Source organism: Orcinus orca, chromosome 10 (genome assembly GCF_937001465.1).
Source record: "Orcinus orca chromosome 10, mOrcOrc1.1, whole genome shotgun sequence".
Classification (NCBI taxonomy): Eukaryota; Metazoa; Chordata; class Mammalia; order Artiodactyla; family Delphinidae; genus Orcinus; species Orcinus orca.
The window spans coordinates 69,146,732-69,200,857 of NC_064568.1; the positions used below are offsets into that span (position 1 = coordinate 69,146,732).

The following is a 54,126-nucleotide window of genomic DNA, read 5'->3' on the forward strand; positions in this document are numbered from 1 at the left end:
CCTGGTATGAGCCATTTCTCCAAACAGCCCTGCTTCCTTTTATTGGAAAATGGTATTAGAAACCAAGATCTAGCCACTGGGGCTTCCCTGGTGGCGCAGTGGTTGAGAGTCCGCCTGCCGATGCAGGGGACACGGCTTCGTGCCCCGGTCCGGGAAGATCCCACATGCCGCGGAGCGGCTGGGCCCGTGAGCCGTGGCCGCTGAGCCTGCGCGTCCGGAGCCTGTGCTCCGCAACGGGAGAGGCCACAACAGTGAGAGGCCCGCGTACCGCAAAAAAAAACCCCAAAAAACAAAACCAGAAACAGACTCACAGGCTTAGAAAACAAACTTATGGTTACCAAAGGGGAAGGGGGGAGAGGGATAAATTAGGAGTTTGGGATTCACATATACACACTACTATGTATAAAATAAACAACACGGTCCTACAGTATAGCCCTGGAACTATATTTAATATCCTGTGATAAACCATAATGGAAAAGAATATGAAAAAGAACATATAGGGACTTCCCTGGTGGTCCAGTGGTTAAGACAGTGCTCCCAATGCAGGTGGCCCAAGTTGGATTCCTGGTCAGGGAGCTAGATCCCGCATGCGGCAATGAAGATCCCGCATGCAGCAACTAAAAGTGGGCGCAAATAATTAAATACGTCAATAAATATTTTTTTAAAAAGAATATATATATGTATAACTGAGTCACTTTGCTCTACAGCAGAAATTAACACAACATTGTAAATCAACTACACGTCAATAAAATTTTCAAAAATTCATCCATTGGAAGTGTATGCTTCAAGGACTTTTTAGTAAATTTATACAGTTGTGCAATCATCACCACAATCTAGTTTCATTTTCACTTATTTATTTATTTATTTTAAAAACTATTTTATTTATTTATTTATTTTGGCTGCGTTGGGTCTTCGTTGCTGCGCGTGGGCTTTCTCTAGTTGCAGCGAGCAGGGGCTACTCTTCATTGTGGTGCGCGGGCTTCTCAATGCGGTGGCTTCTCTTGTTGCGGAGCACGGGCTCTAGGTGCGTGGGCTTCAGTAGTTGTGGCTCACAGGCTCTAGAGATCAGGCTCAGTAGTTGTGGTGCACAGGTTTAGTTGTTCCATGGCATGTGGGATCTTCCCGGACCAGGGCTCGAGCCCGTGTCCCCTGCATTGGCAGGCGGATTCTTAACCACTGCACCACCAGGGAAGCCCTATTTATTTATTTTAATTCACTACAGTTGATGTACAATATTATGTGCCGGTGTATACCACAATTCAGTTTTAGAACATTTCTATCACCTCCTTAAATTCCAAGTCCATTGCATTCAACCCCCTGGCTTCCACACCTAGCAGCAGGTAACTGTGCTTTCTGCCTGGATAGATTTGCCTAGTACAGTCTAAGTTTTTTTTTTGTTTTTTTTGTTCTCTCTCTCTCTCTCTCTCTATATATATATTTTGGCCGCGCCTTACGGCTTTCAGCTTGCTGGATCTTAGTTCCCCCACCAGGGATGGAATCCTGCGCAGGCAACAAAAGCGCACTGTCCGAACCACTGGACAGCCAGGGAATTCTTTTTTTTTTTTAATAATTTTTTTTCAGTCTGAGTTTTTAAAAATGAGGTAGTAAAAGAAGATCGTGCAAAAGAGGTACTGTTTAGAAACAGGTTTAACAGATTTTAAATTTATCATAAGTTAAAAGTTGGTTATAATTTTAAATAACATGGAAGTCATTACAAAGTAAAATTTTTAAAAAGAGAGAGGAAAAGCGAGAAAAGGCTCCAGTGTGGGGAGGCTAGAATTGGGGTGGGGGCGCTATAAAGGGTGAGAGAGGTGTGTCGGGAGCATCAGGGCGCGTCGGGCAACAAGTGCCGGCCCTGGGGCTAGACCGCCCTCACCTGGTTTACAGGGTCCCAAGAGCCCTCCTCTCGCGCAGGCGCAGTGACTCCGGCTTACCGGCCTTTGGCGGGCTGGAGGCGGAGCCCAAGCGAGCTTTCGCCTAGATCGTGAATGCTTAGCGATTGCTTCTGTCTGTAGTGTAGGTATGGCTCCCGCTAGGAAACCGAGAGGCGGCGGTAACCCGGGTCGGGGTCTCGCTCTGTGCTGACCGCGACCCAGGGCCGAGTGGGCTATGGGGGATCCTGGCTCCCTGGTCACGGAAGGCCGCGCTGATGACCGGAGCTGGTGCTTGCGGCGTGTGGGGATGAACGCCGAGTGGCTGCTGCTGGAGGATGGAAACGAGGTGAGGGGGAGGGGGTCTTCCTAAGGTGAGGGAAGGGAGTTGGAGGAGGCACGGGCCGGAGGGAGGCTCAACGGGCCGGAGGGAGGCCCGACGTCCCGGCGGGAGGGATGAATGGAGAAGTGGAGGTGGGAGAGGAAGTGAAGAGAGCGGTGAAGGGTGGGCCCTGGTGAGGGAGGGAACGGAAAAGGGGGCTGGTGCGAGTGGTTGGGGGGGTTCTGAGGTGGGCGGTGTCCGGGGGAGGTGCTACAGTGTGGGAGAAAAGATGGCCCTGTGGAGAGCGGCCTAGGCCCGAGGGCCGAGCTGGGGCCGGTGTCAGGGTTGCGGGAAGGAGCCTGGTAGAGGGGCAGAGCGAGAGGCGGGCGTAGAGGATGTGAGGACTGCTGGGGTTTCGCGGGGGAAGGAGGCGACTGTGTTGATGGGTTGGGGGGCTGGCACGGCACCTATTGGGGTCGCACCCGGCTGCTCCCTGCCGGGGCGGAGGAACTGGCAGGCGGAGCTGCCCCAACTTCCGAGAGTCACGGAACCGTCCGGGGTCTGGGGCGGAGCGGGGGGAACCTCGGAGGACTGCTGAGAGCGTGAACTTTCTCAAGTTTATTTTGAAAAAGATTGCGAGTTTGAGGTCGTGTCCCTTAAAATACTCAGACTTTTACGTAAAAATGCCCTTTTCCTTTCCGACTCTTGAGGAAAATTGGCGCTTTGGTATGGGCCACAATTATCCTGTGAGTCTCGGTACTGCCGACTGGCACCCCCTTAGATGGGTTGAGGTAGGGCTACAGAAATACAAGAATTCTCTCCAGAAGCTGCTTATGATGTTCTCTAATGCGGTTATAAATACAAAGAAAAGAATTTAAAGAGGACAGGTGAGGCACGGTTTCAGTTGGGGGCCGCGAGGACTCGGGAGGTGGTTCTAGAGAGGGTGATGGAAGAGAGGTGGGGGGAGAGTGCAATCAGCTTGGGAAGGAGGGCTGGATCAGGGACCAGCTTGTGGTGATTGGGAACCGTTTTGGTTTTGGAAATGATTTGTGTGAAGGATAAAGAAGTCTTTTGATAATTTTGTATGTTTAACTAGATTTTTTCCTGTAAGTTACATAGTCTCAATTCAGTCTCCCAGGTATTTACTGAGTACTTGCATTGTTTGCTGTAGTATGAGAGGGACACATAATAATGACTTTTGCTCTCAAAGAGTTTATTGCTTGAACGGGGAAAGAGGATTTTATGCAGTGAAGCAGTTTGAGAACATCCAGGCAGACTGTATGATCAAGTGCCAAGATGTGGTTTATTTAGTCCTAAGAACAGTCAGAGGAGGAATTCAGGTCCAGCCTTAAATGTTGCTAGATTTGGGGATTATAAAGGATTACTTGTATGCTGTGGATTGAAGAACACGAGGAAGATACCTCTGCCCCCAGTCTCTCTTCTATCCACGTTATCAGTGCCTAAAAGTCCATTTTAGGCATTCATTCTGTCAGCTCGAGCACTGGCCTTCCCGGCACGACCCTTTCCAAAAGCATATACCTTTAGGAAGTTTAACAAATGAAAATACTAATACCTGAATAATAGTAACTATGCCTTATTTTGTATAGGACTGGGCTTTCACATACATCACTTAATCTGAGCCCTGCACATATACCACACTCACACACAACCCTGTAACGAATTTAGTGGTCATGTTAATTGTTCTTTAAGATTCAGTTATGGTGGATTAATTCATTACTTCTGAATAGCTTGGTAGCACTGAGAGTCTTGGGGAGGGGGCAGGCAGAAAGGTTAAAGCCCCTGCAGCAAGGACAAGAGGACTATAAAGTACTCCTACACATATTTTAAACTATCAGATAATTTTGTGTGAGACCACTGCTACGAGGGGAGAGCCATACAAGCCAGAGTGAATGGCGAAGATATAGCGAGAAGACTGGCTTGCCTTGGGACCTGTGTGGAGGAGAGGCCTCCCAGGCCTGGCTGTCTGCAAGGTCGGACCTTAGGAAGTAGTTGGAGCATAGCCTGCGGTGTGTATGGACAGAGGCCTGAGTCAAAGCCAAGAGATGAAGTCTTGCTTATATTATAATGGTCCCCAAACCATAGCACAGGCCTGTGTGCACAAGATTTTAGGAGGTGTGCTGATATTACTTAGTTATAATAAGAGTAAAGTCAGTTTCTTGCCTTCCCAGTACCCCTCAGATTCTCAGCTACAATAATAAAACAAGGTTCCTCTCATTTCATTGAAGGGAATACTGTAGTAAATTGTCTGCCTGAATGGGTGTCTTTAAACTTCTTAAACCAATCCAGAGAGTTTGGTAGAAAAACAAATTAGATAGAGATTTATTGCAAATTAGCTAGTTCCCAGGCCCTGTAAGTGCTTAGGCCTTTGGGAGAAATCATAGTGTCTTTTCTCTTTTCTTCTCCTGTATTTGGTTTTCATGAAGCTCTTTGCCCTAAGAGGGTTGGAAAAAGGAAAAGGATGGTCCTAGAGGAGTTGTTGGTCATTTGGGAAACAGTAGGAGTCATGCCTAGGAGGGAAGCATTAGCGAAGGTGGGAAAGGACAAGATGAACTTGTAGACCAATACTGTCAATAAGCTCAAAGGCTTGCAAAACTGTTGTAAATGGAAACAGTCCCCAGCAACGAGTTGGCGGTTTGTTGGCACTCAGTTCCCATGGGGAATTTAGTTTTATGTTATGCATGGTGCTGGGATATTCAAATAAGCTCATGCAGACTCTAACCATGGTGTGGATGAATTATCAATATATCAAGGTCAATTCTAGGACCAAACAGTGAAGGGAAAGACAAAAAAGAGTGTTTCCTTCCTTTCCTGGATTCAGAGTTCATAGGAGGTGATTTCAGAGAAAGGTGCTCATCTCCCTTTTTTGTATTACTTTCTCCAGGCTACCCATAATGGCAATCTGACTGTCTCCCCTCAGGTATTAAAATGGAATATTTAATACTTTTTTTATTAGAAATAAAGCTACCTAAATGGAAATTCTTACTGAATATGGATGACAGATAAATCCTTAAACGTTCCATTTTTAAAGGGTATGTATATTAATTCAGAGGAACTTCTATAATTAATGGAATGTCTGGCAAACTGTCAAAGCATTGAAAAACTTCAGATTCAGAGTTTTGGTGGAGGTGATCACTACAGCATTTTAGAGGGGAACAAGTCAGATTGTAAGGTTCTTGGCTGCTGCTCCATAGTTTCCAGTGGTAATAACCCATTTTCCAACTTCTGACCTAAAAAAGTGCCCATCTCCTGGAATCTGGGAGGACGCATAAGCAAGATCTCTTTATTCTTCCATTTATTCACAGATATTTACTGAGCAGAAAGAGGCTCTGAGGAGTACAGGGTACTGTGGTATACAAGACAGATAAGGTCCCTGCTCATGAAATTTAAATTCTAAATATAAATTTAGAAAGGTAAATAAAAGTAGACAAAAATAAATGAAACAAGCAGGATAATTTTGGATGTGGTAAGTGCATGCTAATAATGTGAAGGCATGCAATGGCCAGGGAGGGATCAGGCAGCAACTTTAGATCAGGTAATCAAGGTAGGCCTCTGAGGAGCTGAAACTTGAAAGATAAGGAGCCCATGCAAATGGATGAGAGAAGGATGTTCTAATCAGAGGGGACAGGTGAAAGTACCCTCAGGTAGTGTTTCTGACCATAATGTGAGATAACACTAAAAAGGTAGAGGGGGTTAGGACATTGAGGGCCTTAAAGGCTGTGAAAGGAAGTTTGGATTATTAGAGAATTTTAAGAAGGGAAAAGATCTGGTTTAAAGTTTTTACATTGCCACCCCAGCTACTGTGTGAAGAATGGGGGCTGGCACAGGAGCAAAAACAGCATAACTGGAGGAAACAGTGCTGTTTGGATTAAGGTAGTGGCCACTGAGAGAGAGAGAAGTGAATAGATTAGGGCATATTTGAATTAACAGCCAGTAGATTTTGCTGATGATTTGAATGTGGAGATGAGGGATGTAGAGTGAATCAAAGATGGCTTCTGGGTTTGGGGCTAAGCAGTAGGTTGGGTGGTAGTGTCAGTTGCTGAGATGAGAGTTTGTGGGGAGGAATAGATTGGGACAAAGCATCGTGGTGGTCTTTGAGGGACTCAGGAGGACAGGCATAATTTTGAAAGAATTCAACAGGAACAAAAAGTGCAGCTTTTAGAAAACCACAGACTATTTGGCTTAATGTTCCCAGGTTAGGTTGGGGTATGGGTCATTAAAGAGGTGGCGTGTGCACCAAGAAGAATAAGCAGGGAATTCTACGACCTGGATCCCAGAAGAATTTTATTTCCTTCCTTGACAGGGTTATTATGAACTTGACTGGTCTTTCAGGAAAATATGATAGATGTGAACTGGGACTTCTTTGCAACCTTTTCTAGAGGCTCTCATGCTGTACTTGTGGATAAGATGGAAAACAAGGACTTTTCCATCTTTTGGTTGAATTATAACTGGTTCAAGGTGTTCCTAGATTGTGTGGTGGAATGTTTACTAGGCTTTCCTGAGAGCTTTGCCTTTGGTTACAACCTGTTTTAATCTTTTTATCTGTCTTGAATGAAGGTACAGAGGGCATCATATCAATTTGGTGGGTGACTCCAAGCTGGAAGGGATATTGAGTATGTCTCATGGCAGATGAAAAATTCAGAAAGGTCTTGACAAGCTCATGATAGGCTGAACTAACAAGATGAAATTTAATAGGAATCAATGTAAGGTCCTGCCCTTGAATTCAAATTTACCAACTAGTCAAGTATAGGACAGAAGAGACATAACTTAGCATAAAAATTCTTAGGGGAGGGTTAGACCAAGAAATTTAATCATTCCTAAGCCTAAGGATACGTTGGCGGTATGATAGATCTGCTGTGAAAGCTAATGCAATTTATATGCTCCAGTGATAAAATCTAGAACTAGGAAAGTGATACTTGCATTGACTATGTAATAAAAATTAGGTTTATTTTTCTTAATGTGGCATCCAGGAATAAAAATAAACCAGGAGTCTCTTCACAGACCTATTAGGATGGCAAAAAGACTCAAACCTATGCCGTGGAGTTACGTTGAAGTAACTGGGAACGTAGGGCCGAGAAAAGGGAAGATTCAGTAGACACTTTATAGTTGTCATGTGAAGGGGGATTGGAGATTTTCTGGTGGTGCCCAGGGCAGAGCCTGGGCTGATGGATGGAATTTATAGGAAGAAAGATGCCAAGTCAGAGCCATTAAAAAATTGGAAGGACTGTCTTATGTAGAAGCTATAGTTCTTGGCAGTGTTTAAGACTAGTTGATGGGGTTGTGTAGAAGGAATTCCTCCATCCCATGAGTGGCTGAACCAGGTGACCTTTCAGAGTCCTACCAACCCTGACATTCCATGATTAATGTTCAGCTGTCTCTTGTCACAACTTTTTACCTTTCTCTAGCCAGTGGCTCCCATGGCAGCTGAAGGAGGAGATGGCCAGTGAGCTGTTTGGGTTTCATGGGAGTCTGGTTTCATAAGTCAGGACTTGTGGATACTGCTGGTTGACAAGATTGTAAAGGACCTCTCTTTTCAGTACGGTGGCTGATTGTGTCTCTTACATTGTCGTTGTCTTCCTAGGTGACTGTAGGGCGAGGATTTGGTGTCACATACCAGTTGGTATCAAAAATCTGCCCTCTGATGATTTCCCGAAACCACTGTATTTTGAAGCAGAATGCTGAGGGCCAATGGACAATTATGGACAACAAGGTACAGTAATCCATGGAAGCCTAGTTACTTTTATTGAATTTTTGTTTATTTTTAAGTTAGGGTTCCCCCCCCGCTGAGGTAATACATGATACAAAATTGAAAGGTTCAAAATTAAAAGAAGATATCTTCTCCCCTAGCTACCCACTTGTCTTTCCCAGAGACAACTACTTCTCTATGTTGCCAGAGATTAGATTATGCCACAATAAAGTCTAATGACTTGAAGTTAGTTACTTTGTAGGGAACACCTGAATTGGGGCAATAGGTCCTATTCCAGAAACTAGATTAAGTTACCAGGGGACTTGGTCTCTTGTGAGTTGGAGGTCCAGAGATCTCGGGAATCTCACAAAGATTCTGGAGTACAACTGTGATTCAGGACATGGTGGGGGGGGGAGGAACTGAGCTGACTGCACTTAGCTCCTTTTCTTTCCCACTTCTTTCCATCAGAGCAAACCCCTCCTCTCACTTTTCACCTGTTTCATGTATTAGTGCACTAAGGAAGATTTCCTTTGAATATAGGGGTTTTTGTTGCTTGAAACAAATTTGAAAACCACAGATCAAATGTGAATACTAAGGGAGGTGAAATAGTGTATAAAACCCAGCAATTAGGAAATACCTAAAGTGCAGATATACAAGCACCTGCAAATAGTGAAAATATAGAGTGTGAAGTGAGAGAAATTCTGATGTCAACAGTTAAGGATTAGGAAGTGTGAAAAGTCTTTGGACACCATTTTGCACAGCTCTGGTTGAAAGGATTTTAAAGATACCTGTTAGAAGGAAGGGTATTGAAATGATTCTGAGACCAATTCCAACGGGTGTGGGGACGTCCCCCCACCCATCTGTCAACCCGAGATAGCATCAGATTCCACCAGTAAAGGGCTCAGTCCCACAAGACCACCCTCCACTTCAGATGCCAGTCACAACCCAGGTTAAAATGCCATGTTAACATCTGTGCTTCTGACCAACTGGCTATAGGTTGGAAGTTCCAAGGACCCTATCCTTGAACTTCAGGTGCCAGTTGCCAAGTCCAGGTTTTCACCTGTACTTCTGGCTGACTGGCTATAAATCAGAGGTCCCCATTGCCGCCTCCCACTGTGGATTTAATTAATTAATTAGCTTCAGGAATACATTTACTTAGATTCACCAGTTTATTATAAAAGGATATGGTCTGGGTTACAGGTGAACATCCAAATGAAAGAGACTCATAGGGCAAGGTATATGGGAAGGGGCATGGAGCGTCCATGCCCTGCCCCTCTCCTAGCACTTCCAGGTGTTCACCAACCAGGAAGCTCTCCAAACCCCATCCTTTTGGGTGTCTATGGAGGCTTCATTACATTTGTGTACTTGATTGAATCATTAGCCAGTGGTGATCAACCACTAGCCCCTCTCCCTTCCCAGGGGGTTGAGGGGTGAGACTGAAAGTTCCAACTCTCCAATCACAGCATTGGTTCCCCTGGCACCCAGCCCTCATAGGTGACCCTCCAAAAGTCACCTCATTAACATAGCAAAAGTTACCTTGATCTCTTACCACTTAGGAAATTTTAAGGGTTTTAGAAGCTCTGTGCTAGAAATGGGGATGAATACCAAGTATATATTTCTTATTATAATTCATAGTATCGCAGGTATTCTGTAGGCCTGCCCAGCGGCCTCATTTTGCATGCATAAACCTGCTAGATTTAAGCTGTTGGAGAAAGTACCTTCCTGCACTAGGATTAAGTTGAGTTGGCATGGTGTTGAAAGAGAGCATAAATGCTAAGTAAATTGGTTCAGCACTCTTGGCAAGGCACTGTGAGCAAAATATAAATTGGCACCGAAAAGGGGACCTTAGAGATGATCTATTTTAACCCCTTCTGTGCACAGTTGAGTCTGAACAAACCTTGCTGCTTGGGACAATTCAACTTCTGGTCTCCCAGCAGCTAGAGCAGTGGTCCTCATCCCTGTTTCCAATTTTGCCCATACATGGGAGACTTTTAAAAAATACTGGAGATAGCACATTAAAATTAAGAATTTCCATTCATCAAAAGATATCATTAAGAGAGTGAAAATAAGCTCAGAGTGGAAGATACTTGCTACACATATAATCAGTGAAGGGCTTATACTCGGATGTATATAGAACTCCAAATCAATGAGAAAAAGAAAGATAACCCAGTATTAAAAATGAGCAGGGGCTTCCCTGGTGGCGCAGTGGTTAAGAATCTGCCTGCCAATGCAGGGGACGTGGGTTTGACCTCTGGTCCGGGAAGATCCCACATGCCACGGAGCAACTAATCCCGTGCGCCACAACTGCTGAGCCTGCTCTCTAGAGCCCGCGAGCCACAACTACTGAGCCTGCGCACCACAACTGCTGAAGCCCACGTGCCTATAGCTTGTACTCCACAGCAAGAGAAGTCACCGCAATGAGAAGCCTGTGCACCGCAACGAAGAGTAGCCCCCACTCTCCACAACTAGAGAAAGCCCATGCACAGCAATGAAGACCCAACGCAGCCAAAAATAAATAAACTAAAATAAATAAATTAAAAAAAATAAAAATGGGCAAGAGGCAGGCACTTCACAAAAGATTCTTTCCAAATGTTCAGTAGCCATGAAACATTGTTCAACTTCATTAATGATCAGATTATTTATTTGATCAATAAATAATACAAATACAAATTATTTATTTATTTTTGGCTGCGTTGGGTCTTCGTTGCTGTGCGCGGGCTTTCTCTAGTTGTGGTGAGCGGGGACTACTTTTCGTTGCAGCGCGTGGGCTTCTCATTGTGGTGGCTTCTCTTGTTGCAGAGCACGGGCTCTAGGCGCACCGTCTTCAGTAGTTGTGGCACGTGGGCTCAGTGGTTGTGGTTCGCGGGCTCTAGAGCACAGGCTCAGTAGTTGTGGCGCACGGGCTTAGTTGCTCTGTGGCATGTGGGATCTTCCCAGACCAGGGCTCAAACCCGTGTCCGCTGAATTGGCAGGCGAATTCTCAACCACTGTGCCACCGGGGAAGTCCCTGGGAAATACAAATTAAAAGCATGATGGAATACCACAACACACCTTGTAGTCAGAGAGTAACTATAATTAAATTTTGATGATGCCAGACATTAGTACGGGTATGGAGCAAGTAGTCTTTTGGTAGAAGTGTAAATTGGTACAACTATTTTGGAAAATTATTTGGCATTATTTATTAAAGTTGTGTATGTATGTATGTGTATATACATACATACATACATACACACATATGGTATTTTCACTCCTAGGGAAACAACCCAAATGTCTTTCAACAGTAGAATGGATAAATAAACTGTGGGATATTCTTACAATGAAACACTATACTGTAATGAATTTGAATGAATTACTGCTATATCCAACAACATGGATAAATCTTGCAAACGTAATATTGAGTGAAAGAAAACAGACATAAAAAAATACTTTTTTTTTTTTGGCTGTGCCACCTGGCATGCGGGATCTTAGTTCCCCAGCTGGGGATCAAACCCACGCCCCTTGCAGTGGAAGTGCGGATTCTTAACCACTGGACCGGCAGGGAAGTCCCAAGAATACATATTATTTCATGCCATTTGTATAATGTTCAAAACCAGGCAAAACTAACGTGTGATGTTAAGCCAGGCTAGTAGTCACTTTATGGGGTGGTGGGGGGGACTTAGTGGCTAGAAGGAGGCATAAGGATGTTTCTGGGATGCTGATAATGTGGGGATTTTTTTTTTTTTTTAAACCTTGTGGTAGTTATACTGAGTGTTCATTTTGTGATATTCACCTAGTTGTGCATTTATGATTTGTATGTTTTTATGTTTGTATGTTATGTTTTAGTAAAGAATTTTTTAAAATATTGACTGATACACCTATTAGAATAGCTAAAATAAAACACTACCAAGTGCTGGTGAGCATGCAGAGTAACTGGAACTCTTAAACACTGCAACTGAGGAAACAAAATAGTACTGCCACTTTGAAAAACAGTTTGGCAGTTTCTTACAGTTAAACATACACTTACCCAGCAATTCCATTTTTAGGTATTTACCGCAAATTAATGGAAACTTATGTTCTCACAGAAACTTGTACCTGAATGTTCATAGTGGTTTTATTCATAATCACCAAAAACTGGAAGAAAACAACTAGGGAACAGAGAAACAAGCTGATGTACCCATACCCTGGAGTACTACTCAGCAATAAAAATACCAAGCTACTGTAATGCAACCAAGTGGACACATCTCAGAGCCATCATGCTAAGCGAAAGCAGCCAAACTCAAAAGGGTACATACAGTGTATGATTCCATTTATACAACATTATGGAAAAGGCAGACCTTTGTAGAGACCAGATGAGTAGCTGCCTGGATGTGCGTGAAGGGTTGACTGCAAAGGGTCCCTGTGTCTTAATATGATTATACACAGTGTTTGTGTCTAAACCTGGCTTTAAAAATTCTGATGCCTAGGTCCCACCTCTGACCAATTAATTCAGTCTAAGGATGAGACTCAGGCACTGCTATTTGTTGTAAACGTTTCCAGGTGATTTCACTCTACAGTTAGGGCTGAGAACCACTGAGCTACATAAGTCATCTAGAGAACTGCAAGGAAACATTGGCTTTTGGCTTTGGGTTTCCACTGTTCTCAACAACCAATTAAAAATGCTGGACAGAGATTGAGCATTAAGTGAAGTAATTAGTATTTAAGGGGGTGAGGGTTATTCCACCTTTTCCTCATTGATTACTGAGACATTCGGCAGGCTTTTCTTTGGTTATCACTTTGCTGCTGCTGACATTGTTCAGACTGGTGATTATGAAAACCAGCATCAAGAAAGTATTGAACAGAGTTTGATTTGTTTAAACCATTGTATTTGAAATCATATCCTGGGCAGTACTTGACTGTTCCTGTATAGCCATGGTATTTTCATCTTTTCTACAGTCACTGTGTGAACAGAATCATTTTGGGCCTTTGGTCCAAATTATACTACTAGGTGTCACCGAAGAGTGATTAATGGGTAAACAGAGGCATCCAAGGATAAAATGTGATGGAAAAATTTTGAGAGCTTATTTTTCAGACCTAAAGGGCTCTGAAGGAAGGCAGGTTAATACAGAGGATCTAGTGGAGGGCTGCCATATGTCTCAAGTGTTTGCCCCAGCTTTTTAGGGAATCCTTGTTCTCTCTCGTCTTGGGCTGCTTCTATAACCTTTATTTGTTTAACATTATCTTTGCCTTTGAGTTTTTCTTAAACGTCTGTATCTTGGCATTAGGTGGCCTCCTGTGTCATATTACTTTCCCTGAGACTGTTTTCCTATGTATATTTTAAAATTGACTCTTCTGGTCTCCATCTGCCTCCTTTGTTAATTCCTCGTGTGTTGTTTCAGAAGTCTGCAGAACTGATCACTTCCTATAATTTCTCAGGCTGAATATGAATGGAAAGTTTAGGAGAAGGTTGACAGATAAGCCAGGTTAGGCCCAAGGCAGTGAGGTAAAAGCCAGTCTTTCTGTGTGTTTCTGTGCTCGTCTTTCTCTCCCTCTCCCTGCTTGAGCCAAATAATATAGAACCAGAAACCAGGGCCTAATACCAAACCAGAGCTGAGATCCAGTCTCTACTCCCCTGGATCCTCTGTGCCTTGTGGTCCAGCCCCCTGTCTTTCATATTTGGGTTGACCAGGTATTTTTTCTTCGTGAGTGTAGGTAGCTATTTTTACCAACATAAGCATAAGCCTTAGTCCCTGTTCAGATGTGAGCTTCATCTCTGTCCTGTCCCCCAAAGTTAAGTCCTGGATATGGGTTAAAATGCCCACTTGTCTCTTTAAACTTTAAATGCTGCATTTGCTTCAGGTCTATTTTAGGACCTATCATCTCCATTTAGCATCTCTTAGCTAACCCAGCTCTACATGATATTCCTTTACATTTATAGGCTGTGCTATGTAATCCCACATTTGCTTAAATATGCCCTTGTGTTTTGCTTTCCATGGTCAGCTGCTAAAAGATGTTTTCATATCTTCTGCTTTTGTACTAGGTATATTTACTTTGCAAGATGCTGAGCACAGAGTTGACGTGATTGTTGATAAATCAGTTGAGCTAGAACAAAATAATGGTAGTGAACACTTATATATACACTTAGATAATGCTTACCATGTGCCAGGTACTTTCCTAAGTACAGTACATACTTTACCTCATTAAATCCACACAAACACCATGAGGGAGAGACTATTATTATCTTCCATTTTATAGATGTGGCAGTTGGGGCATAGAGAGGTTAAGAAACTTGCCTAAGTCACACAGCTGTTAAGTAATGGAGCCAAATTACAAACCCAGGCAGTCTGACTTCAGGTTCATGCTGTTAATCCCCACACTGTGATTTAATTTAAACCACAAAAGTAAATATCGAGCATTTGTTCTATGTGGGTCACTGTGCTAAGTGTTTTGTATGTATAACCTCAGTCATTCCTCACAGGAGCAGTATGAGATAGGAACTGTACTATTTTACAGACAAAACTGAGGTACAAAGAGGTTAAGTAAATTGGTGAAGGCCATGCAACTAATAAGCTGAGTCCAGAGCTCCAGCTCTTAACCACGTGTTCTGTTGCCCATGGACCATTGGTGCTGTTATTTGGATCAGATCCCACCTACGATTTGACCCCAGTACAAGGTATTGGTACTTTCTTTTTTGGTTTATGTGTACTGGGAAGTGTTTTTTCATTCACCAATGTGTTCAGGGGCCACACACATCCAGAGACAGTGCCTGCATGATTTTCTTGGCCAAGCATACCTTCGGAGCCTCATCATTAGATGCTACTTCCTTCACTCTTAGCAGTTTTTCCAGTCTTGGGCCATTGCCCCCAGTTTACATCAATAGGAGCTATTCGATTTCAGTTTCTTTTAATGCTAATGCATTTATTTGAGTAATTCATCCACCAGTAACAAGGTGATTCCTGCCTGTTACACAGGCACTTCTCTGGAGAAATGAACATCATATAGGTAAAAAGCCAAAGTGCTGTTTGAAGAATGCTGTTTCTAAGGATGGCAGTTTATGAACCTTTCTTTTCTATTTGTTCTCAAGGGTTTTCTTTCTTTCTTTCTTTCTTTTTTTTTTTTTTTTGCGGTACGTGGGTCTCTCACTGATGTGACCTCTCCCGTTGCAGAGCACAGGCTCCGGACGCGCAGGCCTAGGGGCCATGGCTCACAGGCCCAGCCGCTCTGCGGCCTGTGGGATATTCCCGGACTGGGGCACAAACCTGTGTCCCCTGCATCGGCAGGCGGACTCTCAACCACTGCACCACCAGGGAAGCCCCTTCTAAGAGTTTTATAGTGTCTGGTCTTACATTAAGTCTTTAATCCATTTGGAGTTTATTTTTGTGTATGGTGTTAGGTAGTGTTCTTTCTTTTTTTTTTTTTTGCGGTACGCAGGCCTCTCACCGTTGTGGCCTCTCCCGTTGAGGAGCACAGGCTCTGGACATGCAGGCTCAGCGGCCATGGCTCACGGTCCACAGCATGTGGGATCTTCCCGGACCGGGGCACGAACCCGTGTCCCCTGCATCAGCAGGCAGACTCTCAACCACTGCGCCACCAGGGAAGCCTGGTAATGTTCTAATTTCATTCTTTTACATGTAGCTGTCCAGTTTTCCCAGCACCACTTATTGAAGAGGCTGTCTTTTCTCCATTGTAAATCCTTGCCTCCTTTGTCATAAATTAGGTGCCCGTATGTGCATGGGTTTATCTCTGGGCATTCTGTCCTGTACCATTGATCTATATTTCTGTTTTTGTGTCAGTACCAGCCTGTCTTGATTACTGTAGCTTTGTGGTATAGTTTGAAGTCAGGGATCCTGATTCCTCCAGCTCCGTTTTTCTTTCTCAAGATTGCGTATTCGGGGTTTTTTGTGTTTCTATACGAATTGTAAAATTTTTTGTTCTGATTCTGTGAAGAATGCCATTGGTAGTTTGATAGGGATTGAATCTGTAGATTGCTTTGGATAGTATAGTCATTTTCACAGTATTGATTCTTCCAATCCAAGAACATGGTATATTTCTCCATCTGTTTATGTCATCTTTGATTTCTTTCATCAGTGTTTTACAGTTTTCTGAATACAAGTCTTTCACCTCCTTAGGCAGGTTTACTCCTAAGTATTTCATTCTTTTTGTTGCAATGGTAAATGGGAGTGTTTCCTTAATTTCTGTTTCTGATTTTTTGTTGTCAGTATATAGGAATGCCAGAGATTTCTGTGCATTAATTTTGTATCCTGCAACCTTACCAAATTCATTGATTAGTTCTAGTAGTTTTCTGGTGGCAACTTTAGGATTTTCTATGCATAGTATCATGTCATCAGCAAACAGTGACAGTTTTACTTCTTCTTTTCCAATTTGTATTCCTTTTCTTTTTCTTCTCTGATTGCTGTGCCTAGGACTTCCAACACTATGTTGAATAAGAATGGCGAGAGCGGACATCCTTGTCTTATTCATGATCTTAGTGGAAATGCTTTCAGTTTTTCACCTTTGAGTATGATGCTTGCTGTGGGTTTGTCATATATGGTCTCTATTATGTTGAGGTAGGTTCCCTCTGTGCCTATTTTCTGGAGAGTTTTTATCATAAATGGGTGTTGAATTTTGTCAAAAGCTTTTTCTGCATCTATTGAGATGATCATATCGTTTTTATTCCTTAATTTGTTATTGTGGTATATCACATTGATTGATTTGCGTATATTGAAGAATCCTTGCATCCTGGGATAAATTCCACTTGATCGTGGTGTATGATCCTTTTAATGTGCTGTTGGATTCTGTTTGCTAGTAGTTTGTTCAGGATTTTTGCAACTATGTTCATCAGTGATATTAGTCTATAATTTACTTTTTTTGTGATATCTTTTTCTGGTTTTGGTATCAGGGTGATGGTGGCTTCATAGAATGAATTTGGGAGTGTTTCTCCCTCTGCAATTTTTTGGAAGAGTTTGAGAATGATCTGTGTTAGCTCTTCTCTAAATGTTTGATAGAATTCACCTGTGAAGCCATCTGGTCCTGGACTTTTGTTTGTTGGAAGATTTTTAATTACGGCTTCAATTTTGTTACTTGTGATAGGTCTGTTTATATTTTCTAATTCTTCCTGGTTCAGTCTTGGAAAATTGTACCTTTCCAAGAATTTGTCCATTTCTTTGTGGTTGTCCTTTTTTTTTTTTTTTTTTTTGCAGTATGCAGGCCTCTCACTGTTGTGGCCTCTCCCATTGCGGAGCACAGGCTCCGGACGCACAGGCTCAGCGGCCATGGCTCACGGGCCCAGCCGCTCCGCGGCATGTGGGACCCTCCCAGACCGGGGCACGAACCCGTGTCCCCTGCATCGGCAGGCAGACTCCCAACCACTGTGCCACCAGGGAAGCCCTTCCCTTGCTGCTTTTAATACTTTTTCTTTGAATTTAATTTTTGTTAGTTTGGTTAATATGTGTCTTGGTGTGTTTTTCCTAGGGTTTATCCTGTATGGGACTCTCTGTGCTTCCTGGACTTGGGTGACTATTTCCTTTCCCATGTTAGGGCAGTTTTAAACTATAATCTCTTCAAATATTTTCTCAGACTCTTTTCTCTTCTTCTTCTGGGACCCCTATAATTCGAATGTTGGTGCATTCAGTGTTGTCCCATAAGTCTCTGAGATTGTCTTCAATTCTTTTCATCCGTTTTTCTTTATTCTGCTCCTCAGCAGTTATTTCCACTATTTTGTCTTCCACCTCACTTATTCGTTCTTCTGCCTCAGTTATTCTGTTATTGATTCCTTCTAGTTTATTTTTCATTTCAGTTATTGTGTTGTTCATCTCTGTTTGTTTGTTCTTTAGTTCTTCTAGATCTTTGTTAAACATTTCTTATATTTTCTCAATCTGTGCCTCCATTCTATTTCCAAGATTCTGGATCATCTTTACTGTCATTACTTTGAATTCTTTTTCAGGTAGATTGCCTATTTCCTCTTCATTTACTTGGTCTTGTAGGTTTTTACCTTGCTCCTTCACCTGTGACGTATTTTTTTGCCATCTCTCTTTTTTCTTTTTTATGATTGGGATTGTGTTCCTGTCTTACTGGTTGTTTGGCCTGAGGTTTCCAACACTGGAGTTTGTAGGCTATTGGGCAGAGCTGGGTCTTGGTGCTAAGATGATGAACTCCGTGAGACCTCACTCTGATGAATATTCCCTGGGGTCTGAGGTTCTCTGTTAGTCCAGTAGTTTGGACTCGGAGCTCCCACCGCAGGAGCTTCAGCCCAACCCTGAGCTTGTGAACCAAGATCCCGCAAGCCATGTGGGGTAAAAAAAAAAATAACAGTAACAGAGTAAAAAATAAAATTAGACTAGGAAATGAACAGATATGTTAGAAAGAATATAAAAATAAAAATATAGATGAATCAACAACTGGAAGGTACATCACAATAGGAAAAAAGAGGAAGAGGGAAAAGAAAAGAAAAAAAGGGCGGGGTGGGGGGAAGGCCTTGGCTATGGAAGGTGGGGCCTAATCAAGGGTGAGGTTTGGGTGGTGGGTGGAGCCAATGCGCAGGACCCACAGGGCTGGAAAAGGCCCTGGGGGCTGTGGGGGGTGGGGCTTAGGCTCAAGGAACAGAAGGGGCCCAGGCGTGCCCCCCACCCCCGGTCTCAGAGGGCAGGGGACCTCACTTGGGAGCCCAGCAGGCTTCCTGGGCTCAAGTGGGTGGGGCAGTCATGCTCCCCATCTCTCTCGCTCCTTCTGGAGGGCCCCTCCCGCCTGCCTCTCCTGATCTCCCTGGCCTCAGGGGTGCCAATCCTATCTGGCCTCCACTTCTCCTCCCCCCTCAGTCCCCCTATGTCCTACTGGTTCACTTTGGGGTTCTTCCCATCTCCTTGGGCATCAGAGTCCCCCACCAGTGGTGGCAGGCACCCTAGTTGTGGGGAGACACTAATTCCGTGTCTTCCCACACCGCCATCTTGACTCTGCCTCCAAGGATTTTCTTTCTGAAAAGACAGAAGGTTTTGCAGCAGCAGGAGGGAAATTCCATTAAGAGGAGAGAAATCATGAAACTTATTTTGTCTTTCTTTCCCTTTCCCCAGAGTCTGAATGGTGTTTGGCTGAACAGAGAACGTCTAGAACCTTTAAAGGTCTATTCTATCCATAATGGAGATCACATCCAGCTTGGGGTGCCTCTGGAAAATAAGGAGAATGCAGAGTATGAATATGAAGTTACTGAAGAAGACTGGGAGAGGATTTATCCTTGTCTTTCCCCAAAAAGTGACCAGATGATGGAAAAAAATAAGGGCTTGAGAGCTAAAAGGAAATTTAGTTTGAATGAATTAGAGGGTTCTGGAGCTGAAGGCCCCTCAAATTTGAAATCCAAAATAAGTAAAGTGTCTTGTGAACCTGGTCAGCCAGTGAAGTCACATGGGAAAGGTGAAGTGGCTAGTCAACCCTCTGAATATTTGGATCCTAAGTTGACTTCTCTTCAGCTAAGTGGGAAGACCACAGGGGCTCATGTTGACCCAGGCCCTGCAAAAGTTGTAGAGCTTCATTATAAGAAGCAGAAAGCCTCAAATCCTTCAGCATCTCAGAGCCGCTTAGAGCTGTTTAAGGTAACGATGTCCAGGATTCTAAAGCTGAAAACACAGTTGCAGGAAAAGCAGGTAGCTGTTCTGAATGTGAAAAAGCAGACCCAAAAAGGGAACTCAAAGAAAATTGTGAAAATGGAGCAGGAACTGCAGGATTTACAGTCCCAGCTGTGTGAAGAGCAGGCCCAACAGCAGGCCAGAGTGGAGCAGCTGGAGAAGACTTTCCAGGAAGAGCAGCAGCATCTCCAGGTACCACACAGGAGGGAAGGCCCTTGGGATGGGCAGGCCCTTCGTGAGCCTCTGGCCAGAACTCTCTGTTTCTGGATCAGGGACCAAGTGCTGAGTGCCAGGGACAGGAGATGTAATGGGAACAGAAAACTTTGAGGTTCAGCATGATGATCAGATCAAGAGCCAGAGTTGGGATGTCAAGATGGGGAAAGGTGACTGGCAGAACCAGCCAAGATATAACAGGATGCAAAGGTGAGGCATCTCAGAACTGAGGTAAATTCAGAGAGAGGTTGGATGAAGGTGAAGATGCCCCCAAATTACAGCACACCCCAATTAACGCAATAGTTGTCTTCATGAGTAATCTTTCTCTGTTCTGAGGTCAAAGCCAAATTTCTGTACCCAAGGCAGGTGTAGGTCACCTGATTACTCTGCCCTTGATTTACCTGGCAACTTGTTAGCTCTGTAGCTAACCTAGGAAGTGGGAGGCTAGAAAGGCAGAAAATGTTTGTGTCTGACCTGAGTAGCCAGCATGGGAGGGGACAGGTACATCATGACTCAGTTGTTGGGTTGAGTGATAAGCCACCTCCCACAGGGCCTTTAGTAGATAAAATAATGACTGTCTTAGCTGTGTCAAGGTGAGGGCAAATGTGTCTGCATCCCCAAGTCATTTGGGATTAGATGACAAGCACTTGCACAAAGCTTCTAGGCTATGGCTGATCCTGGTTCTGCTCAAAATGTCAGTTCCCATCTGGCAAGAGCCACATGTTTTACTCTCACCTACTTGCTCAGGTAATACTGAATGTCAAGAATTCCCCATTGTTGACTTAGAACTAAGAGGGGCCAATCAGGATTGAAGTGAATAAGCTTTTCTCTTTCATGTACTTTACTCAGGGTAAGAAACAACCAGTTGTGTTGGCTTATTTCTGAACAATTTGTAGATTTCATTCTAATCTCAGCTATCCCCCATAAACTGCTGGTCTTAGCCAAGGCCATGGATTAAATAGGTCTTTCTAAGGGTATACACTGCTTGCTTATGTGTACCTTTTTGCTGCCCTTTTCCAGCCTGGACTAATTCTTGAAATTAATAGATGGAGGTTTATCTTCACATATTTAGTATATGACACCTTCACCAGAGTAGAGCTCTCTTTAAAGGCTTATGTGCTCAGGAACAAGAGTTACTGTTAATATTTGTGGCTCCTTTCAGCATGCTTCAAGATATAGCTGTGAAATCTTTTTCCTTATCAAAATGGTAAAGAAAGGCAAAAAGGACTGGTTTAGAGAATTTCTCCAGGAATGAGAGGGCCATATATAAATCGCTCCTAGTGACGTATATCTAGTCCTTTGTTTATTAGTTGCATTCCCCTCTCCCACCAAGCCCTAAGAATTTATCCTACCCCTACTGCTTGCTCAGAAACTCATTTAACCCTTGCTACTTCACACAGAATTTTTTTTTTTTTTGGCTGCGCTGTGTGGCTTGTGGGATTTTATTTCGCCAACCAGGGATTAAACCCGGGCCCTCAACATTGAGCGTATGGAGTCCTAACAACTGGACTGCCAGGGAATTCCCACAGACTTTTTTTTTTTTTTTTTTTGCAATATAAGGAATTTATTTAAACAACATTAGTTGCTGGGGGACTGGGAAAACAAGGCTGGAAACTACACAGTCAGGAATGAGACAGACCTAGTCCAAGGAAGATGCTATGCTGTTGTCACTGGGCACAAACATCTCACCTGCAGGGCCAGCAGTGCTAATGCTGGGGTCTCAACACAAGCCTGGAATCACTTCTGCTGCTCCTCTGGAAATTAAATGTTATTGTATGATACTTCCACCACTACCCCATGGGGTGGAATCTTGCACTCCCTGTAACCTCAAGTAACCAGTTTCTGAGGGTGTCTGGTTGTTCCAGGATAGCACTTTGGGTTCAGAGGACATCATGAAAGCAAGGATGTAGCATTTTCAACTACTATAATGGAAGGAGGACCCTGTATGTTACCGAATTCTCCACGTCATTCTTTTTTTTTTTAGTTATCTATTTTAGACATATTAGCCACACAGATTTTTTTTTTTGAGTACCCACATTACCTGGCACTATACTTGAGTTTGGGTAGTTATAAAGATACTTAATAAATGGTTTTTGCCATTAAGGAATATATCTGGTTGAGGAGACAAAGATGTATTATACACACAAAATAATCAGAATAGTTTCAAGTCAATATATTTAAATTAGAGAACCATTTCCAGTTGGCATATTAAATGGGTAGGTAATTCTTTCTTTTTAAATATTTTATTTATTTATTTATTTTGGCTGTGCCAGGTCTTTGTTGCGGCACATGGGATCTTTTAGTTGCAGCGTGTGGGCTTCTTAGTTGTGGCATATGGACTTCTTAGTTGCAGCATGCAGACTCTTAGTTGTGGCATGCAGACTTCTTAGTTGTGGCATGCAGACTTCTTAGTTGCAGCATGCGGACTTCTTAGTTGTGGCATGCATGTGGGATCTAGTTCCCCAACCAGGGATCGAGCCTGGACCCCCTGCCTTGGGAGTGCAGAGTCTTACATGGGAAGTCCCGGGTAGGTAATTCTTAAGGAGGGAAGGGCCCAGAGGTTCTTCTGGAAGATGCTGGATGTAGGGGAGTGATGATGTAGGAGGCATCTACATTCAAGGGGGCGGATGGAGGAGACATAGCATAAGCTCAGGCAAGGCAGGAGGAGGAGCAGTTTATGGGCTAGAAGTGGTAAAGACTCAGAGTGAGAGACAGAGTGGCCAGAATTGAGGAAAGAAACATGGTGGAGCTTGTGAGTGCCAGCTCAGGGGATTGTGTTTCAGTTTAGATACTTGGTGACTCAGAAGCTCTCAGTTTACATCCTTTTGGGAGTCACAGCATTAGCCAGTGAAGGGGACTTGGAGTATTAATCCAGAGTTTCTCCAGAACACCCTGAGTGGTGGCTTGAAGGTGACAGCCCTGAGGTGTGCAGTATTTGAGCAGTTTAATTCTGCTTAAGTCCCTTACTGCCAACAGCTTGAAGTAAAATGGGAGATTTTCCACCCACTCCCTGCCCCCTGTCGTTTCCAGATGCTCACGCTAGCAGGTCTGCTCTGCTTGTTACTGGATTTTGTCCCTTTTTCCCCCTTCCTGCAGGGTAACCTTACATTTTGTTTTTGGCTTTGCAGCGTTTGGAGAAAGAACAAGGAGAAGAGGACCTGAAGCAACAGCTGGCCCAGACTCTGCAGGAGGTAAATCTCTTGCCATTGTCCTGAGCTTATAGTGGGTGGTGGAGTGGGGGGCAACCAGGCTTCTTGTGGCCACCGGCTGCCTCTGCTGCTTAGTGCACACCTCTGTGGCATCTCCAGTCTGTAGACAGAGCAGGTGGCAGCTGCTCATGCCATCAGGTCGGAGACTTGGAGCCTCACAGACATGCCAGACCTCAGCATGAAAGCCTACATCTTCATTTGAGCACGAGTTGCTTTGGTGAAGATGAAATGAGCCTGTAGCAATTAGGAGGCTCTCTAGGAGAGTGGCTGCGCTTCCAGAAAGGTGAGAGCAGCAGAGGGAAATTGAGAGCTGTGACTTGGCCACCAGGGCCTGCAAGGGCCTCCATTACCTCACCATTCCTGAGCTGAAGCCATCCTGAAACCATCTGAGAATGTTCCAATTAAGCATTTTAGGTTAGGTTGAGAATGTGCAGTTTAACCTTCAGCAAAACGTATCAATTTACTGAAGGGGGCAAGGCTCACAGGAATAAAATTATCCTAAAAGATTGCCTGTAATTTATTTAGTTTAACTTGACTACCTCTCTCTTCTGTTTATTTTTTTATGAGTTCTTTTGCATCTTTAAAACCTGCTTTGTCTTCTTTATGTGTAATGATTAGTAGTTTGTTATAAGTCAGGAGGTAAGTGTTTGCATCTCCTTGAGAAAAATGAGTAATCGCATTAGAATTTGTTCAGGAGAATTTATCATTCGGTTCTTTTATTGCTTACCTACCTCCCAACCTTTTTACAGTGCTAACAATCACATATTACTTCATGCTTGGGAGGGTGCCTACCTTGGGTGCACAAACAGCCTTGGAAAGCATTAGGTGAAAAATTCAGTCTTTTTAGAATTTTATTTTCTAAGCTTGTGTATTTTCTAGGGTGGGGGGGTAGGCATGTTTCCCATTTAGAGGATTATTAAATTAATATTCAGATAATGTTTTGAAATTGACTGGAAAAGAGTAAGGTTCTGCTCTTGGAAATCCCTGAGGAATCATTAAGCACCCTGCACCCACAACACCTCACCCTCTACTGAGACAGACTGGAAAACACACTATCATTTAGCATGATGCATTTGGCCAGTCTCCATTCATTAACCTAAAATAGGATACTTTTAGGTCATGGTTCTATAACAGCATGCCTGGGGGACCTACCACTCTCAAATGAAACATGGTTATTGTTCGGTCCACCTGGTGGTCCTTCTGAAGCTGTTCTTTTTCATTTTCCAGGCCTATAATTATAATAACTTACATTTACATAGAGCTTTAAAAACTTTTCTGAGTGCTCTCATATATGTTATTTTTTTTCTTATTAACCCCAACGTAGGGGGGGCACCTATTTTCCCATTTTATAAATGAGAAAATTAAGGCACATGCATCTAATTAGTGGCCAAGATGAATACTCAGGACTTCTGACATAACTGCTTTTTTTCTGCAGACCTCACATTTTATTGTTTTTTTATTTTTTAAAATTAGTTTATCTTTGGCTGCATTGGGTCTTTGTTGCTGTGCGTGGGCTTTCTCTAGTTTCGGTAAGCAGGGGTTACTCTTAATGCGGTGCGCGGGCTTCTCATTGCGGTGGCTTCTCTTGTGGAGCACGGGCTCTAGGCGCGCAGGCTTCAGTAGTTGTGGCACGCAGGCTCAGTAGTTGTGGCGCACAGGCTTAGTTGCTCCACAGCATGTGCGATCTTCCCGGACCAGGGCTCAAACCTGTGTTCCCTGCATTGGCAGGTGGATTCTTAACCACTGCACCACCAGGGAAGCCCCCAGACCACACATTTTAAAATGTGTGTCTTGAATAATATCTTTTCAGAAACACCACCTTCGGCACCTGCCAAGAGGAAGGCGGGGGAGAGCTGGGCTCCAAAAATGTCGCCATGGCGGTGGTGGAGATGTATAGGAGTTATCACAGGTGAATGTAGGTTGGGACCCTTCAAGTCCTAGTGGGTCGGAGGGCAGTGGCCCTTGGTAAATTGTTTTTTGAGGAGGGGAAGACAAGTCTGTTTCCTCGAACAGGACCTGAACAGCCTCTTCAGGTCTGCAGCCAGGGATACCAGCTCAGAGACGAGGAGACTCTACCCAGCCCAGAAAGATCTAGCTCGCCCGGGTTAGAAACCTAGTCTTTCATTAGTTCAAGAACTTAGTGAGCAGCTCACTTTGCCAGGCGTTGGTAGGGGGTGAGGACAGTCAAAGACAATTAAATTAGGTGTTTCCTGGCTTTAAGTTCAGCCACTATCATGGGGATTTACTATTTCCCCCTACTGTACGAGGAGATAATTTTAAAAAAAGGAAGAAGAAAGCAAGCGGCAGAAACTTGGGAAGTCAGACTTGAGTTGAAAATCCTGTTGCTTGCACTTGCCTTTTTCTGTGTCTGTTTATCTGTAAAATGAACGTACCTACAAATGGTAAACTGTGTGTAGCAGTTAACTTTTGGCCAGGCACTGTGCTAAATGCTCTATGTATAGTCTTTTCAAATCCTTAACAACAGCCCTGTGAGGTAACTGCTGTTGTTTTCCCCATTTTACTGATGATGAAATAATAATTGCATCAAACTCAAGAGTTTTTGTGAGAATTACACAATGTATGTAAGCCACTTTGCACAATGCCTGGCACATTAAATATTTTTGTTATGACTGTGTCTCCTAAAAGAAGCCAGAAATAGGTACTAGCCTAGAAAGGCTGCTGAGTTATAGACAGTGTAATAATTTATTACCTTCTATGTAGGTGCGCAGAAAATGGTTAAATTCTTATTCCAAAGTATTTCCTTATAAGCAAACAATGAGCATAAAAGGACTCCTGTGCAAAAGAAAATGTTTCTTCAAGTTTTAACTCTTCTAGCCAACATTTTAAACACAGCTATAAAAGGGTAAAAAAGCACAAACACAGTTTTAGAAACTACCCGTACTTATATAGCACTTTGCATTTTACAACGCACTCATCACAAATGCCATTTTGATGTTTGCATCTTATAAGTAACTATACTTTAACTGCAAGTAGTTAAGTGACTTGGTTAAGTGACTAGACTTTGTAAGTTACTGGGATTCTAAGTCCATTTCTGTTTTCAGAATGTCCGTTATATAGTGTGATTCTGGACATGTAGAAGGTGAATTGGAGTCAGCTGAGTTATCAGCAAAGCACACTTTCAGCTGCAAAGTGTAAATTAGCTAACTGACTTGGGGGATTTTCTTTCTTTTTTTTTTTTATATATGTTGGTTCATTGGTTTGTTTATTTATTTATTTTTGGCTTGCTGGGTCTTCGTTTCTGTGCGAGGGCTTTCTCCAGTTGCGGCAAGCAGGGGCCACTCTTCATCGCGGTGCGCGGGCCTCTCACTGTACTGGCGTCTCTTGTTGCGGGGCACAGGCTCCAGACGCGCAGGCTCAGTAGTTGTGGCTCATGGGCCTAGTTGCTCCACGGCATGTGGGATCTTCCCAGACCAGGGCTTGAACCCGTGTCCCCTGCGTCGGCCGGCGGATTCTCAACCACTGTGTCACCAGGGAAGCCCTGTTTTTCTTATGTATATGAAATGTGGAGGTAGGCAGTTTCTGGTATTGGTTCAGCTACCAAGAGTTGCTTTACCATTTTCTCTCTTTCTCCATGTGTATATTTCTTTATGAATTATTTAAAAGTAATGGCATATATTATGTCCCTTTACCCCAAAGTACTTAAGTATTTAAAAGTAATTGCATGTTTTATGTCCCTTTACCCTAAAGTACTTCAGTATTTGTTTCCTCAAAACAAGGGCATTCTCTTACATCATCCTAGCACTGTTATTAAATTCAGCAGATTTAACATAGATACAATATTATTATTTATTCTTTTTGGCCATGCCACATGGCTTGTGGGATCTGGGATCTTAGTTCCCCCACCAGGGATCGAACCAGTGCCCCCTGCAGTGGAAGCACAGAACCCTAAGAACTGGACCACCAGGGAATTCCCAACCCATGGACTTTTAAGTCAGCAGGTCTTCCTCAGTTTAGTTATGGGCAGAAAGAGTCCACCATTTGAAAATATAGTTCTCATTAAAACAGAAAAAAAAAGAAAAACACCAAATAAAAGAATTAAAATAATAGAAAAGAAAGATCACCTTCTTTAAAAAAGGATTTGAAATGAGATTTAAAATATAAGCTATACTTAAGTATGAGGGAGCTCAGAAATTATGTTTCATAGAAATGGAACCTCTTGACATTTGATGTAGGCAGTTAGTCACAATGAATGAGCTGCTAGCTCTTGGGCATGCCAGCTTCCAGAAGACACAGCCAGAGTTCAGGCAGCATTACCTTATGAGCATGTAGTATGTGATTTATAGAATAAATAGTTAAAAGTCTTTTTCATTTCAAAGAAAATGATTATCTAGTTTTCCTGAATCCATATTTCCCTGATTATTTTTTAAAAGCTGCTCCCAGTGCTGGGTAACCTTAGAGTTACTTACTAGTTCTTGAGCATTTGTTCTCAGGATCAGTTGTGTGGCTTTGTAAAAAATGTACATCCCTGGGCCCCAAGCGAAACCCACAGAATCAGACTCTCTGGAAGGCAGTGTAAATTCTTCAGTTGATTTGGATGGCCACAGAAGTTGGGTTATTTCCAGAGGGATTAATAGATTTGATGGCATCCCTCCCTATCTGCCCCTTTCCCTGAAAAAAGCAGTATGTAAGTGGGATGTCCTGACGGAACAAAAACATTATTTTGAAATTGCCAATCCATTGATCTCTTGAACCAAAGCTGCTGACAGAGGGAGAGACAGGCATGGTGGCTGAAAGGAACAATGCAGTGTAACGCATCTTGAGTATGTATCTGCTATGTTTCTGCAGCATCGGGCTCTGATGGAAGAGCTAAATCGCAGCAAGAAGGACTTTGAAGCAATCATTCAAGCCAAGAACAAAGAATTGGAGCAGACCAAGGTACTGGAAAGAAGGTGAAGGTTTAGAATTTGGTTAGCACATGCAACTCAGCATTTTCCACAGTGCAAAGGTTGGTATGGTGAATGAAGGGAGAGGTTATGGCTGTTTCCTTCCTCAAGGGAAATAATCTGTAAAATTAGTTAGGGCTGTAGAAGGTTCTGCCTGTAAGACAACATCTATTTCCTTCCTTTATCCAGAAGCAAAATGCTGGGAATAAGACACATCCTGGAGTCTAGTCCACTGTCTGTGGTAAATGCTCCTTCAGAGTGTTTCACTCACATAGGCTAAGGGGTGGTGTAGTCAAAATAAAAAATAGTTCATCTTGATGCATTTATGTAGTTATTCCCCATATCGAATCAGTGGAACTCTTAAATTAGGGGTTGTAAACTCAAGTGCCCACTGGGGTCAGACCGATAATAGGAGTAAAGTGGCCTGGGTGTAAGAACATAGTGGGGAGCTGTGAGGCAGAGGTGCACCCTCACCCCCACCCCCAGAGGCAGCTCTTCTCTGATGCAGCCAGTCATTGCCATCCAGATATGCAAGCCCAGTGTTGTCCGATCTGAGTTTTCCATGGAAGATGGAAATCCAAATGTTTATGTAAAGTATCCCAGTTTTCAAGTATTGGCAACAGTTCAGTGTTTTTTGATACCATGAATGCCAGACTAAGTAAGTCTGCAGGCTGGATCCAGTCCACAGGCCACCAGTTTGCATCCTCTGACCTGAAACTTATGCCTGAGTCTGACTGCATCTCTCAGCCCACCCCTCCTCATGTACATATCTGGAGCAGAATACAGAAAAGGAGGAGACTTGCTTGTTTGTTTGATATCCTTATCCTCTGTTTAAATCACATAGTTCCTTCTTCCCCAGCCTCCAAGAAACCACCACATCTTTTTAAATCCAGTAATTCAAAAGTTTTCAGGGAACTTGACTCTAGTTATAACTGGGTCCAGTCCCTCTTCACTGCCCTAAGCAGTCTGACAGTCTTTGCTTTGATTAGAAGAGAAAGTAAAACATGAGAAATAAATGAACCCTAATATTTAGGGTATATCAAATATACCCTAAATGGCTTTTCCTCTCCGCCTCAGGGGCTCCTCATCCTTTCTGTTTTGGAGATGAGGTGCTAACTTAATAAATGTTGGCTTCAAGAGAGCACACCTGGGCTTCCCTGGTGGCGCAGTGGTTGAGAGTCCGCCTGCTGATGCAGGGGACGCAGGTTCGTGCCCCTGTCCGGGAAGATCCCACATGCCGCAGAGCGGCTGGGCCCGTGCGCCATGGCCGCTGAGCCTGCGCGTCCGGAGCCTGTGCTCCGCAATGGGAGAGGCCACAACAGTAAGAGGCCCGCGTACCGCCAAAAAAAAAAAAAAAAAAAAAGAGCACACCTAGATCCTCCTTAAAAAGTGTGTCTACAAGCAGTCTGACCTGTTGGGGAAAGCACAGGGAAATTGCACTGCAGGAGTGGGAAGTGACAAGCATCACAGAGTGTGGGGCCTGAAGGTACTTCAAGAGGCCATCTCTCTAGCCTCCTGCCTCTAGGGAACATAGGTATTATCCTTATTTTATAGCAGAGGCAGCTGCAAAGAATGGAATGGACCTTACACACTAATTCAAGCTTCCTACCTTTATGGACTGTTCCTCATTTCTTTCTTATCCAGTGAGTTCTTGGTTGCTTGGGATGATTTTGTATCACCTCTGAACTGCAGTTTGCTATAGGATACTTAATGCCTCATTCTGGTCTTGGGTGGTTGGTGGAGTGGGTATGCTACCTTCAGTTTTTATCATTTGGTTAATTTTTGGGAAGGAGACAGAACCTGCAATGCGAATACATACTAAAGAAGTCGAGAGAGGGAAAAAAAGGAAGATAGTGTCCTATATTAGAAAGCAGTTCTGAGAAACAGTAACCCTTGCGGAAAGAGTTTTATTCTCGTGTTACTGTGCCAGGGTGAATTTTTAATTTAGATTCCTTCTGAATCCTATTGCAGACTAATAACCCTGCTTCCTGTCCTGTTTTGCGTTCTCGTTGGTTCTCCCGAATGACAGGTGGGGTTGTGTGTTTTTGCAGGAAGAGAAGGCGAAGGTGCAAGCACAGAAGGAGGAAGTTCTTAGCCATGTGAATGACGTGCTAGAGAATGAGCTCCAGTGTATTATTTGTTCAGAATACTTCATTGAGGTAATTATGAATGGTGGCTCATGCCTTCTCACTCTCCCAGCCCTGAATGGAGCCTCGGCTACACAGACTGCTTCTGCTGTAGGGAAACATTCTGAAGAATGTTTTTCCTCCAGGAACTTACTGTAGCTGTTTGACTTCAAAGTGACTGCTAGAGATGGTCACTTCTCATTTTTTTTTGTAGTCGTCTTTACCTCCACTGTCTTTTTTCTTATTTCATTTGTTCTTGAGTATCTGTTTGGCAGAATCAGTGTTTTGGGCTGTAATAAAGCCTTTATCTCTTTGGTGTTGGGGAGAAAACACTTTGGTTTCAAAGAACCACCTGAGAGCTGCCCCACCCTCCCACAGGTCAGAATGTCCTGTGCTTTCTACTTTTCTGACAACTATGTCCTGTTGGATTTTGTGCCTAGTGTTGAACTCCTACAGGTTTTTTACCTCCCGGGAACCACTTGATTCTGGCACAGTCCAGAATTAGATGGCATTAGAAATTTGAAGTATCAGAATAAAGCTGCTCAATAAAACTATTCTTTCTTTGCTCTGAATGGGCACAGTGCTGAGAGTAGGTGTGCAGTGCAGCCTTTGAACAGGGCGGTAAATGCCATTGATGTGTGGTTGCTGGGAATTCAGTGGCCAAGTGGAACATATTTCAGGAACTCTGAGGCTCCTTATGAAAATGAAACATCTCTCCTGGGTTACCATCGGTTATCCTGTCTTTTTTTTTTTTTTTTTGCCACGCTGCGCGGCTTGTGAGATCTTATTTCCTTAACCAGGGATTGAACCTGTGCCCTCGGCAGTGAAAGCACAGAGTTCTAACCACTGGACCACCAGGGAATTCCCTGTTATCCTATCTTGTTTTTGCACAGGCTCTCCTTTTTTTTTTTTCTTTTTATGGCCACACTGTGTAGCATGTGGGATCTTAGTTCCCCAGCTAGGGATGGAACCCACACCCCCTGCATTGGAAGCGTGGAGTCTTAACCACTGGACTGCCAGGGAAGTCCTGCACAGTCCTCTTTTATTTTCACACATTCTACTATCTGTGTCCAGTTCATCTTACACTACAGGTGTTAAACTCAATTTGTTAAATGACAGTGCTTTTCAGACTCCTTTAAAAAGAAAATGCATACACACACTGCTTCCTTTTTTCTGGTGGACTTTAGGGAGATTGGGTCTATTAGCCTCCTGAAAAATCTCTCCTGGGTAGACCTGTTTCTTTTGCTCTGGATCTACTTTGACTTAGGGTCATAATTTCCCCCATAGTTTCTAGTCATTTGATTCCCTACTTTGGAGAAACTCAGTTCGTGCTCTTTTGACGTGGCTTACAGACCCTAATAGAAGAAGACAAGGAAAGGGTGGTTGGAATGGGTGATGAGTTAGCCAACCCAGAGCATCTGTACGACATGTAAGAGACAAATAACTTGACTTTGTTTGGTTTACAGCATGTGCCTGACCTTTTCTGTGGGTCATCTCTTAAAATCAGTGTTGGGAAGAGGTTTCATTTTAATCAGACAGGTTTTTAGTCCCGTTCATGAGAATTTATCTCATTCGTTATCGAGAAGGTCTCCTAGTTGGCTTTCTGGTCTCAACTTGGCATTTGAAAAATACATGATTTCTGTGTTATTTTCCACTGCTATCCTAAAAACAGGAAGGAAGACTTTTGAGCCTCATGAAAGTTGTATCTTAGGAGATGTACATAAACAAGAGTAATGAGGAGAATGGTTTATGTTTTGGGGAGTGAAAAGTGTCCTGGCAGAAAGCTGGCCATTGGAGTTACTCATAGGAGCCCCTCACATACAGGCTTCCTTCTGCTTTCTCTCTTCTCACAGGCTTGCTTACTTACTTAAGGCACTATCAGTTGAACCCACTACATTTTTTCCCAGCCTAAGTTCTCTTTTACATATACTTTTTTAGCTGCTTTTGAGTAAAGATGATGCCTCCTACCATTCTGTATACTGAGTATTCACTGTGTGTTCCCCTTCATATATTAAAATTGAGGTGCTAATTCACCATTAGGACATAAATTTGTTTTCGTGAGAGAATTAGTGATGTATTTATACCAAACATTCACATGCTTACTAGTCCTACTTACGTCCAGTGACATTTGTTTGCAGGGTAGCTAACCCATGTTGGCAGTGTGATGAGTTGGTTCTGAGATCGCAACCGCCCTGGGGAAGTAAGCATCACAGTTCTGATCTGTATGTTCACATTCCCATTATAGGCTGTCACCTTGAACTGTGCACATAGTTTCTGCTCCTACTGTATCAGTGAGTGGATGAAGCGGAAGATAGAATGCCCCATTTGTCGGAAGGACATCAAGTCGAAAACCCACTCCCTGGTTCTAGACAATTGCATTAATAAGATGGTAGATAATCTGAGCTCGGAAGTGAAAGAACGACGAATTGTCCTCATCAGGGAACGAAAAGGTGAGTGGGTATGAACAAGAGGTAAGTCCCCTCAACAAAGGACTTACAAATGTAGGCAGAGTTTTTGGATAGGGAAGAGTAAGATAAATGATTCTTGAGCTAAGGAAGAGGTGGAAGAAATTGGGAAAAGTAAAGGGAGTTAAAGATAATGAACATGTAAGAAAGAGTTGAGGTAGAATTAACTTATTTGACCAGCAGGGAATGGGGAGGCTTAGGTGTATGTGTCTTGGTTTTGGGGATAAAAAAGGATGTGATTAGAAAAACACATGGTCACACAGCTTGCTCTGCTGGTCACTAGATGGTGCTGTTGTTCAAGACAGTTTAGTTGCTGTCCGGGTGTTGCAGAAATCTTGGGTTGGGTATACAATAAATTATAAACAGGATGTGGTACAAACAGGTTTCCCAGCCAGAGAGAGTTTAAATAAAGAGGTTAGGGAAGGGGTGGGTGAGTTTCCTCAAGGAACCATACTTCCATAGTGAATATCTGCTATTTTAAATAAGTGATCTCATCATACTTGGGGCCTGCTGTGTTGAAGGTTGCAGAGACACTCTGCTTGAGACTTGAATGTCCTGGTAGCAAAAGAATGTGTCCTGGGGCAAAGCACAAGGAAGCCAATGGATCGGAAGGATTGGTTATTGGGCAGAGATGAGAGTAAAGAGGAGCAGAGTGGATCTGATTATCATGTTCAGTCGCTTTAGAAATCTAGTACGGTACTACCCTCTGGGAAAGCTCAGAGCCAAAGTGCTGTGAGATCAATTGGTTGCACATAAAGGCCAATCAGAGGAGAAGAACCAAAAGCTCACTGCCCTTCCAGTTGCTTTCCACCACCTGGCCATCGGGAACCCATGTTCATGTGTGTCTTTGGATATTCCCTTCTCTAAGTCCAGAGAAGCTGGAGGCTTAAAAGCCACACTGCTAAGAACAGGATCTTCTGTCTATCACTCTCTTTCTCCTAGCCCTTCAACAGATGTCAGCCTCTTTGAGTAGGGCCAGAAATCTGATGCTGATTTGCAAGCAGCTATGGTATGGAATTGGCCCTCTGTTGGTCAGCCATTGTGAGGGCAGCAAGCCTGTCACAGGCCAGGTGTTGAGCCTGTTATGCCCAAGGAAGACATTCTGAGGGTGGGTGGTCCTCAGGCAGTTCTTTGAAACCAGAGTGTTTTCTACTTTTCTGACAACTATGTACTATTGGACTTTGTGCCCAATTTTGAGTCCCCATAGGTTTTTTTACCTCCCAGGAGCCACTTGAATTAGGCAGAATTCATTGCTCTTCCTCTCCACCTCCCATCACTCCATAAGCATTTATAGGAACACTACACTATGCACTGGGATAAAGAGATAAACAGGGTATTATCTCAGCTCTCATAGTCTACAGAGGAGACAGAAAAGCAAGTAGGTAATGTGACAAGTTCCATAATAGGGTGCTGGAAAATTGCAGAGGAGAGGACAGTCAATTCGGCCTGGACAGGTGGAGGTATGGGAGCAAGCTTCACAGAAGAAGTGCCATTTGAACTGAGTCCTAAAGGTTCCCTAGGGACGTAGCTTTCCAAGCAGAGGAATTAGCATAAGCACAGAGGCATGAGAAGCAGTGACCTGTTCTAGCAGTGCCGCCCTTGGTGGCCCAAACAAGACATGTCTACACAGTGCCAGAGGAGCATGAGGACAGCCAAGGCTTAGGAAGTGTCTACTGAGGTGTTGTGAATGCCTTCTGTTTTCTTTTCTCTTTCCTTTCTGAGAGGAACACTGACCTGGGAACCCAGATTTGACCGAGGTCAGCCTTTGAGCTTAAGTTTGCTGGGTCTCTGTGTGGGTGGGGACACCCATGTACTTTCTCTTTGTTTTTTGGGGGTTATTCTTGTTTTTATTTTTTTCTTTGAAGTATAATTGATTTACAGTGTTGTATTAGCTTTAGATGTACTACATAGTGACTTGGTATTTTTATGCATTATAGAATGATCACCATAATAAGTCTAGTTACCATCTTTCACCATACAAAGTGATTACAATATTATTGACTGTATTCCCTATGCTATACATTACATCCCCGTGACTTAATTTATTTTGTAAGTGGAAGTTTGTAAGTGGAAGTTAATTCACTTCCCCTGTTTCACACATTCCCCCATCCCTCTCCCTTCTGGCAACCACCATATTGTTCTTTGTATTTATGAGTCTATTTCTGTTTTGTTATGTTTGTGCATTTGTTTTGTTTTTTAGATTACAGACTTAAGTGAAATCATATGGTATTTGTCTTTCTCTGCCTGACTTATTTCACTTAGCATAATACACTCGAGGTCCATCCATGTGTTGCAAATGGGAAGGTCTCATTCTTTTTTATAGCTGAGAAATAGTCCCTTGTATATATATACCACATTTTCTTTATTCATTCATCTTTCGATGGGCACCTAAGTTGCTTCCATATCTTAGCTATTGCCAAAAATGCTGCAGTGAACATTGGGCATGGATTTATCTTTTTGAGTTAATGTTTTCATTTTCTTTGGTTAAATACCCAGAAGTGGAATTGTTGGGTTGGGTTGTGTGGTAGCTCTATTTTTAATTTTCTGAGGAACCTCCATACTGTTCTCCATAGTGGTTGTACCAGTTTACATTCTCACCAACAGTGCAGGAGGGTTCCCTTTTCTCCACACACCCATATGTACTTTCTTCACCCAGCCCACTGTCCAGGTTTTTTCTCAAAAGTCTGAGCATGGTAGATGCATGCAGCCACTGGAAAACGAAAGAAGAACCCTGTGTCCTAAATTCGTCTCTGACTCTCCTCACACAGAGTTAATACCACAGAGTAGATAATATCAGACCCCTCTTTTCTCTGCAGAGGCTAAATCTGGTGTCTTGCTGCCTTTTTAGTAACACTAGTAAACCGAATCGGCCTCCGTGTCCCACTCACTGGCTGAGAGCAGTTCTGGCACCAGTCTCGGTTTCTGCATTTATCACAGCGAGTGCAGCTTTGAGGTTTTCTCTAGAGACAGACAGAAGGTTCTGAGGCCCGATTTAGGAAAATGTGCCAGAGCCATCAGCAGCTTCATTGGGCTGCAGTGTGGAGTTTAGAGAAAATTCTCAGTTCAAATACCAACCTTCTTTGCCAATTGAAAGCTGGTTTAATCCCCAGTGCATGGGAATTTTTAAAGGACCAAATGTAGGATCTGGGAACTAGAATTGGCAAGCCTGTAATTGTCACAGTTCTGACACTGGCAGGACCATTTTCCTCCTGGGCAGCGGTTGCTCTGATCCTGAGTTCAGAGAGAAGGACCTGCCCGTCTGTGGCAGCACAGGCCTCTGATTCCACCGAGAGCAGCCCCACTGCAGGCCTCCTTGGCTGGTTGCTGTCTTCAAGGCCCATATCCGCACGGGAGGAGTAATGCCTCATGACTGATTAGCCATAGATCCTTTGTAAAGTCTGGGAGGCCAGATTATCCAGAGGAGAGGAGGAGGAGGAGAGTGTTAGGATGCCAGATCCTGTGTTTGGAGAAAGGGTGCCCTGGAGCTGGGGCAGGTAACGAATGTTGAGTAAGTGCTTGTCGCATGAGTAATTGTGGCTTGCTGGGATATTGACGTGAGATTTTCCTGAAGAGAAGACATTTTGTGACATCCGCTATGGAGGATCTCCCTCTGGAGCTGGGGAGGTGCTGGAGCAGAGTCTTCTGTCAACTGCTCCCCCATTCCCATTTGTTCTGTTCTCATTAAGTGTTGGTTGGTTGACAAGAGTGTTAACATTCTCACTTTAAGCTTTCCCTAGCAGTTTCTTTGGGTTGTGCTCAGAAAAGAAAAAAGCAAATGATCTAGAAATAAAATCTAGTTGGTCCTTTAGAACAGTGATTTTCAGTACAGGGGCTTTTTCAAACTGTACTTCCCAGCTCCCTTGATACTATAATATTGAGCCGAGGCTACTTGTGGGAGTGTGCCTTGGCCTTCAGGGGTGCTGAGGTGGGGAGAAAGGTTTATGAACCATAGCTTTCCTGAATCTGAGACAGAGGTCCCTCCAGAGGTTGGTGGTCTCTGGGAAGATTGGCCCAGGTAAGATCACATGGCCTGTGGCTCTTGCCAGCTTCCTGTAGGCTAGGAGGAGCGTGATCCAGACACAGGACAGGAGAAACTCACAGTCTCTGAAGAGGGTATCTGCCTGCCCACCTGGAAGGCTTTCCCTGGTGTTACCCATCATCACTTGTTGAAAGACAGAGCCTTGTAAAGGACTATATGGGGAATGGCAGCAGTAACAGTGTCTGCCAAGTTGACCTCATCCATAGAGGATACTTGTTAGCAAGTACTTTTAATCTACCCAGTATTGCCTCAAGAATCGAGGGTGTCATGTGCATGAAGTCAGCATGGCTGCCTGGCATAGGACAGTGTTTAAGAGAAAGTGGCACTCAGCAAGATTGGCATGGGTTGGGGTGTCCACCTGCAAGCACTCAAGTAGTTTATAACACTGGATTCTCTAAAAATTTTGACTTAAAAATTCATGCTTTGCAAAATTACCATGGGATCAAAAATTAGACTTATTAATAGAAGCTTTTTTTCTTATTCCTCCATCACCACATCCCATTTTTGCCCCACCCTTTTTCCTTCCCGTCTCTTCTTTTGTCACTTACTGTCCTTCCTTGCCTTATCCCTTGATGTGTGTCTCCCCCCAAAACTCTTATTGTTCCCTTGTATATAAATTTAATAACACTTTAAATCTGCCTACCAAAGGATTCAAGACCTTAACCTCAAGGAAGGTCTTGAGATTGCCCTTTGTGTAAGCCAAGATCCCTACTTCTCTGGGATCAAGGAAGCACAGCTATTGGAAAACACTAGAGGCCAGTGAATAGCCCCTTGCACCCCCCCTCTCTCTGGACAGAGGAAAAACTTGCACCTCTCCCTGCCTGTTGCTGTGTATGTAATTCCTTCTTTCCTCCAACAGATATTAATTGAAGGCCAGCTTTGTGCCAGACACTCTTCTAGGTATGAAGAATAGAAGGAGAAGTGAAAATCTAATAAGTTAGATGGGATTTGTGCTATGGAGAAAAATTAAGCAAGAAAGGGGTCGGGAGTGATGAGGAGAGCATTGGCAGTTTTTGATAGAGTAATTAAGGTAGTCACTAAAGAAGGTGGTATTTGAGTAAAGCTCAGTAGGCAGTGGCCATGCTGCCATCTGGGGAAAGGGTGTCCTAGGCAGAGGGGATAGGAGGAACAGCAAGGAGGTGGTGTGGCTGGAGTGGAGTGAACGATGGGACGGGGAATAGAAAGTGAGGTCAGGAGGTTGGGCAGGGGGCACATTGTATAGGGGTTTATAGACCTTTGGAAGGACTTCGACTTTTACTCTGGCGAAGTGAGGAGTGGGCTTTGAGCAGAGTGATTTGCTCTGCCGTCTATTTTCTTGGTTCACCATGGCTGCTGTGTGGGGAAAAGACTGAGGGTGGCAGCAGGGAGGCCAGGGGAGGGAAATGCAGGCTCCTCCTTTATCTCTCTCTGTTTTTTTCTCTCCAAAGCAAAGAGACTGTCCTGAAGACCGTGCTCCAAGGACATTTGAAAAACTGCCAGGCGGTGGGAACTTGGGATGGTCTGAAGGATTCTCTATGGACAGGCGTGGGGCCACTCTGAGACAGAGCATGGGATAGAGCCACGTGGGACAGAGACTGAGTTAGGAAGTCCTCCGTCTCGACCCTCCCATGTTGGCCATCCCTGCTGCCACCATTGTCTGAAGCACCGACTGCTTCAGAGTACTTAAGAGACTCTGCTTCACTACATTGAACAGGTTATGTATTTCTGTTGTGCTTTTTAAATTTGTTTTGTTGTTGTTGTTGTTTTGGTACCTCAGAAGCACCTCTGTTGATATATGTTTTGGGCAGGTTGGGTGTATCCCTATGGCTGCCCCTGAAGGCGAAGGCAGCCTCTCTTTGAGAGGATGGCATACCTCTTCTTTGTGAAAACAATGTCATTTCCTGGAAATAAAATGTAAAACCTATCAGTTGCTCAGCTGGGCTTTGGTATATTTATCTTCCTTCCCTTCCAGCTCCCAGACAGTCTCACAAGTAAACACTGGCAGCTCATAAATTGCAACCAAGAAAGTGACTCTATCCGATGATAGACTCAAGTGCATGTCAGCCTAAGAAGCCAAGGCCAAGATCATGGCCGTAGCAGATGGGCTCTGTTAAGCCCCCAACTGGTATGTCTCCTTTTCATTCCAGAGATGAGTCACTGCTACCTGGTTTTGGGATGGAGTGAATTCCCTTCTTTCAGCTGGGGTTCTGAAGTGGTTTCCAAATCTATTTTACCCAATGTCAGCAAACATGGGCAGTGATTTTATGAGAACTTGATATGCTTTTTAAAAAAAATTAAAAGTGATTTCTCTTTTACTGCTTTCCCATTTTAAACAAAGAAAACTAGTTTGATGTTTGGGAAATAGGAGCTTAGGAAAATCTGTGGTATCCTTGGTTACCAGTGATGAGAGTGAAGGAAAACACAGGAAGTTGAAGAGTAGTTATTTAAAATGAGGAGCTCTAGTAGGAAACTGGTTGTGCTTTATGTCATTCAATGATTTGCTTCCAGATGGAAAGGTATTTTCTTCTCCCTTTTTACTGCCTACCTAGAGAACAGTTCTCTGTAGTTCTTTATTTATACCCCATGTGTTTCATAGGGATGGTAGGTTTTTCCTTTGTTGAATCCTGTGTGTATTGGGATTCTGGCGTCCCTAGTCTTCATTTTCATCTTTCTCAGTGGGATTACTGATTGAAATACTGGTGTAGTCAAGGAAGAAGTTAAGTTAAACATAGAAAATAATACTTTAAAAATAGCCATTATAACCAAATCAAAAAATTCTGGAGAAACAGAGAAAAGAAGGAAAAGATTATTACATCTTGATGTAACAGTCTCCTGTTTCCCCTATACATATGTTTTGTTTATAGGTTGCATGGGATATATAAATTTTTAGAAGAGTACAGATATACCTTTTTTTTTTTTTAAAGAAAGGAAAGGTGCTTTAATAAGAAAAGTCGGCAATCTAGGGAGATGGTGGACTCGTGTCCAGAGACCAACTCCAAAGATTCTGCTCAGCCATGACAGTTTGTTTGTTTTTGTTTTTTAATTTTTTAAATTGAAGTACAGTTGATTTACAATGTCGTTAATTTCTGTTATACAGCAAAGTGATTCAGTTATACATATATATATTCTTTTTTTTAATAAATTTTTAAAAAATAAATTTATTTATTTATTTTTGGCCGTGTTGGGTCTTGGTTGCAGTGCACGGACTTTCTCTAGTTACGGTGCGCAGGCTTCTCATTGTCATGGCTTCTCTTGTTGCGGAGCATGAGCTCTAGGTGCGCAGGCTTCAGTAGTTATGGCACGCGGGCTCAGTAGTGGCTTGCAGGCTCTAGAGCTCAGGCTCAGAAGTTGTGGCGCACGAACTTAGTTGCTCCGCAACATGTGGGATCTTCCCGGGCCAGGGCTTGAACCCGTTTCCCCTGCATTGGCAAGCAGATTCTTAAGCACTGCTCCACCAGGAGAGCCCATATATATTCTTTTTTTTAATATTCTTTTCCATTATGGTTTATCATAGGATATTGAATATAGTTCTCTGTGCTATATAGTAGGACCTTGTTGTTTATCCATTCTATATATGATAGCTAACATCTGCTAACCCCAACCTAGCACTCCATCCCTCTCCCAACCCTTTCCCCCTTGGCAACCACAACTCTGTTCTCCATGTCCGTAAGTCTGTTTCTCTTTCGTAGATAAGTTCATTTATGTCATATTTTAGATTCCACAGATAAGTGATATCATATGGTATTTGTCTTTTTCTTACTGACTTCACTTAGTATGGTAATCTCTAGTTGCATCCATGTTGCTGCAAATGGCATTATTTCATTCTTTTTTATGGCTGAATAGTATTCCACTGTATATATCTTCTTTATCCATTCATCTGTCAGTGGACATTTAGGTTGTTCCATGTCTTGGCTATTGTGAATAGTGCTGCTGTGAACATAAGGGTGCATGTATCTTTTTGAGTTAGAGTTTTGTCTGGATATATGCCCAGGAGTGGGATTGCTAGATCATATGGTAACTCTATTTTTAGTTTTCTGAGGAACCTGCATACTGTTTTCCATAGTGGCTGCACCAACTTACGTTCCCACCAACATTGTACGAGGCTTCCCTTTTCTCCACAGCCTCTCCAGCATCTGTTATTTGTAGTGTTTTTAATGACGGCCGTCTGACCAGTGTGAGGTGGTACCTCATTGTAGTTTTATTTTGCATTTCTCTAATAATTAGCAGCATTGAGCATCTTTTCACATACCTATTGGCCATTTCTATTTCTTCTTTGGAGAAATGTCTAGGTCTTCTGCCCATTTTTCGATTGGGTTTTTGTTTTGGTTGTTGTTGGATTATATGAGCTGTTTGTATATTTTGGAAATTAAGCCCTTGTCGGTTGCATCATTTGCACATATTTTCCCCCAGTCTGTTTCATTTTGTGTATGGTTTCCTTTACTGTGCAAAAGCTTGTAAGTTTGATTAGGTCCCATTTGTTTATTTTTGTTTTTATTTCTATTGTTTTGGGAGACTGACCTAAGAAAACGTTGGTACGATTTATGTCAGAGAATGTTTTGCCTATGATCTCTTCTAGGTGTTTTATGGTGTTATGTGTTAAGTCTTTAAGCCATTTTGAGTTTATTTTTGTGTATAGTGAGAGGGTGTGTTCTAACTTCATCAATTTATATGTGACTGTCCAACTTTCCCAACACCACTTGCTGAAGAGACTGTCTTTTTCCCATTGTATATTCTCACCTCCTTTGTCTGTAGGTGTGTAGCTTTATTTCTGGGGTCTCTATTCTGTTCCACTGAGCCTCATATGTCTGTTTTTGTGCCAGTACCACGCTGTTTTGATTACTGTAACTTTGTAGTATTGTCTGAAGTCTGGGCAGGTTATGCCTCCCGCTTTGTTCTTTTTCTTCAGGATTGCTTTGACAATTTTGGACTTTTATGGTTTCATATAAATTTTAGGATTATTTGCTCTAGTTCTGTGGAAAATGGCATGGGTAATTTGATAGGGATTGCATTAAATCTGTAGATTGCTTTGGGCAGTATGGCCATTTTAACAATATTAATTCTTTCAATCCAAGAGCATGAGATATCTTTCCATTTCTTTGATTCATCTTCAGTTTTCTTTATTAATGTTTTATACTTCTCAGCATATAAGTCTTTCACCTCTTTGATTGGGTTTATTCCTAAGTATTTTATTTTCTGGGGTGCAATTTTGAAAGGTATTGTTTTTTTTTTACATTCTGTTTCTGATATTTCATTGTTAGTGTAAAGAAATGCAACCGATTTGTGTATGTTAATCTTGTATCCTGCTGCCTTGCTGAATTCATTTATAAGTTCTAGTAATTTTTTTGTTCAGTCTTTAGAGGTTTCTATATATAGAATCATGTCATCTGCATATGATGACAGTTTTACCCCTTCCCTTCCAATTTGGATGCCTTTTATTTCTTTTTCTTGTCTGATTGCTGTGGCTAGGACTTCCAGTACTATGTTGAATAGAAGAGGTGAGAGTGGGCATCCTTGTCTTTTTCCAGATTTTAGCAGGAATGCTTTCAGCTTTTCCTCATTGAGTATTATATTGACTGTGTGTTTCTCATAAATAGCTTTTATTACGTTGAGATATGTTCCCTCTCTACCCAATTTGGTAAGAGTTTTTTTTTTTTTTTTTTTTTGGCCATGCACTGTGGCATGTGGGATCTTAGTTCCCCGACCAGGGATTGAACCTGTGCCCCCTGCAGTGGAAGTGTGGAGTCTTAACCACTGGACTGCCAGGGAAATCCCTGGTAAGAGTTTTTATCATAAATGGATGTTGAATTTTGTAAATTGTTTTTTCTCCATCTACCAGATATACATTTTTTGAATAGGCAACATGGTCACGTGTTTCGAAATCAGAAGGTACAAAAGGACCTAAAGAGAAAAGCCTGTCATCTTTGTCCCCCAGTGACACTTCCCTGCACAGAAGTGACAAGTGTTGCTGTTTCCTTGTATATCCTTCCAGAGATCTTCTCTGTCTATACTAGCAAAAACACACATGTAGGCCTTCTTTCCCTTCTTTTCCACAAATGATAACAAACTGTACAGTATTTTGTACCTTGCTTTTTTTCAGTTATATCTTGGTGATTGTTCTATGTCAGAACGTAAGGAATTTCCTTTCTTTGTTTCCTATTATTCCATTATGTGTTTGCACCATAATTTGTTTTTCCAGTTTTCCTTTTTTAAGATCCAGGTTGCTTTAAACCTTTTACTCTTTCTTTTCTTCGTACAGCTCTCAAACAAAGTCCTATTAAATAAATATCAGAGTATATACTTTTTTCTTTCTTTTTTTTTTTTCAGAGTGTATACTTTTAACTAAAACAACAAAACAAAAATAATGGCAACAAAAATGACATAGAGGGCTTCCCTGGTGGCACAGTGGTTGAGAGTCCGCCTGCCGATGCAGGGGACACGGGTTCGTGCCCCAGTCCGGGAAGATCCCACATGCCGCGGAGCAGCTGGGCCCGTGAGCCATGGCCGCTGAGCCTGCGCATCTGGAGCCTGTGCTCCGCAACGGGAGAGGCCACAACAGTGAGAGGCCCGTGTACCGCAAAAAAAAAAAAAAAAAAAAAAAATAGAACCCATAAAGTGGTATGTGAAGAAGGAAAAAAGGGAAATCTGGAAATCCACCTAGTGGGAGTTCTCTATTAAAATCAAGGAGGCTCAATCTGTTTCTTTTAAAAAATATTTACAGATATAACTTTTTCTAAATGTTTTGTTAGTAATGGTCTAGTAAGTCTGGTTCTATAATCTAGTATAACTACTTCCATCCAAAGGTCCATTAGTCCACATTGAAATAAGAATGAAATCAATTAGGCTTCTGATTCCACAAAACCCTACAGTGCAAAACTTCAGTAAAGCCAAGGCAGGGTATCTGAGGTAAAATCAATCTGCTCCCAACCATCCAAGAAAAAGATAGTGCAACCATCACTTTGTATGAATAGCCATTTACATTTTGACACGGTAAGGGCTTCAGAAAATCAACTTCATTTCTAGTAAGATTCGTGTCATTGCCACTGAAATTCTTATAATTTATGTTGAGTGACGTATAATTGTGTTGGGTTACTACAAATGAGCTGTGTAGTTTATATAGTTAACTGGTTCTTGCATGGTCAGGTGGCTATCATATTGGGGACCAGTGCTTCCCACTTTTTACTCTTTAAGACAATTCTGCGGTGAACCCCCTTGTACATCATTAGAGGAAAGATCCTCAAAGGAGATACGTCTCAACTCAAAGAGCCTGAAGGCCGTCTGCAGAGACTGATCTCACAGAATGATCCTTCTCTTCCTTGGCTGCTGGACACAAGAGTGACTTGCAACCTCTCCTTCCAGAACACCACATTCCTCCCAAGTGTGCCACACAGGTTAAGAAAGTGAGCTCTTAAATACAGACTTAAAAAAAAGAAAAGAAGAGAAAAAAGAAAATTTGAAAGTCAGACTAGTTGGGTTTGAATCCCGGCCCTGCCATTTGTAACTGTGTGACCTTGGGCAACTTAACCTCTCTGAGCCTCAGTTTTTTCATCTCTAAAATACCGTGATGTGTTATAGTGAGGCCTAAATAATTATTCCAGTTATTGCACTGCTCACAAACATAAACTTGAATGTTCTATTATTAAAGGACACAAACCAAAAATTAACCCAAACTTTGAAATCACTTCTCCAAGCTACAATATGTTCTTTTCCTCGAGGGAAATCTGATATTAAACACCATCTACATTTTGCTTGCCTAGAAAGATACATGGTAACTTTTCTGCCTTGCACCAAAGGCAGAAAAGTTACCATGCACCAAGCACCAAACCACAGTATAGCTGAGCCCCACCACTGTGCTGTCTGGCTCTAATTAAAGGCATGTTCTCTAAAACAGGGCTCTGAGAAACTGGGTAAAGAGGGTTTGTTTCAGATTCTGGCCTTATTAAGCAGATGAATGCAGCCAGCTAGCTCTGTGAAGTGCTTTGCAGTGAGTGGCAGGTGTCCCTTATCCATCTGATTACATTAACCTAGAAAGGGCTTACTCTACCTCTAGGCAGCCTTCATCCCAGCAATCAGGCTGTGCCAGGGTGGGGGACTTTGCCCTTTGTGGGTTGGATAGCTGGATACCTGTTATCTGTTTTTCTGATTTGAAACTGCTGTTTTTATAGAAAGACCTAAATCCGCTCATTATCTCCAGCTCTTGTCTCTCACTACTTTTTGCTCTGTGAACAACCATCCAGGCATTCACCACATCTGCAAGAGTGCCTGGGATAGGCAGGTCTCTCCCACTGCCTGTTTGCTTTTTATAGCCTGACTCTGTATAGAATCGCCTCACTTCATATCTAAGGATAACTCAGGGGTGCCCTAGGTTTGTTTGTCTCAACAACTCATTCCCCCAGGCCTCTAAAAAATTCTACAATTAAATCTGCTTGACATAGAAATTAAGAGAAAGGACATCTAACTTGCATTGTGGTCCTAACCTAAGAAGTATCTAAGAAGGTTAGAATCCTGGAATCATTGTCTCTTACCCAGAGAAGCAGTCTTGTTAACAGATGCAGGGCCTGATTTGAGCAGAATGCTGCCATTGTTAAGCGTAGGCCAAGGGCTTGTTCTTCTGAACACCAGTAAAACTTCCCAGCTGGTCAACTCTTTTAGCTTTTTCCATAAATGGGGGTTGAGGCAGTAGGAGTAGGAGTTCCTGAGGAGAAGATGGGGCCTTGTGTTGATGAAAAGTAATGAACTGTCTTGTTTAGCTGATTTCTTCGTTTTAGAAGAGCCTATGAATCCTGCACAATAAATGCTCAGTTGCTGGACTTTCTTTCTCTGCAGCGTCCCCAAACAATGTGCCCACCAGGGGCTACCTGAGCTCATTAATTTAATCTCCAAGTGGTATTTTCAGCGTGTTGTTGCTTTACCAGAGTCTAACCTAGATCCCCACATTAAATCCAATTTCCAGACCCACTATCCCTGCTGTCCACCTCCTTCGGGCTCTGTGAATACGTGAATCTGGTGTGACTTTTTTGTCATCTAGTGGCTATTTGAATTCTGGATATTTCCAATAAATTCTATTCAGCAATAGTTATTTGATGCCCATTTTTTACTAGGCACTGCTCTAGGTGTTTACGCCCTGAACAAAAGAAAAAAGCCATTGTGAGCTACATCCTAATAAAGGGTCAAAAGGTCAAAAGCTTCCCACAAAGGTTTTATCAGATTCTGTGGAAGTGGTTTAGCAGTGCTGCCTACCCACACAAGAGCTAGCATACTGGGTGTGTCTTCACCCACACCCACACATTACAGAGTTGGGATTTTGGTTAAGGGGGTGCCATGGGGTTGAAGTGATGGGGCTTGGATTCAAGGCTGGTTAGGGTGAAAAATGAAGACAGGAGGGAGATGATAATTAGACAGTAGATGAGTCCAGGGCCTGCAGGAGGTATCTACAGGGTCAAAGAACAGTATTTGAAGGAGAGAGCTGGAAGTCAGAGAACTGATGTGTGGATTTAGTATTTAAAGGCTGGAACAGTTCTACAACCAAACATGGATGTCCTTATCCCAAAATAAAATGATGGGCTTTGTTTCATGAGCACTCTCCCTCATGAAAATAATTTTGCTCTTTTTAATTATATAGATGATATATATTTATATAATAAATTATTGTTTTATTTATATAATAAATTTATTCAAATATAAAATTATAATTTATATATAAATTTTAATATTATATATGTTAATACACTGTTCTTATGGATATATTCTTATAGGTATATTAATTTTAAAAATAGTATATTAATATATTCATAAGAACTTTTTTTTTTTTTTTTTTTTTTTTGTGGTACGCAGGCCTCTCACTGTTGTGGCCTCTCCCGTTGCAGAGCACAGGCTCTGGACGCGCAGGCTCAGCGGCCATGGCTCACGGGCCCAGCCGCTCCGCGGCATGTGGGATCTTCCTGGACCGGGGCATGAACCCGTGTCCCCTGCATCGGCAGGCGGACTCTCAACCACTGCGCCACCAGGGAAGCCCAGAACTCTTCATTTTTGAGAATATATTCTTATTATACCTCGTAATCTCCCCCTCTGTCTTCCACCTTAATCTCCAGCTGCAACAGCAGGAACAAATTAAGCATTATTTTAAGATGCTGTTACAAAAGTCTTTGGTTCCTGTTCTTTTCCTGCATCTACCTCACCTACATTTGTTCTTCTTTTTGGCTATCCAGCACCCAAACTACTTTCATATTATTAACTAGTTCCCTTCCTCATGAAGCAAAGCCCACTTCCCCAGAAAGAAGCTGAAAGTATCAGATACTTGCTTTCCCAGAATCCCTTGTGGCTAGAACTGCATACAGAACAAGGATCCCTTAATTAGGCATATTCAAGCTGTGAACTGGAAATGTGATGCAAAGATGCTAGGACAAGCAGAATCGTGTTCTTTGAGAATCGTGGCTGATGAGGTGTTTCTAGAAGCAGTCGTGACAGTAGTGCTTGCAGCATTGTCCATAGTCACAGGTATTTGCCATACAAGCTTTGTTGTGCATGCCCAGGTGCTGGCAGCAGTAGTGACTATAGAACCACCAGACTGGTTCTGTAGTACCATTTGGGGTGTTATTCCTGGCCGCATAACTGCTAAACCTCTTTCTGATATATCCTTTTAATCCTTTCAATATATTCCGTTTCTAACTACTGTACCCAGAAGCCATTTCTGTTGCTTACACCTGAGTCAGAAGACTGACACAGCCTGGTCCAGCCTTGCCTTAATCCTGTGAGCTGGCCTGTATCCTTCCAAAACATTTTCTTTTGGTTTGAGTTGGCAGCATGAGGTTCCATTACTTGTGTAGGTGGCAAATGTGATGGGGAAGAGTCTGAGCTTCAAGTCTACCTTTTTCTTGCTCTGTGACCTTCAGCCAGTTACCCAGCTTCTGTGGGTCTCAGTAACCAACTCTAAGACATAAGAGGGCACTTCCCACTCTGACCTGCTCTGAAAAAGGGCTCATCAAGGAAGTGAGGCTTCTGCCAACGACCATTTGAGTGAGCTTGGAGGTGGATCTTCCAGCCCAGTCAAGCCTTCAGACGGCTGTAGTTCTGGTCAATACTTTGACTTCAACCTCAGGAGAGACCCTGAGCCAGTACTACTGAGCTAAGCTGCTCCTAGATTCCTCACCTTCAGAAATGGTGTGAGATAATAGATGTTGTTTTAAGCTACTAAATGTTGGGGCAATTTGTTATGCAGAATTGATAACTAATACAGTAGGCAACAAGCCCCAGAACATTAGATTATCTGTGTCTTTGCCATCAATAGAAACCACAGCTATTTTCATATCACATTAAAGTTGCTGTGGATATTTAAAAATATTTCTACTCATCCTTCAGAATTTAAGTATTATTAGATTTACTACTAGATAATACATGACTATGGTCTTCCATGTTTGTGTTATGTAGCTGGCCAGCCACTGGGCAATTCTGCACTGAGTGATCAGTGTGTTTCTCACATTGATATCTTTGCTGCTTTCGAGGAATTTCTATCGAAATTCCTCGAGGAATTTTTGTTGATCAAACAAAAACAAACAGAAGTACATTGTTTCCATTTTTGGTCCAGGTTTTGCAAACTAGACAGTTCAAATGAGAATTCTTAACTCTCCATAAGGCAGCTTGGCCTTGTGTAACATGAGCAAGTGTGCAGTCTAGAAGTGTGGACTAGGAATTTTCAAACCTAACAGTTGAGGTAACTGTTACAGGATATTATTTAAGATAATTTATTATTGCTGACACATAATACAGGCCATGTATAGAGTAACAAGTTATGCAAGTAGCAGAGGTTCTTGCTTTTACTTTGCCCTTTGAACTCTCTTTTTGCACATTGTGTTTTGAAGTAAAGGCATGAATGAACACACAGTACTTGTACAGGCTATATTTGCATATTATTTTTCCTTAGAAAATACTGAGCATTTAAAATAAGAAAACTGGAGGCAGGACTTTCAGGTATGGCCAAGTGAAGAGATCAGCATATCATTTACCCCAAAAGAAACTAGGACAAAAGGAATAGTTGACATAAAGAAAAATTGACAAAACCATTTCAGTTCCCCAGAAACGAAACAAAATCATACAACAATCTGAGAAGCATTTATGCTTGAAAAACTGCTGAACTTCAGGTAAGAATAGTGAGAATCTGTGATGTTCTGGCCTGGGCCTGCTCCATCACACTCTCCCTCTGGTTATCTGACACAGAGGTTCTAAATTTTAGGACAGTCAGGACCAGCACCTTCTCTGCTGTGGTCAATGGGGGCTCACTCAATTTGGAGCAGAGGACAGTGGCCACACCCAACAGTGTTTTTGGTGAAAGTGACAATCTCAGAGGTAGAAGTGAGGAGGGCCAGTGGCACTGCTAGCTTGAGGTTGTAGTCTTGGGTGGGGCAAGCATGTTCCAGGCTGAGGCTGCATGCATGCACAGAGATCAGAGAGGGCCCAAGTCAGCGACACACTCCTGGCCACCCCTGAGGCTTTATCTATGTGCAGAGGAAATACAAAAGGATGTGGCAGAAAGTAAAAGCTGGATAAGACTGAAAATGGCCTAAACTATGAATACACTCCCCACCCATACACAGATCTGTCAGTAGAGAATAGAAGATTTACTGGCTTGAGGTGGCTGTAGACAAGCTCTGTTTGATCAGGATCATTGGCTGGCCACTAAGCTACACAGTACACGAGGCAATCCTCAGGAAGACAGAAATAAAAATAAGAATAAAAAATAACAGGGACTTCACTGGTGGTGCAGTGGTTAAGAATCGATTGCCTGCCAATGCAGGAGACACGGTTCGAGCCCTGGTCCGGAAAGATCCCACACGCCGTGGAGCAACTAAGCCTGGGTGCCACAACTACTGAGCCTGCGCTCTAGAGCCCCTGAGCCACAACTACTGAGCCCACGTGCCACAACTACTGAAGCCCACGTGCCTAGAGCCTGTGCTCCGCAACAAGAGAAGCCACCGCAATGAGAAGCCCACGCATGGCAATGAAGAGTAGCCCCCGCTCGCCGCAACTAGAGAAAGCTCGCACGCAGCAACTGAAGACCCACCACAGCCAAACATAAAATAAATTAATTTAATAAAAATAACAGAACAGAGACATCATTAGCTGTATACTGCAGGAGAGACAGATTTCACGGATTTAGCCCAGACAAGTTGCTAATCAGAGAAACAATAAAGAAACAAATAGCAATAACAGTAACCTGCAGGGGGGGGGATTAGAATTCAGAGTTGCTACAAGACATTATCTAAAATGTCCAATTTTCAACAAGAACTACAACAACCACAAATTATAAGACACACAAAGAAATGGAAATGTGTGACCCATACTTGGGAAAATAGTCAATATAAATTGACTCTGGGGGACTTCCCTGATGGTCCAGTGTGTAAGACTCAGTGATCCCAATGCAGGGGTTCTGCGTTCGATCCCTGGTCAGGGAACTAGATCCCACATGCATGCCGCAACTAAGAGTTTGTATGCTGCAACTAAGGAGTCCGCATGCCGCAACTAAGAAGTCCACATGCTGCAACTAAGGATCCTGCGTACCACAACTAAACATGCCTCAACGAAGATCCCGCGTGCCGCAGCTAAGACCTGGAGCAGCCAAAATAAATAAATATTTATAAATAAATAAATAAATTGACTCTGAGTGACTATAGATATTGAATTTAGCAGACAAAGACTTCAAAGAGGCTGTTATAATTATGTTCAAAGAACTAAAGGAAATTTTGTTTAAAGAATTAAAAGACGTTATGACAACAATGAGTCTACAAATAGAGATTCTTCATAAGGAGATGGAAATAGTAAGAAAGGAACCAAAGTATGTTCTGGAGTTGAAGAATACAGTGACTACCCAAAGCAATCTATACACTCAGTGCAATCCCCATCCAAATCCCAAGAACATTCTTTTTTGCAGAAATAGAAAAATCCATCCTAAAATTCATATGGAATCTCAAGGTACCTCATAGCCAAAACAATCTTGAAAAACAAGTTGAAGGTCTCACACTCCCTGGTTTCGAAACTTACTACAAAGCTACAGTAGTCAAAACAGTGTGGTACTGGCATAAAGACAGACATATTGACCAATGGAATAGAATAGAGGGCCCAGAAATAAACCCTTGCATATATGGTCAAATAATTTTTGACAAAGATGCAAGAACCTCAATGGGGAAAGGACAATCTTTTCAACAAGTGGTGTTGGAAAAATTGGATATCCATATTAAAGAAAAGGAGGTTAGACCCTTACTTTACATCATCTACAAAAATTGACTCAAAATGGATTCAAGACTTAAATTTAAGAGTGCAACTATAAAACTTTTTTTTTTTTTTTTTGGCGGTACGCGGGCCTCTCACTGTTGTGGCCTCTCCTGTTGCGGAGCACAGGCTCCGGACGCGCAGGCTCAGCGGCCATGGCTCACGGGCCCAGCCACTCCATGGCATGTGGGATCTTCCCAGACTTGGGGCACAAACCCGTGTCCCCTGCATCGGCAGGCGGACTCTCAACCACTGCCCCACCAGGGAAGCCCTAAAACTCTTATAATAAAATATAGGGGAGAATCTCATGACATTGTATTTGGCAATGATTTCTTGGATATGACATCAAAAATATAGGCAACAAAAGAGAAAATAGATAAATGGACATCATCAAAGTTAAAAACTTCAGTTCATCAAAGGACACTGTCAACAGAGTGAAAAGGCAGCCTGTGGAATGGGAGAAATATATGCAAATCATATATCTGATAAAGAATTAATATCTGGAATATATAAAGAACTACAACTCAACAACAAAAAACCCAACCCAATTGGAAAATGGGCAAAGGATTTCAACAGATATTTCTCCAAAGAAGATATACAAATGGCTAATAAGCACATGAAAAGATGTTCAACATCAATAATCATTAGGACAATACAAATAAATACCATAATGAGATTGCAATATCACTTCATTATCACCCCCATTAAGATGGCTATTATGAAAATAAACAAAACCACTAAAAATCCCCAGAAAATAACAAGTGTTAGTGAGGATGTGGAGAAATTGGAACCCTTGTGCATTGCTAGTGTGGATGTAAAATCATGCAGCTGCTGTGGAAAATAGTATGGCAGTTTCTAAAAATATTAAACATAGAATTACCATATGATCTAGTAATTCCATTTCTGGGTATATACCCAAAAGAATTAAAAGCAGGGACATGAGCAGATACTTGTACACACATTTTCAAAGAAGCCTATTCATGATAACAAAAGTTGGAAGCAACCTGAGTTGCCCATTGATGGATTAATGGATAATTCCTTCTTTTCTTGACTGTCCTAAAAACCATGAGATTATAACACTGTATTACTATGTGATATATATGATAAAAACTTTGTGAAAAATCTGTGATGTAAAAAACAAGAACCATTATTTCTAGGAAGGCACAGAAAACCATTCAACACCATGTTCAACAATAGTGAGATTCTTGGAAGGATACAATTTTTGAGCTACTGCTGCTATAATCCATATATCTGTCTGAGGATTAAAAGTCATTAAAGGTGATAAAACCAGATAAAGTGTAAAACTTGCCATGTTTTATAACTTAGTATACATATTTCTTGAATATCATTTTACTTAACATACAAATTACTCATTTATCTGTAGGTTCATAAAAACAATTTACTGAAAAACCATATAAAAATTGTGTCAAAAATGTCACTTGGAGCATTAAAATAAATAACAGTAATGTATAATAACCTAATGCTATTAAAACCACATACATATATACATACTTACATTAGGGAGAAGGAAGAGTTCTTACTTATAATAGAATGCCAACCATAAAATTCAGAAGGAATGATGGAGTTAGAAAGCCACCGTTTAGAAGATAATACGGTGAACATTGGTTTAGGCAAGAGTCATCCTCAGATGCTAAAACTAGTTGGTAAAGGTTTGATGAGGAACAGAACATGTATATAGTTTCAAAATACTTATTAATTGCAAAGGGAAAAGTAGTAACTTTACAGGGGAGAAACTTAGACATCCCCTTAAACAGCTGATCAAATTACTACCGCTAGTAATGGTACAGATTGACATCATGCCCCTCCCCTGCAATAAGAGGGGCACAGCAGTGCCATTTCTGTGCTATCCTTGCCAAAAGTTCATGATTCCAAGTTAATCATGAGGAAACCTTAGATTCCAATTTGGGAGCATTTCACAAAACAACTTTTTAAAAATGTCAAGGTTATGAACTATAGAGACTTAGGAACTGTTCTGGGTTAAAGAGAACTAAAGATACATTCCATAATTTGATGTATGATACTGGATAGGTCCCTAGACCAAAAAAATATTTCCAGCTTATTGAGGTATTATTGACAAATTAAATTGTAAGATATTTAAAGTATACAGTGTAATAATTTGATATATGTATACATTGTGAATAGATCCCCCTCCCCATCAAGTTAATACGTCTGTCACCTCATGTATTTACCCCTTTTTTTGGTGAGAAAATTTAACTTCTACTCTTTTAGCAAATTTTAATTATACTATATAATATTATCAACTATAGTCACCACGTTGTACATCAGATCCCCAGACCTTATTCATCTTATAACCGACAGTTTGTGTACCCTTTTACCAAGCTCTCCCTATATCCTCCACCCCCCATCTCCCAGCCCCTGGCAATCACTTTTCTATTTTCTGTTTCTATGAGATTGACTTTTTTCCCCCCTAAATTCCTCATATAAGTGATACCTATAGTATCTTTCTCTATCCGGCTTTTTTCACTTAGCATAATCCCCTCTAGTTATATCTGTATTGTTGCAAATGATAGGATTTCCTTATTCCTTTGTATATGTATATGTGTGTGTATATCTCTATCTATCTATCTATCTATATCTATATATATCACATTTTCATTAGCCATTTATCCAAAAAAAATTATTTACTACAAAGGACATTATGGGACAATTGGTGAAATATAAGTAAGGTCTGCAGATTAAAGTAGCATATCAGTGTTAACTTCCTGATTTTGATAATTATACTGTGGTTAAGTAAGAGACTATCCTTATTCTTATGAAACAAACACTTTAGTATTTAGGGATAAAGAGGTATCATGCCTGCAATTTACTTTCGAATGGTTCATAAAAACAGTGTGTTTATATAGAGAGGTAAATGTGTATGTATGTGTGTATAAAATGATAATAGAGAAAACTACATATATATAAAGAGCTGCATATGTGTATAAATAGAAAATTATAAAGTAAACGTGGTAAAATGTTAACAATTGGGGAATCTAGTCCAGGGTATCTGAAAATTCTATGTATTATTCTTGAAACTTTTATTTAAGTCCAAAATTATTTCAAAATAAAAAAATTAGGGGCTTCCCTGGTGGCACAGTGGTTAAGAATCCGCCTGCCAATGCGGGGGACATGGGTTCGAGCCCTGGTCCAGGAAGATGCCACATGCCGCGGAGCAACTAAACCTGTGCGCCACAAGTACTGAGCCTGCACTCTAGAGCTGTGAGCCACAACTACTGAGCCCGTGTGCTGCAACTAACGAAGCCCATGCACCTAGAGCCCACGCTCCGCAACAAGAGAAGCCACCACAATGAGAAGCCTGTGCACCTCAACGAAGAGTAGCCCCTGCTCGCTGCAACTAGAGAAAGCCCACGCACAGCAACAAAGACCCAACGTAGGCAAAAATTTTAAAAAAATAAAGTAAAAAAAAAAAATTGTTTGTTTTCT

The 54,126-nt window shown here is 42.3% G+C and overlaps 1 protein-coding gene across 3 annotated transcripts; it reads left to right on the forward strand.

The window, feature by feature from the left end:
* The first annotated feature begins 1,951 nt into the window (after window positions 1–1,951).
* RNF8 (ring finger protein 8) lies at window positions 1,952–39,532 on the forward strand. 3 transcript variants are annotated; one of them, XR_004482228.2, is made up of 9 exons: window positions 1,957–2,220; window positions 7,793–7,921; window positions 18,919–19,659; window positions 22,809–22,871; window positions 27,696–27,785; window positions 29,845–29,952; window positions 32,165–32,369; window positions 37,851–38,116; window positions 38,375–39,532. XR_004482228.2 is itself a non-coding variant. In XM_004267655.3 (8 exons), exons 1-8 carry the CDS (start codon window positions 2,110–2,112, stop codon window positions 37,865–37,867), a joined length of 1,464 nt encoding a protein of 487 aa, XP_004267703.2. In that variant the 5' UTR covers window positions 1,957–2,109; the 3' UTR covers window positions 37,868–38,326. The 3 variants fall into 3 exon arrangements, 2 of the variants coding, with proteins under 2 accessions (XP_012387709.2, XP_004267703.2); XM_004267655.3 differs by lacking the exon at window positions 38,375–39,532 and having other exon boundaries at window positions 37,851–38,326; XM_012532255.3 differs by lacking the exons at window positions 32,165–32,369; window positions 38,375–39,532 and having other exon boundaries at window positions 1,952–2,220; window positions 37,851–38,326.
* The last annotated feature ends 14,594 nt before the right edge of the window (window positions 39,533–54,126 follow it).

Bases quoted from the DNA above. Each gene is read 5' to 3' on its own strand.
- RNF8 (XM_004267655.3), top strand. From the start codon at position 2,110: ATGGGGGATCCTGGCTCCCTGGTCACGGAAGGCCGCGCTGATGACCGG. The intron at 19,660-22,808 runs GTACCACACAGG...TTGGCTTTGCAG, and splicing joins AAGAGCAGCAGCATCTCCAG to CGTTTGGAGAAAGAACAAGG. The intron at 29,953-32,164 runs GTAATTATGAAT...TTCCCATTATAG, and splicing joins GTTCAGAATACTTCATTGAG to GCTGTCACCTTGAACTGTGC.